This window comes from Triticum aestivum, chromosome 1B (genome assembly GCF_018294505.1).
Source record: "Triticum aestivum cultivar Chinese Spring chromosome 1B, IWGSC CS RefSeq v2.1, whole genome shotgun sequence".
Taxonomy (NCBI): domain Eukaryota; kingdom Viridiplantae; phylum Streptophyta; class Magnoliopsida; order Poales; family Poaceae; genus Triticum; species Triticum aestivum.
The window spans coordinates 536543607-536615695 of record NC_057795.1 but is presented as its reverse complement, the minus strand read 5'-3'; the positions used below and the strand labels follow the sequence as shown (position 1 = coordinate 536615695).

Below are 72089 nucleotides of genomic sequence, written 5' to 3'. Positions count from 1 at the left end.
AAAAAATTGGAAAACCTTCGCATTGTGTCATTATATTTGACCAAGTTTCCAGGAAAAATAATAAACTTGTAATACGGTAATTATTTTAAAAAAGTGTTCTCAGAAATGAGCTATCATGCGTGAAGATTCATGGCTTTCAAGCCAAATGATCAATCTTATGGCCACATTTATGGCATAGTTTGTTCAAATAATCTCATATTGTGCACGAGGGTGCATATTGGAATTTCAAACAATGTTGCCTAAGGAAGTTTTCATTTTCTTTGCACGAAAAATTCATTTTTCATTTTCCGAGTGCCCAAAAGGAGGTTTTTTTGTGAAGGAACTACCAAATAATTGTTGCAAAATTGGACCTAATCAATTTTATAAAATACTAGGCCATATATAATGCACAATTGACAAAATGGTTGGGTGAAAAAAGTTTTGATCTACCTCTGGTGAAAAAGACAAATTGCCGTCGATTCAGTTGGAAACGGGTCAAATTTGAACTGTAGCTGCCTCATAATTTGCTCTTTATTTTTTCCAAAAATCATTTCTAGGTACATAAGTATCTATTTAATCATAGAAACACCAAAACAATTCCAAGATTCAACCACTAGCTAGGAACGGTCAAGCCCGCCGTTTTGACCGCATTTTGAAACGGGCATAAAAAATTAAAAAAAAATCAAAAAATTGGAAAACCTTCGCATTGTGTCATTATATGTGACCAAGTTTCCAGGGAAAATAATAAACTTGTAATACGGTAATTATTTTAAAAAAGTGTTCTCAGAAATGAGCTATCATGCGTGAAGATTCATGGCTTTCAAGCCAAATGATCAATCTTATGGCCACATTCATGGCATAGTTTGTTCAAATGATCTCATATTGTGCACGAGGGTGCATATTGGAATTCCAAACAATGTTGCCTAAGGAAGTTTTCATTTTCTTTGCACGGAAAATTCATTTTTCATTTTCCGAGTGCCCAAAAGGAGGTTTTTTTATGAAGGAACTACCAAATAATTGTTGCAAAAATTAGACCTAATCAATTTTATAAAATACTAGGCCATATATAATGCACAATTGACAAAATGGTTGGGTGTCAAAATTTTTGATCCACCTCTGGTGAAAAAGACAAATTCCCGTCGATTCAGCTGGAAGCGGGTCAAATTTGAACTGCAACTGCCTCATAGTTTGCTCTTTATTTTTTACAAAAATCATTTCTAGGTAAATAAGTATCTATTTAATCAGAAATACATGGTTTGATGGCGAGACATCGAGGTTTGGACAGTGGCCGAGGGCCCCAACTCTAGAGCGAGTAAGCTCGCATGCCCGCCGCGTGGTCACCGTGTGACCGTGGCGTTGCCATGTGTTCTGGGAGGCCTAGGCATGTCTAGTGGGTTGGGCACTCCCCAGGTAGGTGCTAGGAAGAAAATCACAACATAATATTCTCATGAGGAGACCGATCGATGCTCAAACATGAATAAGCAGCCAAGTGTTTGATTTGCGGTACGGGAAATGCACATGGCTAATGGGCGTGAGTTTTGGCTGAGGATGATCAATTACTAAGAAGACCATCTTCACAAATTTTCACCTCAAAAGGAGGAGCCTAGGTGGTACTTGCTTTACAAACTACCACACTGGACATAAATACGAATGTTGAAGCTGGGCTCAAAATAATGAATGGATTGAGCTGGCATTTGGTGAAGGATGGTTATTTGGGCATAGAAAAGCACTGTAGAAAATGGATACTATTTGGACATGCCAAAGTGGTACTTCCTTCACAAACTGTTGTTCTGAACAGAATAGGAAAATGAATATTTTTGAATTATTTTTGAACTAGGCAAGGAAGGTTTTTACATATCTAACGAAGATATGACCCAAAGAATTTATGAGATTTTTTTGGGAATTTTGGGAATGACAGAAATATAGGTTGCTTCACAACCTAGGGCAAAAACTGCCACATGGACATGACACATAGGCAAAACTGATGAGGTGGCGCCTAGTCATAGCAATAAGTACTAATGCATCCACGTTCACAACCTCATGACCATTTGTATTGGTCGTAATCAGGTAGAAATAAGGTCATGGACCACTGTTGTCTGCTTTTATGACCATTTGGTCTAAGGCAATTCAGGGTTTGAGCCCTTCTAAGCGAAATGGCCGTGGATTTACGGCCAATTCAGCTAGGGTCACTAAGAGAAGGTCACTAGTTGACACATTTCTTGTAGTGTGGTAACGAGCTAACTGGGCCCATAACGGCCTGCTCTACATTTCGGCCTGCTGAAGGCCCGTCGACGACTAGTGAAAATTGAGGCCCAACATGCATTTTGGCCTGCTAAAGGCCCGTGGTTTCATCTCGGCCGTAACAGGCCAGTACAATATTCAGCCTGTTAATGGCCCAACACTACCTGGGCCAAACTAAGCGCTGGGTCGACAAAAGGCCCAACTAAAATATAGGCCGGTGTAAGTTTGGGCCTGGCGCAATGTGTGAAGGCCCCAATCATTCGGGCCCAAGAAAGACGCAGGCCGGCCCAATTGTGGCCCGCTAAAAACCTGGCCCGTTAGAGTCGAATGTTTCGGCCCGGTCGACTACATCTGATTTTTTTCAGATAGCGAATGATGGCAGTAACTAGTAGGAATTAAGAACAAACCTACTCTATACAATAAAGAAATTACGACATAGTAACTAAGAATAAACCTACACTATACAATAAATGATTTAAGGTATATTACATCCACTGGGCATTGAAGTTCGCCACCAGTGATCATAAAGCACAACGAAGAAGCAGATTACAAAAACTGGGCACCATTGCAGCGTAACAAAATAATACTGAACCGAGACCACTTCAAAGACAGTTCAAGAAAGGTTAGCCTTGCGGGGGAACTGCTGCGCAAGCTGCTGAGCAAGGCTGTGAGACCGGCCTAGCATGTCGGTCATAGCTTCCAGGTGTAGTTGTTTAGCGATGAGGTTCTCATTGGTGTTCTCCGCAATCTTTCTTAGAGATAGGACTTCAAGTCGAAGTTGAGTTGCAGAATGCCTTTATGCTAGAACTTGGGACTGAAGAAGTCGAACTGATTCAGACAACGAATTTTGTGAGCTTGTCTGACTGTTAGTCTCAAGTAACTTGAACACTGCATCAAGACAAGACTTTGGGGTTGTCTCGCTATCTTCAAGATGTTTTGCCTTCTTTGCTGCAATATATGTTGGGTTTGTCTCACAGCCTTCAGCAGACTTGTGCATGCCATCAGACATATCACCCTGAAACAAAGCAGAGAGATGACAGGTTTTGCACGTGTATAAACAAAGATGATAATTGTTTTGTCAATTCTATCCAATTTCAAATTAGAAAATAAAGAGTAAGTTCAAAATATCAATAGCATAATTTGGCATTGTTCATAATGCGGGGAGCTTCACCACACTACTGGATTACCATGTCAGCATAACAAGCATAGATGAAGGGCAAAGAAAATCATTGTATCTATTTTGGATAATGTTCATGGCATGTTGTTCATATCATCAGCCACATCAGTAAGATAAAATAGGAGATGACAAGGTGCAAACGTGGGCTGCTTCACCACACACTGGATTATAGATCCACAAAACCAAGCATACATATAGGGAGTATTAAGTAATGTGCATGGTATGAATACGAAATTTGGTTTTACAAGTAAAACTTAGAACTTACGGTTCTTACGAACATGCATTTTGGTAGAAACAGCAAACTAAACAGCAGTAAACGATAGGGAGTATGAGCAAATTAAACAACAGTTGAGGATAAAGGCTTTAGAAGGACTGACTTACATTAACAGTTAACACCAGCTTTATAATGCCCTTCTCCATGTCAAGGGAAGGATAACTCAAGAATTTCAGCACATAATCTTCTTCATAAGCATTGCCTGTACTTGATGTCTACTACACAACCTTCTTCTTGTAGACGTTGTTGGGCCTGCAAGTGCATAGGTTTGTAGGACAGTAGCAAATTTCCTTCAAGTGGATGACCTAAGGTTTATCAATCCGTAGGAGGTGTAGGATGAAGATGGTCTCTCTCAAACAACCCTGCAACCAAATAACAAAGAGTCTCTTGTGTCCCCAACACACCCAATACAATGGCAAATTGTATAGGTGCACTAGTTCGGCGAAGAGAGGGTGATACAAGTGCAAAATAGATAGTAGATATAGGTTTTGTAATCTGAAATAATAAAAACAGCAAGGTAGTGAGCGGTAAAAGTGAGCGTAAACGGTATTGCAATGGTAGGAAACAAGGCCTAGGGTTCATACTTTCACTAGTGCAAGTTCTCTCAACAATAATAACATAGATAGATCATATAACAAGCCCTCAACATGCAACAAAGAGTCACTCCAAAGCCACTAATAGCGGAGAACAAACGTAGAGATTATGGTAGGGTACGAAACCACCTCAAAGTTATTCTTTCGGATCGATCTATAAAAGAGTTTGTACTAGAATAACACCTTAAGACACAAATCAACCAAAACCCTAATTTCACCTAGATACTCCATTGTCACCTCAAGTATCCGTGGGCATGATTATACGATATGCATCACACAATCTCAGATTCATTCAACCAACACAAAGTACTTCAAAGAGTGCCCCAAAGTTTCTATCGGAGAGTCAAGAACGTGTGCCAACCCCTATGCATAGGTTCCCAATGTCACGAAACCCGCAAGTTGATCACCAAAACATACATCAAGTGGCACATGATATCCCATTGTCACCACAGATAATCACGGCAAGACATACATCAAGTGTTCTCATAAAAGACTCAATTTGATAAGATAACTTCAAAGGGGAAACTCAATTCATCACAAGAGAGTAGAGGGGGAGAAACATCATAAGATCCAACTACAATAGCAAAGCTCGGGATACATCAAGACCGTGCCATAGAGGGAACACGAGAGAGAACACAAGAAAGAGAGATCAAACACATAGCTACTGGTACATACCCTCAGCCCCGAGGGTGAACTACTCCCTCCTCGTCATGGATAGCGCCGGGATGATGAAGATGGCCACCGGTGATGGTATCCCCCTCCGGCAGGGTGCTGGAACAGGGTCCCGATTGGTTTTTCGTGGCTACAGAGGCTTGCGGTGGCGGAACTCCCGATCTATCTTCTGACATGGGGTCCAAGTCCATCAGGTGGGTTTCCTTCCAAAAATAACTTCTCTAGTTGTTTTCGTTCCGTTTCGACTCCGTCTGATATTCCTTTTCCTCGAAACACTGAAATAGGCATAAAACAACAAATCTGGGTTGGGCCTCCGGTTAATAGGTTAGTCCCAAAAATAATATAAAAGTGGATAATAAAGCCCAATATTGCCTAAAACAGTAGATAAAGTAGCATGGAGCAATAAAAAATTATAGATACATTGGAGACGTATCAGTACTCTACATTTTGTAGAGAGTAATTATAGATATGATAATACTGGAAGGGATAGAGGATAATGAAGATAAGATGCAGATTGATGCTACATAATCAACTACCAATCCCTGGAAGTACAAGCATTACAGGACAAAATGTACTGACAAGAGCAATGGGCTACACTTCTGCACTGGCATTGTCTATGTATTCTACTTGTTGGTAAGATTAAATATAGATCTGATCTTTTTTACTAAATGGTGGGTGAGGGAGATAAGATGCAGAATGCTACAAAATGAACCAATCCCTCTTCCCATGTTACAAGAGTGTTTTGAACACTGGTGTACTGTACAAAACATTCTTATATTATGGGACGGAGGGAGTAGCTGTTAATGTAAGTATAGTGATAGACCACGTTCAATCCTTACAAGAGGACTGCAGAGCTAAACCTCTTCAAAAGCATTGGGTTGATTCTAAATTTGTGTAAGAGTCCATACGGATCTTATAATGTCCACCAAATGGACGATTACGAGGCTAACGTGTGCAGTGATGCTACATAATCAAACAGCTATGAAAGTAACTACGGTCATACAGGGCAAGAGGTACTCACAAGAGCAATGCAGTGTGGAGTATAGTTGTGAGATTATGTGGTCCCTTGAGAATGAATGTTCTTCTGCTAACAGTTTTCGTACAAGTGAGACATTAAGGCAAATGCAGAAAAGTAGTTCAAATTGTGATGTGATATCATAGACAGTACCTTACGCTACAGCCGAGACCAATGTGTAACAAGATTATTCCAGTCACCGTCGGATAAATGTAGCACTAGAGACTTTACAGAAATTTCGTTCAGAGGCTTGCCATCGAAGTGCGCTTGCCTTAGGTAGGAACGATACTTCATCAACGAGTGCTTGAAAAGCGCAACTAACTCTTGCTCGTCATCACAATCCAGTTTGCTCCTCGCCTATTTAAAAGAATGAAATCTTGTGTCTTCTGTCAGCAGAAACATATGCAGTAATGACCATGAATAACATTAGTACATTACTCACACGTAAGTTGTGGAGGAAGACTGGAAATTGTTCTGTGTCTGCGGTATAATCTTTCCATGAAGGAAAGATGCGCACAAAGTTCCTGACAACAACATAAGCTTCGTCTTCTAAACTAGGAAGAAATGGAACAGGGGTCCTATTTGCTGCAATTGGGGCTCTCTCTGGTTCGAAAAGGGATTTGGCAACTGGATTTGGTGTACTCTTTGCTGGAATGGGGGTTTTGCGTCGTACAGTCGGTGCTATGTCAACTGGCATAATCATACTATTTGCTGCAGTTGGGGTCTGCTGAGTTGGGACATCAGAAATGACCAGTGTAGTAGGGCTAGAGTCTGCTAGAGTTGGGGTATTTTGTGGGTCAGGTGATATTGCAACTACACCTAATGGGCTATTTGATTTATCAGGTGCCACTACCTTTTCCAAATACTTTGCTTGTGCACCTCCGCGATCAGCAATCGCCCTCTTCCTTTTGAACGTCTGATACACAAGAACAACATTTGAATGGATAAATATGGTACGATGACAGATGGAATATGTACTGAAAATGGATAGGCAGGGCGTATTCACATACACGATGTGTAAATTAAGCTAATGGCAGTTCAACAAAGTAGAAGCAATGCAAAGCATCAGTTGCAAGATATGTGCGAGCAATGTAACCTTGGAAAGTTAGAGCAAGTACCTTGATGGGTGAATAAGATAGGGCATCTTCCTCTGACTCCTCCACTAGGGAGCTACATTGACTTAGGTCTCCCTCTAGCTCAGAATCACGGTTAGGATCATATTCTGAGCATGAATCTGTAGGTGGAGAGCGTTTGCATTGCATTGCATCCAGACTTGATTTCAGTCCCTTAATGCCAAGTTTGACAGCCATGGCATTGTTCTGCTTTATTCTTTTCATGCACGCAAGCTCATAATCATTATGATGCTGTTCAGAATCTGAGATTCATGAAAACATAAAAAGTAGTCAGATTATATATGGAATGCATTGCGGATTCAACTCGGAGAGTGTCTCCCTATAAACCCCTGCATATGCAAAGTTCACCTCCCCAACCGTGCTGACCAGACCACACACAGAAATACAAACCCCTTATGTCTCTATAACAGGCAGGCACACATTTCAAAACTGAAGTAGGAACATTAGAATCATATAAAATTCGTATTTGAACAAATAAACTAAGCAATTATGAGTGGCGTAATGTTTAGCTTCAAGGGTGGAGTGTTGGTAGTGCGACACAAAGCAAGTAGGCAGATTGTATTCCATGTAAAAGATCGAAGCCTATGTAAAAGCTGGAAATGACACTTTCTTTCTATACAATGCAGTGTTCGTTACCCACACATGATGGAAGAGATCACATAGAGAAATACTATTCCCAAGTGTCTACGGTTCCAGTATTTAGAAACAGGGTGGTCCACCCTAAAAGAATATTGACAACAAATATGACAAGGCAAGCATAGATGTAGTGAATCAATCATTTACTTGTGAGCTTATTAGGACAAGTATGCATAATTGTAACTGCAGTAAGAGACCGTCCAAAATCTGAATGAAGAAGTTTGTCTAGCACTTATTGTTTGCAACTAATCGACGTGAATAATTGGATATTATATCGAATGAGTAAGAAAGACAAGTAAAATTGTCAACAAACCTGGCTTGCAGTAGTAATCTGGGTCAATGTCACTACAACCAACAATCCAAAATGACTAGTTTCTGTTTCGAGGGCCGGAATTTTGAGTAATGAATCCTAATGACAGTCCTGCCTAATGAGTAATGAATCAATTAGAAAATGGGTGATGAGGAGTGGCTGCTGAGTGTTGAGGACGTATCTTAGGATAAATCGGGTTGGCTTGGTGGGTGCTGCATGCCTGAGCCCTAAACGGACTGGGAAGGTAGGCACGGCGGCGCGCCCGAGCAGCGGTGACGCTGTTGGGCGAGCGGCTCCTGGCCTCCTGTTAGTCCGGCGTCTCCTCCTAGAGTCATGCCATCCGGGGACGGCAAGTCGCCGGCGAGGCAGGCGGCTGGGGGCGAGTAGAGATCAGAAGCGCGCAGCAGAACAGAGGGGAATCGGGGCCTGGGACGACCCAAAATCCCAGGGTGGGCCGGCCCACCGTGGGCACCCTGTAGAGATACACACCCGAGCGGCGAACATGCATTTTCGAAACTCTAAGCATATTTTTTTATGACACGAAGCACGTATTCTGATCGTATAGTGATCATAAAAGGGGGAAACTCTAAGCATATTTTTTTAGCAAAAGAGGGTTTCCCCTCTGATTTCTATTAAATGAACCACCACGGAACCAACATGATCAATTAAACCCTAAGCATGATCAATTAAACCGTATTATGGCTGTGCCATGGCAGATTTGAAGCTGCAAACCGGAGAAATGATATTTAGCATCCATTGTTTGCTTCGAACTAAGAACTAAATTCTAAGAGCTGAAAAGAAAGTAGAGTAACCAAGTTAAGATCTATTTTCTGGTTGAGATCAAAAAATTGAGGAGATATGAAGTACCACCTCTCTTGCGGCGCCGTGTAGGCATTGGGGGTGCGATGGCTGTTGGTGGTGTTGAAGCAGATCTGCGATGGTAGACGGGTGCATAGGGGGATAAGTCCTGTTGCGGTGGAAGAGAAGGTCGTGTGAGCAGCCCCGACAAAGAGGACGACGGCGCCGATGAAGCGAGAGGACGCGAAGCAAGGCTATTGGTCCGACGTCGTGGATGAGAAACGCCCATCTCTAGCAGTGGACGACGCGGTCTTGGTAGGCGCTCCGGCATGGTGGAGGATGGTGGCGATGGATGTGGTGGAGGATGGCGGCAATGGATGGGGTGGCGGACGGAGGCTGGTGTGGGGATGGGGTGTTCTAGCGTGGACGGTGTATGAATGGGAAAATGGAGGGAGAGGTACGGGGAACCATGTTTTTGGGACACACCTGTCTGAAATATGGGAAAGTTACGAACTTAGCCCCCGTTTAAAAATTGGACGTCTCGTCGGTTGGGGATAGGACGGTAATCTCGCATCTCGCCAATATTTGCCCAGAGCGATTTCGGGCGAGGAGAGGGTGGTTGGTGTTGGGGAACGTTGCAGAAAATTAAAAGTTTTCCTACGGTTTCACCAAGATCCATCTATGAGTTCATCTAAGCAACGAGTCATGGGAGATGCATCTACATACCACTTTGTAGATCGCGAGCGGAAGCGTTCAAAAGAACGGGGTTGAAGTAGTCGTTCTCGTCGTGATCCTATCACCGGAGATCCTAGCGCCGAACGAACGGCACCTCCGCGTTCAACACACGTACGGAGCGGATGACGTCTCCTCCTTCTTGATCCAGCAAGGGGGAAGGAGAGGTTGATGATGATGGCTCCAGCAGCAGCACAACGGCGTGGTGGTGGTGGAACAGCAGCACTCCGGCAGGGCTTCGCCAAGCACGTGACGGAGGGGGAAGAGGTGTAGCAGGGGGAGGGAGGCGCCAGAACTTCAGGGTGCGGCTGACCCCTCCCCCTCCCTTTATATAGGCCCCCAAGGGGGGGCGCCGGCCCTGGGAGATCCAATCTCCCAAGGGGGGCGGCGGCCAAGGGGGTGGAGTACCCCCCAAGCCAAGTGGGGCGCCCCCCCACCCTAGGGTTTCAACCCTAGGCGCAGGGGGTGGGCCAAGGGGGGCGCACCAGCGCACTATGGGCTGGTTCCCCTCCCCACTTCGGCCCTTGGGGCCCTCCGAGATGGGTGGCCCCACCCGGTGGACCCCCGGGACCCTTCCGGTGGTCCCGGTACAATACCGGGTGACCCCGAAACTTTCCCGATGGCCGAAATATCACTTTCTATATATAATTCTTCACCTCCGGACCATTCCAGAACTCCTCGTGACGTCCGGGATCTCATTCGGGACTCCAAACAACATCCGGTATGCTACATACTCATATTCATACAACCCTAGCATCACCGTACCTTAAGTGTGTAGACCCTACGGGTTCGGGAGACTCGTAGACATGACCGAGACGACTCTCGGGCAATAACCAACATCGGGATCTGGATACCCATGTTGGCTCCCACATGCTCCTCGATGATCTCATCGGATGAACCATGATGTCGAGGATTCGAACAACCTCGTATACAATTCCCTTTGTCAATTGGTACGTTACTTGCCCGAGACTCGATCGTCGGTATCCCAATACCTCGTTCAGTCTCTTTACCGGCAAGTCACTTTACTCGTACCATAATGCATGATCCCGTGACCAAACACTTGGTCACTTTGAGCTCATTATGATGATGCATTACCGAGTGGGCCCAGAGATACCTCTCCGTCATACGGAGTGACAAATCCCAGTCTCGATCCATGTCAACCCAACAGACACTTTCGGAGATACCTGTAGTGCACCTTTATAGTCACCCAGTTACGTTGTGACGTTTGGTACACCCAAAGCACTCCTACGGTATCCGGGGGTTACACGATCTCATGGTCTAAGGAAAAGATACTTGACATTGGAAAAGCTCTAGCAAAACGAACTACACGATCTTGTGCTATGCTTAGGATTGGGTCTTGTCCATCACATCATTCTCCTAATGATGTGATCCCATTGTCAATGACATCTAATGTCCATAGTCAGGAAACCATGACTATCTGTTGACCAACGAGCTAGTCAACTAGAGTCTCAATAGGGACATGTTATGGTCTATGTATTCACACGTGTATTACGATTTCCGGATAATACAGTTATAGCATGAATAAAAGACAATTATCATGAACAAGGAAATATAATAATAATCCTTTTATTATTGCCTCTAGGGCATATTTCCAACAGTCTCCCACTTGCACTAGAGTCAATAATCTAGTTACATTGTGATGAATCGAACACCCATAGAGTTCTGGTGTTGATCATGTTTTGCTCGCGAGAGAGGTTTAGTCAACGGATCTGCGACATTCAGATCCGTATGTACTTTGCAAATATCTATGTCTCCATCTTGAACATTTTCACGGATGGAGTTGAAACGACGCTTGATGTGCCTGGTCTTCTTGTGAAACCTGGGCTCCTTGGCAAGGGCAATAGCTCCAGTGTTGTCACAGAAGAGTTTGATCGGCCCCAACGCATTGGGTATGACTCCTAGGTCGGTGATGAACTCCTTCACCCAAATTGCTTCATGCGCTGCCTCCGAGGCTGCCATGTACTCCGCTTCACATGTAGATCCCGCCACGACGCTCTGCTTGCAGCTGCACCACCTTACTGCTCCACCATTCAAAATATACACGTATCTGGTTTGTGACTTAGAGTCATCCAGATCTGTGTCGAAGCTAGCGTCGACGTAACCCTTTACGGCGAGCTCTTCGTCACCTCCATAAACGAGAAAATGTCCTTTGTCCTTTTCAGGTACTTCAGGATATTCTTGACCGCTGTCCAGTGTTCCTTGCCGGGATTACTTTGGTATCTTCCTACCAAACTTACGGCAAGGTTTACATCAGGTCTGGTACACAACATGGCATACATAATAGATCCTATGCTGAAGCATAGGGGATGGCACTCATCTCTTCTTTATCTTTTGCCGTGGTCGGGCATTGAGCCGAGCTCAATCTCACACCTTGCAGTACAGGCAAGAACCCCTTCTTGGACTGATCCATTTTGAACTTCTTCAAAATCTTATCAAGGTATGTGCTTTGTGAAAGACCTATGAGGCGTCTCGATCTATCTCTATAGATCTTGATGCCTAATATATAAGCAGCTTCTCCAAGGTCCTTCATTGAAAAAACTTATTCAAGTAGGCCTTAATGCTGTCCAAAAGTTCTATATCATTTCCCATCAAGAGTATGTCATCTACATATAATATGTGAAATGCTACAGAGCTCCCACTCACTTTCTTGTAAACGCAGGCTTCTCCATAAGTCTGCATAAACCCAAACGCTTTGATCATCTCATCAAAGCGAATGTTCCAACTCCGAGATGCTTGCACCAGCCCATAAATGGATCGCTGGAGCTTGCATACTTTGTTAGCGTTCTTAGGATCGACAAAACCTTCTGGCTGCATCATATACAGTTCCTCCTTAAGATGCCTGTCAAGGAATGCCGTTTTGACGTCCATTTGCCATATCTCATAATCATAGTATGCGGCAATTGCTAACATGATTCGGACGGACTTCAGCTTTGCTACGGGAGAGAATGTCTCGTCGTAGTCAATCCCTTGAACTTGTCGATAACCCTTAGCGACAAGTTGAGCTTTATAAACGGTAATATTACCATCCACGTCCGTCTTCTTCTTAAAGATCCATTTGTTTTCTATCGCTCGCCGTTCATCGGGCAAGTCTGTCAAAGTCCATACTTTGTTTTCATACATGGATTCTATCTCAGATTTCATGGCTTCAAGCCATTTGTTGGAATCTGGGCCCGCCATCGCTTCTTCATAGTTCGAAGGTTCACCGTTGTCTAACAACATGATTTCCAGGATAGGGTTGCCGTACCACTCTGGTGCGGAATGTGTCCTTGTGGACCTATGAAGTTCAGTAGCAACTTGATCCGAAGTACCTTGATCATCATCATTATTTTCCATTTCAGTTGGTGTAGGCATCACAGGAACATTTTCCTGAGTTGCACTACTATCCCGTTCAAGAGGTAGTACTTCATCGAGTTCTACTTTCCTCCCACTTACTTCTTTCGAGAGAAACTCTTTTTCCAGAAAGGATCCGTTCTTGGCAACAAAGATCTTGCCCTCGGATCTTAAGTAGAAGGTATACCCAATGGTTTCCTTAGGGTATCCTATGAAGACGCATTTTTCCGACTTGGGTTCGAGCTTTTCAGGTTGAAGTTTCTTGACATAAGCATCGCATCCCCAAACTTTTAGAAACGACAGCTTAGGTTTCTTCCCAGACCATAATTCATACGGTGTCGTCTCAACGGATTTAGACGGTGCCCTATTTAAAGTGAATGTAGCTGTCTCTAGAGCGTATCCCCAAAATGATAGCGGTAAATCGATAAGAGACATCATAGACCGCACCATATCCAATAAAGTGCGATTACGACGTTCGGACACACCGTTACGCTGAGGTGTTCCTGGCAGCGTGTGTTGTGAAACGATTCCACATTTCCTTAAGTGTGTACCAAACTCGTGACTTAAATATTCTCCTCCACGATCTGATCGTAGGAACTTTATCTTTCGGTCACGTTGATTCTCTACCTCATTCTGAAATTCCTTGAAATTTTCAAAGGTCTCAGACTTGTGTTTCATTAAGTATACATACCCATATCTACTCAAGTCATCACTGAGAGTGAGAACATAACGATATCCTCCGCGAGCCTCAACGCTCATTGGACCACACACATCGGTATGTATGATTTCCAATAAGTTGGTTGCTCGCTCCACTGTTCCGGAGAACGGAGTCTTGGTCATCTTGCCCATGAGGCATGGTTCGCATGTGTCAAATGATTCATAATCGAGAGACTCCAAAAGTCCATCAGCATGGAGCTTCTTCATGCGCTTGACACCAATGTGACCATGGCGGCAGTGCCACAAGTATTTGGGACTATCGTTATCAACTTTACATCTTTTGGTATTCACGCTATGAATATGTGTAACATTACGTTCGAGATTCATTAAGAATAAACCATTGACCATCGGGGCATGACCATAAAACATATCTCTCATATAAATAGAACAACCATTATTCTCGGATTTAAATGAGTAGCCATCTCGCATTAAACGAGATCCAGATACAATGTTCATGCTCAAACTTGGCACTAAATAACAATTATTGAGGTTCATAACTAATCCCGTGGGTAAATGTAGAGGTAGCGTGCCGACGGCGATCACATCGACCTTGGAACCATTCCCGACGCGCATCATCACCTCGTCCTTCGCCAGTCTCCGTTTATTCCGCAGCTCCTGCTGTGAGTTACAAATATGAGCAACGACACCGGTATCAAATACCCAGGAGTTACTACGAGTACTGGTAAGGTACACATCAGTTACATGTATATCAAATATACCTTTAGTGTTGCCAGCCTTCTTATCCGCTAAGTATTTGGGGCAGTTCCACTTCCAGTGACCCTTCCCCTTGCAATAAAAGCACTCAGTCTCAGGCTTGGGTCCATTCTTTGACTTATTCCCGGTAACTGGCTTACCGGGCGCGGCAACCTCCTTGCCGTCCTTCTTGAAGTTCTTCTTGCCCTTGCCCTTCTTGAACTTAGTGGTCTTATTGACCATCAACACTTGATGTTGTTTCTTGATTTCAACCTCTGCTGACTTCAGCATGGAAAATACTTCAGGAATGGTCTTCACCATCCCCTGCATATTGTAGTTCATCACAAAGCTCTTGTTGCTTGGTGGGAGCGACTGAAGGATTCTGTCAATGACCGCCTCGTCCGAGAGGTTAATGTCCAGCTGGGACAGGTGGTTGTGCAACCCAGACATTTTGAGTATGTGCTCACTGACAGAACTATTTTCCTCCATCTTACAACTATAGAACTTTTCGGAGACATCATATCTCTCGACCCGGGCATGAGCTTGGAAAACTAGTTTCAGCTCCTCGAACATCTCATATGCTCCGTGTTGCTCAAAACGCTTTTGGAGCCCCGGTTCTAAGCTGTAAAGCATGCCGCACTGAACGAGGGAGTAATCATCAGCACGAGACTGCCAAGCATTCATAATGTCTTGGTTCTGTGGGACGGGTGCATCACCTAGCAGTCCTTCTAGGACATATTGTTTCCTGGCAGCTATGAGGATGATCCTCAGGTTCCAGACCCAGTCCGTGTAGTTGCTGCCATCATCTTTCAGCTTGATTTTCTCTAGGAACGCGTTGAAGTTCATGTTGACATGAGCGTTGGCCATTTGATCTACAAGACATATTTGCAAAGGTTTTATACTAAGTTCATGATAATTAAGTTCATCTAATCAAATTATTATAATGAACTCCCACTCAGATTAGACATCCCTCTAGTCATCTAAGTGTTACACGATCCGAGTCGACTAGGCCGTGTCCGATCATCACGTGAGACGGACTAGTCATTGTCGGTGAACATCCTCATGTTGATCGTATCTTCCATACGACTCGTGTTCGACCTTTCGGTCTCCGTGTTCCGAGGCCATGTCTGTACATGCTAGGCTCGTCAAGTTAACCCTAAGTGTTTTGCATGTGTAAAACTGTCTTACACCCGTTGTATGTGAACGTAAGGATCTATCACACCCGATCATCACGTGGTGCTTCGAAACGACGAACTTTAGCAACGGTGCACAGTTAGGGGAGAACACTTCTTGAAATTGTTGTAAGGGATCATCCTATTTACTACCGTCGTTCTAAGTAAACAAGATGCATAAACATAATAAACATCACATGCAATTATATAGTAGTGACATGATATGGTAATATCATATAGCTCCATTGATCTCCATCTTCGGGGCTCCATGATCATCTTGTCACCGGCATGACACCATGATCTCCATCATCGTGTCTTCATGAAGTTGTCACGCCAACGACTACTTCTACTTCTATGGCTAACGCATTTAGCAATAAAGTAAAGTAATTTACATGGCGTTCTTCAATGACACGCATGTCATACAAAAAATAAAGAAAACTCCTATGGCTCCTGCCGGTTGTCATACTCATCGACATGCAAGTCGTGATTCCTATTACAAGAACATGATCTCATACATCACAATATATCATTCATCATTCATCACAACTTCTGGCCATATCACATCACATGACAATTGCTGCAAAAACAAGTTAGACGTCCTCTAATTGTTGTTGCATCTTTTACGTGGCTGCAATTGGGTTCTAGCAAGAACGTTTTCTTACCTACGAATAACCACAACGTGATTTTGTCAACTTATATTTACCCTTCATAAGGACCCTTTTCATCGAATCCGCTCCAACTAAAGTGGGAGAGACAGACACCCGCCAGCCACCTTATGCAACTAGTGCATGTCAGTCGGTGGAACCGGTCTCACGTAAGCGTATGTGAAAGGTTGGTCTGGGCCGCTTCATCCCACAATACCGCTGAAGCAAGATAAGACTAGTAGCGGCAAGCAAGTTGACAAGATCTACGCCCACAACAAAAGTGTGTTCTACTCGTGCAATAGAGAACTACGCATAGACCTAGCTCATGATTCCACTGTTGGGGAACGTTGCAGAAAATTAAAATTTTTCCTACGGTTTCACCAAGATCCATCTATGAGTTCATCTAAGCAACGAGTCATGGGAGATGCATCTACATACCACTTTGTAGATCGCGAGCGGAAGCGTTCAAAAGAACGGGGTTGAAGTAGTCGTTCTCGTCATGATCCTATCATCGGAGATCCTAGCGCCGAACGGACGGCACCTCCGAGTTCAACACACGTACGGAGCGGATGACGTCTCCTCCTTCTTGATCCAGCAAGGGGGAAGGAGAGGTTGATGATGATGGCTCCAGCAGCAGCACAACGGCATGGTGGTGGTGGAACAGCAGCACTCTGGCAGGGCTTTGCCAAGCACGTGACGGAGGAGGAAGAGGTGTAGCAGGGGGAGGAAGGCGCCAGAACTTCAGGGTGCGGCTGCCCCCTCCCCCTCCCTTTATATAGGCCCCCAAGGGGGGGCGCCGGCCCTGGGAGATCCAATCTCCCAAGGGGGCCGGCGGCCAAGGGGGTGGAGTACCCCCCAAGCCAAGTGGGGCGCCCCCCACCCTAGGGTTTCAACCCTAGGCGCAGGGGGTGGGCCAAGGGGGGCGCACCAGCTCACTATGGGCTGGTTCCCTTCCCCACTTCGGCCCTTGGGGCCCTCCGGGATGGGTGGCCCCACCCGGTGGACCCCCGGGACCCTTCCGGTGGTCCCGGTACAATACCGGGTGACCCCAAAACTTTCCCGATGGCCGAAATATCACTTCCTATATATAATTCTTCACCTCCGGACCATTCCGGAACTCCTTGTGACGTCCGGGATCTCATCCGGGACTCCGAACAACATTCGGTATGCTGCATACTCATATTCATACAACCCTAGCGTCACCGTACCTTAAGTGTGTAGACCCTACGGGTTCGGGAGACACGTAGACATGACCGAGATGGCTCTCGGGCAATAACCAACAGCGGGATCTGGATACCCATGTTGGCTCCCACATGCTCCTCGATGATCTCATCGGTTGAACCACGATGTCGAGGATTCGAACAACCCCGTATACAATTCCCTTTGTCAATCGGTACGTTACTTGCCCGAGACTCAATCGTCGGTATCCCAATACCTCGTTCAGTCTCGTTACCGGCAAGTCACTTTACTCATACCGTAATGCATGATCCCGTGACCAAACACTTGGTCACTTTGAGCTCATTATGATGATGCATTACCGAGTGGGCCCAGAGATACCTCTCCGTCATACGGAGTGACAAATCCCAGTCTCGATCCGTGTCAACCCAACAGACACTTTCGAAGATACCTGTAGTGCACCTTTATAGTCACCCAGTTACGTTGTGACGTTTGGTACACCCAAAGCACTCCTACGGTATCCGGGGGTTACACGATCTCATGGTCTAAGGAAAAGATACTTGACATTGGAAAAGCTCTAGCAAAACGAACTACACGATCTTGTGCTATGCTTAGGATTGGGTCTTGTCCATCACATCATTCTCCTAATGATGTGATCCCGTTGTCAATGACATCTAATGTCCATAGTCAGGAAACCATGACTATCTGTTGACCAACGAGCTAGTCAACTAGAGGCTCACTAGGGACATGTTATGGTCTATGTATTCACACGTGTATTACGATTTCCGGATAATACAGTTATAGCACGAATAAAAGACAATTATCATGAACAAGGAAATATAATAATAATCCTTTTATTATTGCCTCTAGGGCATATTTCCAACAGTTGGCGCCCATGGTTGGTGCCCATGGTTGGCGCCCATGGTGTATGAGTGGGGCTGACAGGTAGGGCGGTTGTGTCACGTCTGAGTGAAGTTAAAAACCTGCCCCTATTGAAAATATTTGCCTACATCGATTTCAGCCGAGTCGAGTTTGTTTTGCAGCCCATCGTGTATGAATGGGGAATGGAGGGAGAAACAGTGGTCTTTCGGACGAGCTTGAATCAAATGTGTTTTGCTGCCCATGTTTGACGCCCACCGTGTCGGAATGGGCTCAGAGGCGGTCGTGTCACGTCTAATTGAAGTTACTAACCTACCCCTATTTAGAGCAGTGGAAATTGGGCCGATGGATTGTCCATGTAATGGGTAGACAATAATGTCCATCTCCCAAACACTTGGCTTCGGGCAGCTGGCATGGGAGTAGACATTTCGCTGCTTCTTTCAAATTTTGGGACAATAAGCATCCACGTTTATCCTGGCAACTAAATCCGAATCCACTTTGTATTCCTATATGAATCTTTATAAATCATTCTATGTGTTTTTATATATCTTCAAAAGGACGACAAAGATGTATTCCACTGTCATATATGAATATGGTTTACAAATGCCGATACTCAAATTCAGATACTAGAATCCAGTTTAAGGTGAGTTCGAATATTTGGAACACTTCATGTCCAACTCAAATGTCACACGCAGCATAATGTGTACTCCCATTTAGATATGTACACAAGCGATGTATCAAGATTCAAATACCGAGTCAATCAACCAAGAATGTACAGAACTAACAGACATATAAACACTTATAGAGTATATGGATCAATAATATCAACTAACATACATAAGCCAGGCGGCTGTACTTTTTTTTGGCTAAAACAACATCCTTTTTTTAGCCAGCATCTTGGCCCTTTCCGGTGCATGCCACTTATGGTCCATCTATACTACTACTATTGTTGAATGCACATTCAGCCCGATTGGCATATTTGTAGGTCTGGCACAGCAATCCAAATGAAATGTCTCTGAGTCTTATCAATTAATACAGAATTGTGCTCAAATAAAATTACAAACCAAAAAACAAAAAAAAACAATTATTACATGATCTCTAAAACAAATGGTTTGATTGATTACATGAACAGACAACACAAAGGTTATTCAACTATGGAAAGAACATTTCACCTATGATTACCAAGTAGGAATTTAATTTCCTTTTTCCTTGAGGACCTTAACAATCTGGTCAGTCTCAGCTTGCTTCGTTTTGAAATCCACCAAATATTTAATGTTTGTCTTGAGTACTGCTTGTGATTGTGTTGTTTGCTTCCTCAACATGTCAACTTCATCTCTAAGTGCACAAGCAGAATCTCTTTCTACCACTAGTTTAGCCTCTAGAGCATTCAACAATTGGCAATTCATAATGCACGATTGGGCCGGTGCCACTGCTGTGGGATGATGCAACGTCCATGGGGACCTCGCTCTTTGATCTTGGGCTAACATGTTTTGCCATTAAAGTTCCGATTGGTTTCAGAAAAGTTGAAGTTAGCAAAACATCTCAACTGGGAGTTATAACAGCAAACCAGTTAAACAAACAAGGAATTAAAGAGTTTCAATTGGATGCTGAAAAGTACAGTAGTTATTGACATCATTGTAACCCGCTGTTGCAGCAGCAAAGTAGTTAAACAAACAAGTAGATATTTAAGTTAAGGCAAACAGGTAATTCTTAACAGTAAGTATCAAACACATAGATAGGCGCAGTCTACAATATGATTAACAGGCTGTGCCATTATGTAATCAGTAGCAAACTAAATTAAGCCAAGCAACGTAATTGAACAATTTTGCAATAAGTGGCTAACTAAAATTCCGAGAAGCAGGTAACTGAACTTACGCTAGTTCTTTATACAGGCACACTGCAACTTCTTTTTCGCTTACAAGGTTGTAAAAAGGAGTCCATGGCATCAATTGCTTGGATATGCAGTCCCAATACTTCTTTCTTCCCACACTGCATGGGTAAGTCGAATGGTTAATCTGGTAAGATGGTGCATCCTTGATATGTTATATGAGGACGTGTAGTTAGACTAGTTGTAGCCAAACACATCACACTGGCTTTTACTGTATATTTCATGCGATTACTTTTGGCATATCGAGATCTAAGAAATCTACAATAGGATTAAAAGACTGTCATCCTTCACATAATTGGCGAACTCAGTTCATAGAAACAAGCAATTCAACCATTCTGTGGGTAAATCAAAAGCGCCACTGGAATATTTTTCACTATCCAATCATACACGCAAAAAGGGGCGACGCCACCATAGGGGCTGGTATGGGCGGCCGCCTCAAGTGGCTGGAAAGTGTGCACCTAGTTTGAGTCGTCCAAGTTGGCCCACGCTAGTTTTGTTCGTCCCAACGCACGAGCAGGCAATGTAAAAAATGAAGAAAAATGTTTCAATTTGGATGGGCCAATAACATAAGTGCAAGGCAGGCCCTATAGCAGGCTCGCGGCCCATACGAGCGCCTCCCATATCGATCGACAGCAGGAAAAATCCCAATTCATTCGCTCCAGCCTCCAGTCTGGTTCGCTCCTAACCTAGCCGCCACTGGACAGACCGACATAGCACTTCCTCGCGCCCTCGTTGGAGGGCGGTCGCCGGGCTTCAAGTGAACGGAAGGACAAGAAGATGAAGATCCAACCCTGGGTGTAGCATGCGTGGGAGGCAGCGGCGGCAGCACGGGCATGGCATCGAGCTTGCGCAAACGGACAATCGTAGCTTGCAAGAGTAGCATGCGCAACGAGCAGGTACATCACATCCCTGATTATATCTAATTCAACTCTTCAATTTCTGGCCAATAGTTAAACCCGACGGTGTTGTACATTTTGAAGTATCCAGATCATATTTTTTGTGAGGACGGTTTATCAATTATGTTACACTCCAATATCTGTATGCATTGCAGGGTTTATCGCACCCACCAGGATTTCTAGTCCCATGGATGTTTGGTCCATATGATTTGTCATGACCTTTGGACTGTCCTGCTTGTGGGAGTAGGCAGGGCCCCTGCATGCCACGCGTAGTTGGACGATCAATCTTCTGTTTAGTACTTCAACATAGTGGTTTCCTGGTAAGGATTCACTCGTGTCACATCAAGTAAATCTTATTGATTTACTGTCTAAATCTTATTGATTTAATGTCAAGTTTTCTTTCTTTTCTTGCAATTTTATGATGCAGGTTTTGCCATGTGACATTCATCACAAAATAAACCGTTTGGTTTGCTCTACGATGGCTATTTTTGCAGGTTTCACTTCTTATGTCGTGTCAGTAACGAAGGCACTGTCCATCACTTATATTACTAGAAAAAATTGGATCAGTCTGTTGTCTGAGTACAAGCTGAATCCCCATGATGAATTGCAGTTTGGTTTAACAAAAACGCCACAATTAGTCCTTCTCGCGTTTAAAAGAAATGAAGAAACAAACTGGATCATGATCACGGATCCTAGTCAAGTTAGAAAGCTGATCATAGCAGACCAGACACGATCGCCGCTGTCTCGCACAGATCGAGCACCGGCAGTTGCTCTAGCATTGACAGCGGCAGTAGCTCAGTCTAATACAGTTGAGGATTGGGCACCGACCACGTCAGCGGATCAGTCTGATCTACCGGAGGATCGGGCATCGACACCGGCACCAGCTCTACAAGGAGCACCATCTCCGGCAGCAGCAGCGGCTTCCGCACCTGCACCAACACTTGCACTTGCATTTGGTCCGGCTTGTGCAGTTTCACCGACAACAGACTGGGCTACAGTTCGCACTTCATATACCAAAGTCCTTACAAAAACCGACATGTCCACCTTCTTGGTAAGCATTGGCCGCCCAAGTGCTTCGTTCTTTTTTCTTTCCATGTTGTTTCACATGATTCACTGTGTTGATCTAACTGTTTGGGTATGTCTTCTTGTTTGCAAACAGAGAATTCCTAGAGCAACGAGGGAGTCGTTCAACAATCCGGGCGACCGCGTCCAAGTTTCTCTTACCATGCGCAACCTTGGTGTGAATGAACCTGCTCAATATACCGTAAGTACAAAGGATGGTCGCATGATGAGTGATGCTAAATGATGGTCAAGGTTCAAATCTAAATCATATCTTGCGGTAGGGGATGATGTCAAAATCGAACTTTCTCGGCAAGGAGAGCTGGTCCAAATCAACTTTGAAATTCTTCAGTAGCAGCACACAACTGCCAAACTGATCTATCCTCCGAGATATTTTGATGTAATAATCTGGCATGGTGAAACAAGTGTCCTGTGTGTATAAGTAGTACGACAGTATTATTTATCACATGGTATATCGTTGATAGAATTGCAACTCTGATTGCTGGTTAGGAACTGTCATTCGATTTCATTCCAACAGCTGTCGTGCTTTATTCAATTTTGTGTATTCGCCTTGCGACAGCATCTAAAACCAATGTAGTACCGATCGCTTGCAATATGAAAAGCGCGGAGGTAGAACACATGGGCCCCCAAACATGCAGGGTCGGCCTGTGGCCCAAAGTCCAGAACCGTGAGCCTATCTGAGTATTATATTCTCAGTTGAACCCCCATAAAAAAAGCTGAACCCCCATAATGCCCGTGCGTTGCAGAGGGAGTATATTTCTCGGCAAGGTGAGCCTGTGATATAAAAGATTTGTATATTTCTTTACAGAGGGAGTATCTCTCTGTCAAAAAATATATTTATGTGTAACTAGTTACTCCTGTCTTTCTACTTCCTTTCGCTGATATGTGGGGCAACCGGCAACAGGGTCCACGTGCCATATGCACAAATTAGAGTGCACAAACTTCACGGTAGACACACCCCGATCGTAGCGCCACAGTAATGCCCAATGAGCCGTCAAATCACAACCCCCCCTTTCTTGCTTTAGCAGTAAGCTGGACGGACGAAGCGGCAATATTTCACTGGGCCTGAATCCCCTTCTCCCTCGTCTGCTTGTTCAGAGAAAACCCCCGCTCGGCGATTGCATAGGGTTTTCTCATGGAGAACCAGGTACGAATTCTTCATCCATCCCCGATAAATCCAAGTCCCTTGGTCGTAGGTAATCCTAGGATGGCAGCCGGCACAGTTGATGCATTTTTCTTCGTACTGAATCTAGTGTGTTTCAGTTGCAGTGCCCAAAGTGCGAGTACCCTACAGATTTCTGCGCCTTCGGCGAGACGCCACACTTGTTCCTTCTCATCCTACCACAGCATTTTGAAATGTGCACAATACGTTCCTAGAATCCTCTTCTCTATCCGGGAGGGTGGGTTTTCTTGAACATGTTGTGTTCTCATATTATTTTTCCTGCAGTGTATTATTTGCTCTGCCAGAACACATGTACTCAAGATGCTCGGCCTTGCCATAACTGAATACACTAGTTTAATGGTCATAGTGAAGACAATCCATGGATATTACTTCCGAGTTGGGTTCATGAACCAAGAAGATCGCTGCTTTTTTTATGGCCGAACATGGATAAACTTTCTCAAGTGTTACGGACTGAAAGTTGGCGCACGGATGTTGATGGAAATAGCAGAACCTGGTCTCATCTTCACTACGATCTTCCACCCCGACGTCGTTCCAATTATTCATCCATGTTAGTTTTGTATCTGGTTCTTGCTTGTTGCCTCGATTACTTCTTAATCCACCTATTCTGTCTAACTAATCACAATTTAACTTTAGAAGTAGCAACGAATCTCTCACGAAGATGCTACTTCTAACTAATATTTTCTTATAATTGGTGGCACGTGTAGGTTTTTTCAGAGTTAAGCAGGCTGCTCGTTTGTTATTCTGTAGTAAGTCGGCTGTTACTGATGGCACTGAAGTTGACTGGGACGACATCCACATGTTCCTACACTTTATTGATCGTCTTGAGGTCCTTGTGGGGCATTTCAATGGTGGAAGGCCACGTGGGACATGTGTGCCACTGCTGCACTCGTTGAACAGGTCCAACTGTGTCGAGAAACTTATGGTACGAGCCGTTTTCTGTTATATATGTTGTTCATAAACTATTGATCACTAGTAGAAAATGGAGCTTTAGCGCCGGTTCGTAAGGGCCTTTAGTGCCGGTTCCATAACCGGCACTAAAGGGTGGGCACTAAAGCCCCCCCCCCTTTAGTACCGGTTCGGCATGAACCGGCGCTAAAGTGCCACCACGTGGCGTGAGCTCGCGCCCTGGTATGGGGGACCTTTAGTACCGGTTGGTGTTTTTTTTTGAATTTTTTTTTTGAAAATTTTGGAATTTTTTTTGATTTTTTTTTCGATTTTTAATTTTTCTGAATTATTTGATGATTTATTCTCTAATCACCTCTCTTAACTGCTCAAGTGTGGATCACTCATTCCAAATCATCTAACTTCCCGACCGGTCACCCATCCCTCTCACTACTCTAGCCCGAGCACGCTTAACTTTCGGGTTCTATTCTCCTTCGTTTCCGAGTCTGCACTTGTTGTTTTCCTAACAATAGTAAGATGTCAATCCTATTAACCCTCAGGAGTTTAGCTTGAGCATGAAGTCACACATTTCACCGTTTGAGTTTGAAACTATTATTCTAAAAAACAGTAATTATTTAGTAACGCTAATATTTCTTGAATAAGTTTGACCATAGTTTGACCACAGTTTGACCAGATTTGACAAAAATTCAAAAAATTGAAATAATTATTTAGTAACACTAATATTCTTGAATAATTATGTAGTAACATTAATACTTCTTGAATAAGTAGTTTGACGAGATTTAACCAATTTTTTTTAAAAAAACTGAAATTTGACCATATCTTTTTTTCCTTTTGGAATTTGAGGATTCTAAAAAATTCCAAACAGGCCATAGGCCATCTCCATCGGATGCGGATTTTCGTGCTGAATTTTTTGATATATTATACGTTTTTTTCCGACATCGTATGCAAAAGTTATAGCCGTTTTACATTTTCCCTACACTTTTTGCAAAACATGTCCAAATTGTAGTTTTTAAATTTTCCTAACTAGTAGATGTAGTAATATAACTACCTCTCGAAGGATTTTATTTTTTGAAGTTTTTATCATTTTCTTTTGATTTTTTCAGAACTGAAATGGCGACACACGGGGGGGGGGGGGGGGTAGAGTTTGAAAATTGCCCTATAGTGCCGGTTCATGGCACGAACCGATACTAAAGGTGATCGTGGGGCCCCGGCCTGACGCCAGCCTGCCACCACCCCCACGAACCGGTACTAAAGGTTCAACACGAACCGGCATTAATGCAAATCCGTTCGAACCGGCACTAATGGTACCATTAGTACCGGGCCAAAATCAAACCGGCACTAATGTGCTTCACGTTTGACCCTTTTTCTACTAGTGGATTATACATAGTTTTACAGCTGTGATCTTCTTGAAACAGGAACTGCCGAGTTCTATTGTTCCTATACAGATGCCCGACCATGGTCGGGTCAGTCTTGCGCTTGGTCACAACATGATGTTTATGTCGACCTACTCAATTCCCCTTGGAGGTGAAAAGATACTTATTCGTGGGTGGTCTCAAATAATGAAGGCCCGTCCATCTTGGAGAATAGGACAGAAGATTATGTTCATGCTTTTTCATGGCTCTAAAGTGAATATCCTGTTTATTGACCATGTTGCGAGATGAAGCCGCTTTCAAAAGGTTGTGGATGCGCGGGGTGGCGCCTGGGCCTTGTCCTAGGGCTTGGTCGCCCCACCCTTGGTTAACTGTAGGCAAAGTAGCACTGTTCGAGGCGTGCTTTGTACGGTTGAACCTGTATAAGTACTCATACTGGTTTCAGCTTTGATTGTGAAGTGCCCCTACTGGTTTTAGTTAAGGTTGTTAAATACTCCTGCTGCTTTTACAGTCTATTGTGTTTCTTCAGTCCTGTCTTCCTCCAGCCGCCAAAACCAAACCAGCGCCGACGGGGCCACCTGCTTCCGCCTCCCACGGTTGGCTGCGCCTCAGCGCACGCATCGCCGCCCCACCGTCTCCTAAATCGTTAACGTCGATGTCCTCCGCGCGCTTTGGTACGCTCACCGCGGCGCCGCCCTCTCGCGTTGTCAACATGGTCAACAAACAACAGGAATTGGCAGAAGTACGTGGAGAGGATGACAGTAGGGGCCCACCACGTCAGCGTATGGAAAAATAAAATGCTTCATCCTAGCGTTTTCCTGACATCTGGGACCCACAACATTGTGAGCGTATATAGTCAATAGACAAGAGAACAACACAAGATCGGCTGACACCTAGGACGTAGCTACTCGAGTAGTATTTTTTTGTTTGGTATTGTTGAGACGGAGCAGGGTTTGAACTGGGCTGTGGCCCATCTAACCCAGGCTTATATTTTATGTTCACCATGTGACCAGCCCAGCTATTTTTTCTTTGTGAAAATGAGCCCAGTTTAATTTTTCTGAAGAATACCCAATTCAGGCCTACTTATTTTTCTACGCCCTGATGGGTTGCAACTCTTTCAAGACGCCTGCAAATCTTGAAAGTAATATGAAATGGGTTGTAAATATAAAAACAGATGACAAATTGACAATTACTTTATAATTTCTGATTTGTTTCACATTTTCAGATTCCTATTTCACCGGGCATTAACCTAATTTAAATATATCTTCAAAGTACTTTAAATCTGGCTCGACATTTCGTTATTAAAAATAGGTTGGAACCCATAGAAATATGCGAAATTGGCCCTAGCCAACCAAAAAAAACGACTGCAATAAATTGCATAAGAAGTTGCCATGAGCTATATATAAATTATTAAAAAAAGAGGGAGTGGTCTCACTTGTGGGCCTGTTTAGTTGACGCGTATGCAAGATTTTTTTAGTTATTATATACTACATCAACAAACGATTCTAGTAGACGTAACCGTTGGATGTCAATCCAACGACCGTCGTGTTTCTTCAATCTATGATCTTCTTGCTCCAGCCGCCAAAGCAGCGTCGACGGGACCGCCTCCCGCCTCCCGTGGACGGCTGTGCTGCCGCGCAGGCCTCAGCGCCCCCTACTGCTCCCACCGCTGGCTAGGGCATCCCTCTACTCACTCACACCCCCTGTTATTCTGCGGCGACGGCAGTCTCACACCGCAGCCGAACCGGTGAACCCTCGTGCTCCTCTCCGTGCGGGCTTCCACTTCCGCGTCTTCCCCGGCTCCGCGTCGTCCCCTTCTTAGGCCTCGCCGTCGTCCACCGCTGTGGTGCTCTCGGCGTGGCATGGTCAATGTGGTCAACGACCGACTTCCATCGGAAGAGTATTGTACGTGGAGAGGCTGACAGCTGGGTCCATGGCATCCGCAAGGAAGTGCCTCCTTATTACGCGGAAAATAATTCTTCCTCCACCTGACAGCAGGGACCCACCGGACGGGCCACCAGTATTTTGCAAAAAAAACGTTTTCCCCCTGACTGCTGGGACCCACAGGACGGGCCACCGCATTTCATGAAAAAAATGTCCCCCCCGTTGTTAGCTCGGACCCACCGGAAGTGTCTCCTTATTACGCACAAAAAAATGAATACCCCCTGCTAGCTGGGACCAACCTTGGTGGGAGGCTGACTTGTGGGCCTACTAAGTTGACTGGGACGGAGGCCTTTGTCAACTTTAGTCAATATATGAACGACTCTAGCTCCAGTGACCGTACGATGTCCATCCAACGATCGTAGTGCTTCTTCAACCTCTGGTCTTCTTGCTCCAGCCGCCCAAAGTAGCGCCGGTCGTGCCGCCTGCTCCTGCCGCCCGTGGCCGGCTGTGATGCCGCGGAGGCCTCACCGCCCCCTACTACTCCCACCACTGGCCAGGCCATCCCTCTATGCACCCACACCCCCTGTTATTCTATGGCGATGGCAGCCTCACACCGCAGCCGAACGGGTGAACCCTCATACTCCTCTACGCGTGGGCATCCACTGTCGCGTCTTCCCTGGCTCCGCGTCGTCCCCTTCCTAGGCCTCGCCGTCGTCCACCGCCCTGGTGCTCTCAGCACGGTGTGGTCAACGTGGTCAAGGAATGGCTTCCATCGGACGTGGACTGTACGTGGAGAGGCTGACAGCTGGGTCCACGGCCGCAGCAAGGAAGTGCCTCCTTATTACATGCAAAATAATTATTCCTCCACCTGACAGCAGGGACCCACCGGACGGGCCATCGTATTTCGCGAAAAAAACGTTCCCTCATGTCTGCTGGGACCCACCAGATACATCTTCGCATGCAAGGAAGTGCGTCCGAAAAAAATGATTCGCCCCCCTGACTGCTAGGACCCATCAGCTACATCTTCGCATGCAAGGAAGTGCGTCCGGGCAAAAAAACGATTCGCCCCCCTGACTGCTGGGACCCACCAGCTAAATCTTCGCACGCAAGGAAGTGCATCCGGGCAAAAAAAAAACAAAACGATTCGCCCCCCTGACTGCTGGGACCCACCAGCTACATCTTCACAAGCAAGGAAGTGCCTGACAGTCGGGACCCACCTGGTCGAAGCGTACGTAGCGTTGTCATTCTGGTCGTGAACGTGTACATACATACTGGTCGATGTAGAGGCACGCACGTGTCGTAGTAGAGGCGCGCAGGTAGCATGTACACGTACGTACATCGGCGAGGGTGCAAGAAAGAAAATACGGCCACGTACGTACATATGGGCAGGGTCTCGAACACCTACTCGCACATATGTACATGGCTGGGTTGGAACGGAGAATCAATGTCGTCGTCGTGTTCATGGGGAGCCAACCGGCTGGGTCGGAACGGAATGCGTGGTCGTGTTCATCGGGAGGGCTTGGACGGAACAGGCGATGGAAACGAGGCCTGGCGTACCGCACAACGAAGGAAACGGACCTCCTACATTCGGAACAGGGTCCTGTTGATCGGGAGGGGTGTGGCGTACCGCAAAACGGAGGAAATGGACCTCCTACGGTCGAAATGGGGGTCCTGTTGATCGGGAGGGGTGTGGCGTACTGCAAAACGGACGAAACGGACTTGTGTTGGAGCGCTACAGTCAAAATGGGGGTCCTGTTCATCGGGAGGGGTGTGGCGTATCGCAAAACGGACGAAACGGACTTATGTTGGAGCGCTATGGTCGAAATGGGGGTCCTGTTCATCGGGAGGGGTGTGGCGTACCGCAAAACGGGACTCCACGGGATACTGTTCATCTCCACCGTCGACCTCCTCCAGCCTCCACGGGCTACCGTCGACCTCCTCCAGCCTCCACGGGCTCCTGTTCATCCAGCCTCCATCGTGCGTTACTCCACCAGCTACTGCTCAACCACCCCTCCACCGTCTACTGTTCATCCATCCCTCCAAACCACGGGGTCCTGTTCAACCACCCCTCCACGGCCACCCCTCCACCGTCTACTGTTCATCCAGCCCTCCACACCACGGGGTCCTGTTCATCCAGAGGCAACGCCACCGCTCACTATTCATCCACCCCCCCGCGCAACGCTCACTGTTCATCCAATCGATCGGCTTCAGTTAGCAGCAGTAGCGAAGGAATCGCTCCATCGGGTTCAGTTAACAGCCATCGATCGATCGCTTGGGTTCAGTAACGCGTGCCCTGCAGTGCAATCGCTCGGGTTCAGTTAGAGCCCAGCGCCTCGCTCGGGTTCAGTTAGAGCCAACGCCTTGCACGTGTACGAGAGAAACGCGCATCGCTCGACCCCCGACCTCCCACCGTAACCGGCAACTCCCCGAAATTTTCCTCCCCCTTGCTTCTACCACGGTTTTTTCCGTCATGGACGGCCCAAAGAATGTCATACAGCTGCGTCTTCGGCCCGCCCAGGACGAAAAGCCCATTTTCTGTCATGATTTTTTGTCATAGAAGTAGGAGCCCACCACATCTATGATGATACCGGGTTCTGTCACAATTATCGTCATAGAAGTGTCATATGTATGACAGAAAAAAATTTCGTTCGGCCCAAAATGTCACGGATGTGTATTTTTTTGTAGTGTATGTCACTTTCATCCTCAACATTGAAGTGACAAAGTCGCTCGAGATGTCCTTCTTCGTATCCCGTTGTGATCTTCTCATAGGCTCATTGTTTTGTACATTTCTTCTTGCCCGGAAAGGACAAAGATTAACATTGAGCTGAGGATCATCATTAGACTGATGATCCTCATCATGCCGAGGATCTTCATTAGGCCGAGGCTCCTCGTTGACTGATGATCCACTTTAGGTTCAGGATCACCACTTTGTGTCACGTATATATTAGGCATAGGGTCAAAGTTATCTTGGATAAATGGGGATGGAACATACATCCGCTTTTCAAGATCAATCGACCTAACCTCATTGACTTCATTATCCTTAAAAACACCGCTTGCTTGGTTTCTACAAACTTGGTGGTATGACCTGGTACCCTTTTCCTCTACGAGGTACCCAATGAAAAACGACTAACTGTCTTTGGGTCCAACTTCTTAATATGTGGATTGAATAGTTTAGCTTCAGTAGGGCAGCTCCACACATGCAAGTAATTCAAGCTCGATTTCTTTCCCATGCTAAGGTTATGAAATTACAAAGTTGCCTTTTTTAAGTAATACTAAGGAACTGGAAAAACTTATCCATCTACAAAGGGAAAGGCGTCAGCACCGAGTCACGTCAGCTGTAGATATAGACTAGGCTAAGGAACTTTTTCTTAAAGTATTTACTGAGACTACACTAAGGAGGAAGTCAGCTAAAGTGAGCTCGTAACTAAGAAAGCTGGTATCAGAAACAAAGGTGTGCTTGGTGTTGACTTACTTGGAGCAAGATTCAAGATGTGTGCACAATTTTCAATGCCTCCATCCAATGACTTAATGGTAAACTCACATGACTAAGCATGCTCCGCACCATATCCATAAGGGCGCGGTTACGACGCTCAGCTATGTCATTTTGCTGAGGTTGACTAGGCATTGAATATTGGGCAACAATTCTATTATCAACAAGATATTTGGTGAACAGACCTGTAATTTACCCATGGGGAGCATGCCTACCATACTACCTCCCCCCCCCCGATGAGACCATAGGCTGATTTGATTATCAACTTCAGCTTTATAGATCTTAAATTTGTCCAAAGCTTCAGATCGATCACATACAGGGGAAATGTAGCCATAGCGAGAGAAATAACATGTGAAGGTGATGAAAGAATCAAAACATCCACACACTTTACGTTAAAAGGTCCTTGCTAGTACGAATAAGTTCAAGGACCCCTATGGCTCTTACTGCTCCTTTTTTAATGGTTTCGACATATTTTTTCCTTAAGCAGTCAACACAATTTACCGCATCAGAGAAATCTAGCAGAGTAATTATTTCTACTTTAAGCAATGGTTCCATTCTCCCCATTGATATGTGGCTCAAGCGATGATGCCACCGTTTCGAAGAAGGATCAATACTTCTCCCATTCGTCTGATGGTTGCATTCATTCACATTCATTTCATAGAACATATATAATTTGCCCCATCTAATGGCAAGGCCAACATTATTATTACAGTACTTAATGAAACATTATTTCTTCCCAAAGGTACAATGAAAACCAAAGTCATCCAAACATGAAACAAACCTAAAGTTCCTACTCAATGTAGGTACAAAAAGAGTGTCTTTGAGCCGAAGGAGGAAACCAGTATGCAACTTCAAGATGAGGGAGCCCACTGCTTCAACTTCAGCCTCCTTTCCATTCATGGCTTTAAATCTTCTTGTACCCCTTCTCAGGGTATGGCTTATATGGAATTCCTGCAAGGAATTTGTGACATAAATAGTCGCACCTGAGTCAATCTACCAGGTAAATTTAGAAGAAAAAAATCAACATATAGAGATTCATCTACTAGAGTGATCTCATCCTTACCATTTTTATTCAGCCACTTAAGAAAACCCAGACATTCCGAATTTGGCTATTTGCAGAAGTTGCAAAGTCTCTCTCCATCGCAATTTGTTAGATTAACAGCAACATGCGCTGGAGGAGCAAAACGTGAGCAACTTGGCTCATTGCATTGCTTAAGCTTTGGAGCATTCTTCTTTAAAAAAAGATTTTTATTGGGCACGTTATTGCTTTGACCAGTGTTTTCATGCTTTCTCTTTGAAGAGTGGACATGGAAAATTTGGTATTTTTGTTCACTGTTCATTCTTTCTTCCTCCTGAACATGGTGTGCAATGAGTTCAGGCGGTGTCCATTTCGTTTCAAGAGAACTATAGTTTATCTTGAATGGAGTGAACTGTGAGGGTAGTGACTTAAGAACTAAGAGCACAAGAAGCTCTTCACTCATGTCACACTTCATTGTTTTGAGCTTTGTTGCGACATTGCTCATACCTAAGATCTGTTCCCTCACATTTTTGTGCCCATCATTGCGGGTAGCCAATGAGACAATGGGGAAATGGTTCCCGTCGGTGGTCTCAGTTGATGAACTCGACCAGCTCGTGGCTGAGAAGTCTATGCGGGCAGATCTGGTGCGCTGAATCCCCGACGGCGAGGTCTCATGACGCCTGCGGACATGTGCTTCATCAGGAGTACTTTGGGCGAGGGCTCGGCTTCATGCTGCACAGCTTTATGCGTGGTCTGTTTTACTTCTTCGGTTGTCAACTGCATCATATTCGGCCTAACAGGGTTCCAATTTCATCACTTTTTGCGAGTGCTTTCTCGAACGGTTGCTCACTATGAGCTATTCTGGTGCTTATTCCGAGTACAGGTCCAGATGAAATGTGACGCTGTTTGTGACCTCGGAGGGGTCAGCCTACGACTCCGACCTACTACCAAGTTCTTTCCCGTGAAACTCCCGAAGTCGATCCGAGAGTGGGACAAGGTCTGGTTTTATCTTTCAGGGCCACGGGACAGCCTGCTTCCTTTTGTCAACGAGACCCTGAGGAAGCTACATAATGTTATTAAGGATATTTCTGCAAATGAAGGTGCAACGGGAAGGGCAAATGACAGATTGTGGGGCCCTTTGGAAAGCTCTCTGGAAGCTGAAGTTAGTCCCAAAAATCTGGGTCTTTTGGTGGCGTGTTCTGAAAGATATATTGCCATGTTTTGTTTCGTTGGCCCGGCGACATGTGATGGAACAAGGGACCTGTCGGGGATATACCCCGCGGTATGACCCGGCCGGGCTTGGCGTTTTCATTGTAACCCGCCAGAGGACTGGCGATTCACGAGTCTGGCGGCTCACTGGTCTGACGACTCATAAGCCTGACGACTCACTAATGGCCTCGACGGCGGGTCAGACGGATGACAAAACCAAAGCCCAAAAGGCCGGCTTGTGTATGATGGGCCGGTTTAAGAGGAAAGCGTAAAGAATATTCCCTTACAAAGGAAGCAAGACTAGGACTCCACTTGTAATAGACTAGTCCTAATCCTAATAGGACTCCACATGTAACCCGCCCCTTCAACTTATATAAGGAGGGGCAGGGCACCCCAAGAAGGGAGAAGAAACAATCTCTAGGGCTAGACACAAAGAGCCGGCCAAGCCGGCGACTCCCTCATGATCATAATGAGACCTAGCCACAAACAGCATGTAGGGTTATTATCGGATGATGTTTCCCGGGGCCCGAAGCTGTCTAAATCTTTGTCTTTCAACCCCTCTCAAGCTACCGCATAGATGCGTTGGCCTCGCGACTAAGTCCTCACACTAAAGACATTTGCCGTGACAATTTCACGACAGGACCTGTAAATTGTATCTTGATACTGATGAGTCTGTTTTTCAGGCTCTTGTCGAATGTGAGCATGCGAAGTTATTCTGGGCAGAGGCATATTTTCAGCAAGTTGTTAAACCGCCACCGTTACACCAAAGCTTCTGGGGTGGGGATATTTTGATGCGTGATGTGATGTATCTGGAACAGCCGGCCGTAACAACTTTGTGCATGGGAAAGAGAAGTCTCAGCCAAAAATTTATCTTTGATCTGGTTTCTGAACTACTGTCATCCTTGGAATTGCCTTTGACAGAGCCCGCGGTGCAGTCACACAATCACGTATGGAAGCCACCCTCTCCAGGCCGGCTTCTGTTCAACACGGATGGCTCTTTTGATCCCCATGGGCGCAAGGCAGGGTCCGGGTATATATGTTGTTCGAAATGAACGGAGAGTTTGTGGAGGCTGGGTGTGTTCCACAATGCTCCGCCAGTGATCGGTTCATGAGCGAGCTTTAGCATGCAGGGAGGCCCTTGAGCGTACCAAATCAAGCGGATTCCAGAAAATCATTCTACAAATAGATTGCTCATCTAGTTGATCTATGGAATGACTCTCGGACTTCCGAGAGTGGATGGTGTTCATATCCTGCATGAGTTAAAGAAGTTGTCTGACTCTTTCTAGGAATTCAAGCTTCTCTACATCGGCCGCGAAGCAAATTCAATACCACATCTATGCGCAAGGGAAGCTCTGAGCATGAGTGTTAGTCAATGCTTTGATGTAATACCTGGTTTCCTGGTAGCATCTTTGCTATCGGATTGTAATTCGAACATTTCGTAACAAAGGCCGAATTATATTTATGTAAAAAAAGAATATATAGCCAATGAACCCAACAGAGGACCCCCACCCCAACAAGGATATGGGACGAAAGTTCCTTATTGATTTGATACCACGCAACGAGGTGCTTAATACTGTACACACCGTGTGATGGATACAAATTTAAGATAACCTGAAATATGAAACAAGCAGACTTGATACTTTCTACAGAACCACCCCTAGAAATCTCCAGCTATATATATACTCAACCATCCTAGGTCACATATTGCCTTGCCTCCCGGTAGAACTATATACTCCCTTGAAATAAGTCATGATGTCATTAAATCAAAGGGGAATGAACGGCCTAGACTTAGCGCACTATAAAAGATAATTCAAATCAATTTACTCTTCGTATTTTGAAAAAAGTACTGAGCCCAAATATATAGTTGATACATGCAGTTACACACTTGAACCTCTCTTTTCATGGTTAAAGGGTAATGGTAGTAGCATGACGATTGCATAATAATTTTCTAAAATCTTCAGGTTTTGTTGCTCTATAGTGAAGAAGTCAGCGAGAAAGATTGGTGACCAGCACCTCTAGGATGGAAGGACAGCTGCTCTTCAGATGTGCAAAACCATCACTTGCCATGACTGCCTTGAGGTTGTCAACAGAAGTGAGGAACTCAAAGCATGCCTTCTTGAGACCATCACAACCATGTTGTTCAGCCAACGCCAATGTAGTCGCCGCGCTGTCTTTGTTGATGGACTTGCACAACGTCTCTTCGCACATCAACTTGAGCCTCTCCAGGTTATACCTATCCGCAGCGACAAGTAAATGTTGTGCCATCCCCACAATTTCATCCTCGTCGATATTAGGCAAAGAGTCGGTATAGATGAAGTGAAGCATCGCCTTGAAGACTTTAGCTTCCATGCCATCAATCCGTATGCAGGCTGCCGCCTTCTCTTTCATAGGACCCAAGAGCTCCGCCATGAAGACCGGGGACCGAGCAGCGACGATGTACCTATGTGCCCGGAACGTTTCACCGCCCACCTCAAAAAGATATGTCCCCTCCCTTTCCGCTGGTGAGGAGGTCGAGCAGGTGCCGGTGCAAGTTGGACGGCGGCACGTCGACCAACGTCGTGACCCCTGACCGTGTCTTGAAGGTGCGGATCTCATTCCTGACGGTGACATGGCACCTGATACTGAAACAATCGTCCTTGAGATAGCTTGACTCCTCCAAATCTTTCCTTTTCATGAATTTCTTACATCCTCGTGCAGTTTTCGGAGAATATTTTTCAAACTGAGAACTTATGATGTCATGCGATGGCACAGATTCTCCATCGTGGTTAAGTAAGCTGATCCAGAGTCTCGCCATGATGTCCTTACCATCGGTGTCATCATCACGTTGCACGAAGATGTCAATCCAGTCGGCGTAGTCCGAAACCACACCATCGGGGAAGTATTTGATATGCCAGCGATGGCCTGCGATGACAAAGATCTCGGATCTGAGGAATTCACCGGTACCGCACCCCTTGGTTAGGGAGTATCCCTCGATCTTGAGGACGTGCGACCCGGACACTGCATCGGCGACAATGGCCGACGCGGAGGACGGAGAGTAGTTAGGCATAACAGGAGCACGCAAAAAATACAAGAGAACAAGTTCGGGCTGGTTGCGGTGGCGAACAGCGAACTGCGAAAGCCAATCGCCGGAGGAGCGGATGCGAGAGGAGGGCGAGAACCCTAGTGTAGTTCCTATCTGTGCCGTACGATGATTGATTTCTGGAGCACTGGATTGACCAAGGAAACGTATGTGGACTTGTGGCATGTGTCCTCCATTCAAAGTTCGGTCAAATTAGGGTTAGCCAACAGTTACACAATGAATATGCAATTTATACCCTAAAAAAAGAATATGCAATTTATGTCCCACAAATATGACCCAGAAATTGGTAATCCAATCAGATTGTTCAGAAGTTATTAATATTCTTCATAATGGAGGTTTTTCTGCGACAACTGCAGCGCCAATATTCAAGGACATATGTATACAGGCAAGCTCGTTCGGCAACGTTCAGTTCACATATTGTCCAAGGGAAGCGAACCGTGTCGCACATACGCTAGCCCAGGAGTGTAATTCAGAGAAGTGTTTTGGGCAGATGACCCCCCTAGCTTTATTTTATCGTTGTTAATTGACGATGTTAGTGTGATTTTAATTAATAAAACCAGCCATATTGGCATTCAAAAAAAATATGACCCCCCCCCCTCCCCCAAAAAAACAAAAATTAGCAACATTTTCTTTCAAGGTGCATTTTTTCACAGTAAGCTTCCGTTTTAGAGTGACATATTTTCTTTTGACCCGTAGAAACTACTCCCTCCGTCCCGGAATAAGTGTCTCAATTTTGTACTAGAGCTAGTACAAAGTTGTACCAAGTTTGAGACAATTATTTTAGGACGGAGGAAGTATATGGTATGCCAACATTACATTTTCTCCATGCTGTAGAAGCAATTTATTGGCATATGAAGAAACAAGTATGTTCAAAGAAAACATTTGCTTCACCAAAAGAAACTGCGTGGAAGAACAACTATGATGTGAACAATAATTTCCAACTCAATCTGGTGGGCAGCGCGGAGTCCAAGAATAGCTTGTGGGTGAGGATCTGCGCCCTTCTCCACACTCCGCCGCGCCTTCTCCCCCGCCACCGACATGCTGCCGCACGTTCGGAACAGCTCCGGCTACCGCGGCGTTCACGCTCGCCCCTCTAACGTGTATTACATGGAGATCCGCTCCGGTAATACACGTCTCGGTCTCGGGACGTTCGAGACTGCCCACGAGGCCACTCGGACGTACGACGCGGCGGCGTGGTGCCTCTCGAGGCCACGGGCGCAGATGAACTTCCCCGACGTGCAGATGCGCGAGCCGGCGCAGGAACTCGCGCCTCCGTCGCGGCTCATCACCGACGAGGATCGTCGCGTCTAGCGTAGGCGAGTGCGCCGCTACTCCGGCGCTGACTGTCCGCGGCCCATGGAGGAGGTGGCGGCGGTGCTCGGCGTTTGGCCTTGTCTCCACGCGCGGCGACCAGGACGGCACTCCCTGGTTGTGACGGCAGTTGTTGGGGATACACATAACAGATAGGCCCACGAACGGTCAAAATATCATAAAGCATGGGGCCCATATGACAGATGGGCCCAGATCAATTTCATACCATACATTAAGCTACTTTGATGATTTGTATGTCAACATTACTCGGATGACGGCTGGGCTAGCATCACTCGAACAATCAACATACCATCCACTCGGATGACTATCAACTCACTCGAACATATGAAGAACAATAGTCAGCGTGGCGGTTTCATAGTGGGCTGACATTATGGCATTGATGCTCCACGTTGTAACATAAGAGGTGAGGGGGTGGCGCACTCTATATAAGCCACCCGCACCACTAGACTGGGGTAGGCTCATTCTTCTCCCCTGGTTCTCTCGCCATTAGTCTCATGACTTAGCTCGGACATGAAGATCCGTTCTCCCCTCTCCCTCATATTGTAATCTCCAGATTCATATACTCAGATAAAACAAGCCTCTTCGGAGCACGAGACGTAGGGTTGTCGTCTCCATCGCGAGAGGCTCAAACTCGCTAAAAACACCATGCCACCCATTTGCATCTCAATAGATCATGCTCCTTTACCCGACCCTTTTCTACTGTCGGAATCGCTCCCACGACAACGGCGGCCATCCTGTCCCTTCGGCGATGTGGCAGCCATGGTGGCAGCTGGAGGTTGGTTCGGTGTCGTCGATCTGGGTCCCGTCCAGTTCGGTAGTCGGCTGCTCTTGCTTGCCACGACGCGAGCTATGGGACCGTCGAGGATGGGATCTGCGGTGGGTGCTCCGGTGCTTGGTGTGTGCCTCGATTTGGCCGATGTCGTTGCTGGAGTGCTCTGGATTTGGTGATGCGGTGGCCTTTGGCGAGGCTAGTCTCATTGGTGTTGTGGCATGAATGTTGCAGTGGTGAGGCGCCGGTTGGTGGTTGGAGCACCGACGAGAAGGGGGTTATATTGCCCAACCTTCCCCATCGGTTTACAGTTTTGGATAAAATAGTTGGATCAACAATTTAATAACAGAGTGCGAAAATATTGTTCATGCTACAATATATATATATATATATATATAAATTTGTGATACCTGAAATATGAAAAAAAATTTAGCTCAAGTGCACTTGCACGAGGATACACTAGTGCAGAACCGGGAAATAGCACCGGTTCGTAAGGCCCTTTAGTGCCGGTTACATAACCGGCACTAAAGTGTGGGCACTAAAGGCCCCCCCCCCCCTTAGTACCGGTTCAGCACGAACCGGTGCTAAAGGGCAACCACGTGGCACGAGTCAGCTCCGGGGGCCTGGAGCCCTTTAGTACCGGTTGGTAAGACCAACCGGTACTATAAGATTTGGGGGTTTTTAGTTTTATGATTTCTTTTTCATTTAATTTTGTGTTTCCATTTTAATTCTTTTTCGTTTGCTGGTATTTTACGATACTACACATTGTACACGTTATATATATATATATATATATATATATATATATATATATATATATATATAATTTCTAGTAGAACCAATCATGCATATATATATATATATATATATCATCAATGTCTCACAAACCACCATATTAATTAATTCACACATACACACATGTATAGCTATATACAATTTCTCCTACATATGCATGTTGCCTTCGGAGCCAGTGGCATTAGCCTAATTGGTGCCTTCGGAGCACGATGACAATTGGAAGTGGTTTTCATGGGGGCGGTAGCGGGTAATAGTATTCTCCCTTCGGATTTATGACCTGGTCGAGCAAAAATCCGCTATTTCCTCTTGAAGTGCTTCTACGCGCTCCGTTTCTAGGAGCTTCTCCCGCACCTCTTTGAACTGTTAAGAAGGAGATCAATATGCATGTGTATTAGTTGTGTGACTAGATATCGATAATGGTGTAAAAATTGTGAATAGTGTTCTGACAAGCGTACCCATTCCTGTCTTTGAGATCTGCTCCTTTCGGACGCCATCATGCGAATGTTCTCGCAAACGCAGAATGCACACAGATCAGTCCCCTGCGCCTGCTTCAGGGCCTTTACGAGAATGGAATTTGATCAGATAATAATTAATCAAGCATGATAATTAAAGAGATGGCAGCTAGCTAGCTAGCTAGTACTACTTAATTACTTACCTTGGATCGAAACCATTTAAGCTTTGGTTTCCATTCGCCTTCCGTGACCTTGATGAACCTTGTCCAAGCCCTGCCCTGCCGACAAAGAAAATGAATAAAGGGGTTATTAAATAGTTCATATCATGAAATGACGAACTAAATATGCCAAGATATATAGTTAATAATGATTGAAATTACCCGTTGACTATCCCAAACAAGATGTTATAGTCAGTTTTTGCTTTGAGTAGTGAGTCCAGTATTTCAACTGTTCCGTTGTCAACTTTAATGATACACAAGACCCAGTGAAATCTTCATGCACACACGTTTGCATGTCTTAATTAAGCGGGCATATGTAAGCAAAAACATGTAGCTAGCTAGTAGGCAAAAACAGAGAATTTGTAGTACAAGACAGTGTGACTCACTGGAAGTTGTAAGGAAGTAGTATATCTTCATTGTATTTGAGGCGCTTCAAGAACTCTAGCATGCTGTCCTCTACGTTCTTTTGCTGACGTGGATTCATTAGCCATGTGTATTCATTAACGGTGTTTGGGTCAATGAACCCAATGCCAAAGCGTCCACCTTTTCTCATTTCATACATCTTCATCCTGCATAATACCACAGAAAAGAATATAGTGAGGATAATTACAGGTAATGATTGATCAAAAGGATCACTACAACTAGCTTGAGACTTAAATTACAGAAAGAAATCACTTACAGACAATAGCAACTGACGATAGATTTGTCGAGTGCGTCTTGATTATATAACTGAAACAGTTCAGTATACTCAACGGACACAACTTTCTCATGAAAGTAATGCTCCTCCTTGACATTCACCATGAGGGACAATCGATCTGAAATCTTGCTAATGTTCATGTACCATTGATGCAATTCATACATTCTCGTTGGGAGGTTCTTGACCTTGTCTGGCGCGACCAAAGGTTGGCCCCGGACATATTTCCGTTTTATTTCATCCTCTCTAAGCAAAGGTATGGGCTCGATCTCGAGGAGTTGTCCAACAGTGATGTTGGAGAACTTCAGGCTGCATTATATGCTCCTCCGTTATTACCACATTGCCCACCTCGGGAACGTGCACTGTTTGCCCACAATAATATTGGGCGCGCGTACTGTCACGTGTTGTTGGCACAACAAGCGAGGGGATCGATTGCGCCGCCTGTTCTCCCAACTGGGGAATGGTTTTCCCGCATTTTTTGTCAGCTGCTTCTTGTTTGCTCGATCCCGATGTAGACGTGCTCGCCTCCTTTTGTAGACGTGCTCGATTTAACTTCCTGATGTGGCGCTCATAGTCTGTGTCAACAGGCTTGGGAGCTGGTGTTTGAGCCATACGAATGAAGTGGTCAATCATTTCCTCAGGCACTTTCTCCCTTGGCGGCGGTGGTGGTTTCGGTGCAAAATGGGCTTCCACCTTGGCCTTCGATATGGCTGCGATTTCCTCCTCGGACCTGTCATAAGCCCTCTGCGGAAGAGGCGTGAGGCTTGGACCATATTTATATCGCTTGCCTCCGCCTGTACTTCCTGTACTACCTCGACTCGTACCGCTATGCACCATAGCTGCGGGGTGTCTCTTCTGCGATTGCTGAGGCGGCGGAGACGGCTGACGGGGCTGAGTTGGACGAGGAGGAGTGGCCTGAGGTTGTGCCGGACTTGGAGGAGGAGTGGACGTCTGACGCTGTGGCGGACTTGGAGGAGGAGGAGTGGCCTGACACTTTGCCGGACTTGGAGGAGGAGTGGCCTGACACTTTGCCGGACTTGGTGGACTTGCAGGAGTGGGAGACTACTGACTCGGTGGCGGACTTCGACGAGGAGTCGGCTGACGCGGTGTCGGTGGCCTTCGAAAGATGATGCAATCCTTTTTCCATAGGATGATACGATGTTTGGCCTCTCTGAGAAAGTGCTCGCCGTCACCTCCAGGAATATCAAGCTGTAGCTCCGAATATGGTGGGTCCACCACCTCATCAACCAAGACACGAGCATAGCCCGCTGGAATCGGGTTGCAATGGAAGGTTGCCTCGGGGGGATTTGTAAAAGCAACGGCGTCCGCCACCTTCATGGATATGTTCTTCATTTTGACGTGTAGCTCGCAGTTAGTGTTCTCCGTGATGTCATCCACGGGGTATCTACCTAGCATTGCGTCGTCCGGGGCGGCCGAACCCACGCTGCTTCTCGGCATGGATGGGCCGGTGCTATCCAATGCTGGATCATCCGCTAGCTGCTGCAGCTGCTGAGACCCCCTTTGCTGGGTAAGTGAGTCGATCTGCTCCTGCTACCGCTGGAATTTGACTGCCAATTCTGCTTGACTTGCTTCTAGGCCTTGAAGGCGTTCATAGTCCCGCTTCCTCTGCTCCTCCTCCATCTTCCTCTTCTTCTCCTCCGCAATCTTCTTTCTTGCACGGGTTCTGTAGTCGTTGTTCCAGTCTGAAAACCCCTCATACCACGGAATAGCGCCCTTGCCTCGTGTTCTTCCCGGGTGTTCAGGATTTCTCAGGGCACGCGTAAGCTCGTCGTTCTCTCTGTTGGGTTGGAACGCCCCCGATCGTGCCTCTTCTATTGCAACAAGTATCGCATCGTCGGCTTCCTTCAGACTTGCCTTCGTCAAAACATTGCCTGTCTTCGGGTCCAACTCCCCCCATGCGCATAGAACCAAGTCCTGCACCTGGGGGGGGGCAGCTCTTAGTAACCGGAGTGACACCTGCATCCTCCATCTCTTTCTCAGACTTATCCCACTTAGGCATTGCCACCGCATAGCCACCTGGCCCCAGCTTATGGAACTTATCCTTTTTTTGGCATTTTTCTTGTTTATTTCTCGACCGTTCCTTAGCTAATTCCGAATCCTTGAATTTCACGAAATCGTCCCAATGAGCACGTTGGTTCTCTAGTGTTCCCTCGAATACTGGAGTCTTCCTTCCTCCCTTGACGTACTTGTCCCATTCACGATTCTTGTGGTTCTTGAATGCAACCGCCATCTTCCTAAGAGCAGCGTCCTTGACTTTCTGCACATCTGCTTCTATGAAATGATCTGGTAGGGTGAAATGTTCCATGAGAGTATCCCAAAGCAGATCTTTTTGATTCTTGTCGACAAAAGTAACATCTGGACGTGGAGCAGCGTCCTCTTTGTCTTTTTGTCTTTTGTCTTTTGCTGGCTCTCTCCATTCTTGAAGGGAGATCGGGAGTTGGTCCTTCACAAGAACTCCGCACTGACGAACGAACTTGTCCGCAATCTTCTTAGGCGCTAATGGTTCGCCATTAGGTTTGACTGCCTCGATATTGTACTTTACGCCCTCCTTCAACTTTTTGTTCGGGCCTCGTTTTGTCCTTTTGCCTGAAGATTTGCTCGATCCGGATGGCTGAAAGAACAAAGATCGATCCGTTAATATATCTTCAAGTCATTTAAAACATGTGATGATCACTAGATACCTGCTTATATAAATATATATACCTCGCCGGTCTTTCTTGTTTCAGGATCAACATGTTCTTCGTCATTGTCATAACCGTAGTTCATGACTTCATCAATTCGGTCGTCGCGATCGAATATCATATCACCCTCTCCGGTGTTGTTTAGAAATTCGGAGCCGTCATAATCTTCTTTATTCTGATCATCATCTGGCCTGCGTATCATATCGAACATGGTCTGTTCTCTCCCTCTCTGTCGGTATTGTCTGCCATAGCTTTTATTTAACTAATCCAAAAGAAATATAAAACAATTTAGTATTCAAATTACATCGTCTCGAATAATAGATATAATCTCGAATACATCGTCTAGAATAATAGATATAATCTTGAATACATCGTCTCGAATAATATATAATATTGAATAGTACATCACTGGCTAGGTAGCTAATTAAAGATCGAATACTACAGAAGAATCTAGGACACTCGCGGTTCCTGCGGCGCGGGCGGTGGACACCCAAAGAGAAGTAACCCTCACAGGATCATAGCTGAAGTGAGATCCCCGAAGATACTGCCAGGTATTGGAGAACCTGCCGCCCTCTAACGCAACCATGTAGCGATGGACGTGCTCGTCCTCCTCCCTGACACGGCGACGTACCACCTCCGGCGGGGCCGGGTCCCTCCGCACCGAAACTGGCCCACGCGAACGCCACCAAACGAGATCAGGGTCGACGACGGGACCCGGGGCCGGGTTCCTCATCAAGCGGCGCGCCCCTCCAGGCAGCACCTCCCAGTGCCAGCCCGGCGGAGCCCAGTCCCAGACATGGGTCGGCTGGACGTCGTCGCGGACGGGTCGACGGCGAGGATGCGGGCTGAGCATCGTCGAGAACAAATACTAGCTATATCCCCGCAAAAAGTAACATTTTTTAATGATTGGATTTTGATAACTAAAATTTCTAACATTTCTACTATTTCAAAAATCTATATACTATTTCATACTAATTAAGCATCTAACACTAAAAACAAAAAACACAACTTCTATACATCCATTAAAAAACTAAAAAACAACATTATATAAAAAATTTCCATACTAATTAAACACTAATTATATAATAATAATAATCTAAATTATATACTAATTAAACATAAAAAATTTCCATAGTAATTAAACACTAATTTCCATATAAAAAAATTTGATAACTAAAACAATAATAATCTAAATAATCTAAACTAATTCATACATATGTGTGTGTGTGTGTGTGTGTGTGTGTTCATCATGCTGTTGTGTGTGTGTGTGTGTGTGTGCTCGGGGAGGGGAGGTGCCCATGGTGGCCATTGGGGGCGAGGGAGATGGGTTAGAGGGGGAGAGCTCACAGCGGGGCGACGGCGACGGCGAGGCGACGGCAAGGCGACGGCGACGACGGGGACGGGGGCGGTGACGGAGACGGGGGCGGCGACGGAGACGAGGGCGGCGACGGGGACGGGGGTGGGCTCGAGACGGGGGCGGAGACGACGGCGACGACGGGGACGGGGGCGGCGACGGGGACGGGGGCGGCGACGGAGACGATCGAGGGCGGCGGCGACGGCGACGGAGACGGAAACAGAGGAACAAACAAAGAGGGAAAACGAAATTTTCGGACGTGTTGTATATATAGACCCCCCCCCCTTTATTACCGGTTGGAGCCACCAACCGGTACTAAAGGCCTGTTTTGGCCAGGCCAAGCGGCGGGAGGCGACCCCCTTTAGTACCGGGTGGTGGCACAAACCGGTACTAAAGGCCCCCCCTTTAGTGCCGGTTTGTGCCATGACCCGGTACTAAAGGCCTCGCGCTGCCACCCCAAAGTTTAGTCCCACCTCGCCGGGCGAAGGGCAGCCGCACTGGTTTATAAACCCAGCCGCGGCTACCACTTTGAACTCCTCTATATAGCAGGCTGGTGGGCCTAAACTCTGCGCGCTGCCCTGTGAGTCTGCTGGGCCTTTAAGGCCTGTAATTACACACCTGTGGCCTATCAGGCCCACAGGGCAGCGCCCCAATTTTTTTATAGTTTTTTTTCTTTTCTGCTTTATTTTCTTCTATTTATTTTTGCGTAGTTTTTTGTATAGTTTTTTCTTTTCTGTTATATTTATTTTCTTCTATTTATTTGTGAGTAGTTTTTCATCTAGTTTGCCAAAATTCAACATTTTCAAAGTTCATTTTGTAGTGATTTTCAATTTCACGGTCATTTTGTAAACGATTGAAAAATAGCAAATATAATTTTTTTCCTTTTCTGCTTTATTTTTTCTTCTATTTATTTCTGAGTAGTTTTTTCTTTTCTGCTATATTTATTTTCTTCTATTTATTTTTGAGTAGTTTTTTTCTATAGTTTTTTTTTCAGCTATAGTTTTTCTTCTTTTCTGCTATTTTTTCTTTTCTGCAAAACTTGATGGTCAAAGTCTGGAGTTATAACTTAAAAAAAAGAAATGTCGACGTGCAATTAGTTTTTGCCATAACAGAAGAAGTCCGGAGTTGTAATAAGTTATTAAAAATAAAAAAGAGGTGCAATGCTCGTTAATTTGCTTCAAGCCTTTCGGAATAGTGTAAACTGCACTGCGCATAGCTCCGTGCAGTCTACCGTATTCCTGAAGGCTTGAAGCTAAGCAACGTGAACTTCGCGAGGTGGGACTAAAAAATAGCTTACGTCTGGTTCATCCATGAACCGGTACTAAAGGTGCTCGTGGGGCCCCAGCCTTACCTGACACAACCTCATTAGTACCGGTTCGTGGTACGAACCGGCACTAAATGGTGATGGTGGGGCCATAGCCTGACCGGAGGCTGACACAACCTCTTTAGGTATAAACTTTCTGTTAGTGCCCGTAGTTTTCAAATTTGAATAGTTTAAATTTTGAATTATTTAAAATTAGTGTGAATCACTAGTTTGTGAATAACTTAACTTTAAAAATCAGTAAAGGCATGAAAGAATTTGTTTGCACATAAAATTTCTTCGCGTTTCAAATGCCAAAACACATAACTACCCTAACTATTACAGAGATTCCCCTCTAGGTGTGAAACACAGAAGAAAGTGATGATAGTGAAGCCGATCACATCCCAGATCTTTAGGTGTGAAACTTTTTCTTCGCGTGTGTCCCTTTGCGCCGTAACCATGGAAAATCTTCATCATTTAACGGGATGCTCGGGTCAATATTCACTGTGAATGGAGCAATTTCATCAAACTTTTCATAATCTTCTGACTTGTCTGTCTTGTCATCCACTCCCACGATGTTTCTCTTCCCAGAAAGAACTATGTGCCGCTTTGGCTCATCGTACAATGCATTCGCTTCCTTATCTTTTCTTTTTCTTGGCTTGGTAGACATGTCCTTCACATAGAAAACCTGTGCCACATCATTGGCTAGGACGAATGGTTCGTCTGCATACGCAAGATTGTTGAGATCCATTGTTATCATTCCGTACTGCGGGTCTTCCGTTACCCCGCCTCGTGTCATATTGACCCATTTGCACTGAAACAAAGGGACCTTTAAACCACGTCGATAGTCAAGTTCCCATATGTCCTGTATATAACCATAATATGTTTCCTTTCCCGTCTTGGTTTCTGCATCAAAGCGGACACCACTGTTTTGGTTGGTGCTCTTCTTATCTTGGGCGATCGTGTAAAATGTATTACCATTTATCTCATACTCTTTGAAAGTCATTATATTCGAAGATGGTAACTGGGACAGCAAGTACATGTCATCTTCAATAGAGGTGTCATGCATGGTACGTGTCTGCAACCAGCTGGCGAAACTCCTGGTTTGTTCACGTGTAATCCAGTCATCAGACCGCTCCGGGTGTTTGGAGCGTAGCAAATTCTTGTGTTCATCCATATACGGAGCCATCAAGGCGGAATTCTGTAGAACTGTGTAGTGTGCTTCAGTGAGAGAATGTCCGTCCATACATATTATTTGTTTCCCTCCTAGCGTGCCTTTTCCATCCAGTCTGCCCTTATGCCGCGATTCAGGAACACCAATCGTCTTAAGGTCAGGAATAAAGTCAATACAAAACTCAATGACCTCCTCATTTTGATGGCCCTTGGAGATGCTTCCTTCTGGCCTAGCACGGTTATGAACATATTTATTTAAGACTCCCATGAACCTCTCAAAGGGGAACATATTGTGTAGAAATACAGGACCCAAAACGTTAATCTCTTCGCATAGGTGAACTAGGACGTGTGTCATGATGTTGAAGAAGGATGGTGGGAACACCAACTCGAAACTGACAAGACATTGCATCAAATCATTCTGTAACCTTGGTATGATTTCTGGATCGATTACCTTCTGAGAGATTGCATTGAGAAATGCACATAGCTTCACAATGGCTAATCGAACATTTTTGGGTAGAAGCCCCCTTAATGCAACCGGAAGCAGTTGCGTCATAATCACGTGGCCGTCATGAGACTTTAGGTTTTGGAACTTTTTCTCTGCCATGTTTATTATTCCCTTTATATTCGATGAGAAGCCAGACAGTACCTTAATACTGAGCAGGCATTCAAAGAAGATTTCCTTCTCTTCTTTGGTAAGAGCATAGCTTGCATGACCCTGATGTATGGCGTCTTCTCCGTGCATACGTTGCTGGTCCTCCCGTGCCTCAGGTGTATCTTTTGTCTTCCCATACACGCCCAAGAAGCCAAGCAGGGTCACACAAAGATTCTTCGTCACGTGCATCACATCGATTGCAGAGTAGACCTCTAGGTCTTTCCAATATGGCAGGTCCCAAAATATAGATTTCTTCTTCCACATGGGTGCGCGTCCGTCAGCGTCCACAGGTTGTCCGCCATGACCCTTTCCAAATATCACCTTCAAATCCTTGACCATATCATGTACATCAGCACCAGTACGGTGGCGAGGCTTCGTCCGGTGATCTGCCTCACCTTTGAAATGCTTGCCTTTCTTTCTTACGGGATGCCTGCTCGGAAGAAATCGACGATGTCCCAGGTACACATTCTTCTTACAACTATTCAAATATATACTGTCAGTATCATCCAAACAGTGCATGCATCCGCGGTATCCCTTGTTTGTCTGTCCTGATAGGTTACTGAGAGCTGGCCAATCATTGATGGTCACGAACAGCAATGCCTTTAGGTCAAATTCTTTCCCCATGTGCTCATCCCACGCACGTACACCTGTTCCATTCCACAGTTGTAAGAGTTCTTCAACTAATGGCCTTAGGTACACATCAATGTCGTTGCCGGGTTGCTTAGGGCCTTGGATGAGCACTGGCATCATAATGAACTTCCGCTTCATGCACAACCAAGGAGAAGGTTATACAAACATAGAGTCACAGGCCAGGTGCTATGGTTGCTGGTCTACTCCCCAAAAGGATTAATGCCATCTGCGCTTAGACCAAACCATACGCTCCTTGCGTCATCTGCAAACTCTTTCCCGTACTTTCTTTTGATTTTTCTCCACTGCAACCCGTCAGCGGGTACTCTCAACTTCTCGTATTTCTTACGGTCTTCTCTGTGCCATCGCATTGCCTTGGCATGCTCTTTGTTTTGGAACAAACGTTTCAACCGTGGTATTATAGGAGAATACCACATCACCTTGGCAGGAATCTTCTTCCTGGGGCGCTCGCCCTCGACATCACCATGCTCATCGCGGCTGATCTTATAGCGCAATGCACCACATACCGGGCAAGCGTTCAAATCCTCGTACTCACCGCGGTAGAGGATGCAATCATTAGGGCATGCATGTATCTTCTGCACCTCTAACCCTAGAGGGCAGACAGCCTTCTTTGCTTCGTACGTACTCTCGGACAATTCGTTGTCCTTTGGAAGCATATCCTTTATCATTACCAGCAACTTTCCAAATCCCTTGTCAGATACACCATTCTCTGCCTTCCATTGCAGCAATTCCAGTGTGGTGCCCAGCTTTTTCTTGTCACCTACGCAATTCGGGTACAACAATTTTTTGTGATCCTCTAACATGCGCTGCAACTTCTTCTTCTCCAAATCACTTGCGCAGTTTCTCTTTGCATCGGCAATGGCCCAACCTAGATAATCAATGGGCTCATCTGATGCCTCTTCTTCAGATTCTTCCCGCATTACCGGCTTAGCTTCTTCCCCCATTGTTGTATCATCGTATTCAGGGAACCCATGGCCAGGATAACTGTCGTCGTCCTCTTCTTCTTCATTGTCTTCCATCATAACCCCTCTTTCTCCATGCTTGGTCCAAACATTATAGTGGGGCATGAAACCGGACTCAAACATGTGGACGTGAATGGTTCTTGACGTAGAGTAATTGCGACCATTCTTACAGCCAGCACATGGACAAGGCATAAAACCATCCGCCCGCTTGTTTGCCTCAACCGCAAGCAGAAAAGTATGCACGCCCTCAACGAATTGGGGAGAGCATCGGTCATCGTACATCCATTGCCGGCTCATCTTCATTACACAACACCAAATAGACCAAATTAATACAAGTTCATACATAAAGTTCATACAACACTTAAATGCAACAAACAAATAACTCTCTAGCTAAAGCATTTAAATGCAACAACAAATGCGATCAAGATCGCAACTAAGGTAACAATTGATCCAACAGCATAATGATACCAAGCCTCACTATCGATGGCATATTTTCTAATCTTTCTAATCTTCAAGCGCATTTTCTCCATCTTGATCTTGTGATCATCGACGACATCGGCAACATGCAACTCCAATTCCATCTTCTCCCCCTCAATTCTTTTCAATTTTTCTTTCAAGTACTCGTTTTCTCTTTCAACTAAATTTAACCTCTCGACAATAGGGTCGGTTGGAATTTCCGGTTCACATACCTCCTAGATAAAAATATCTATGTCAACTTGATGGGCATAATTTATCATAAACACGAAATGCAACAAATAGTTTTAAAAGAGAATTTACCACATCCGAATCATAACAAGGACGAGGGACGACGGGGACGGATATCAAAACCATGGCACTATGTATAATAAACAATGTACGGGTAAGATAATTATTATATGAGTAACTATATATACAAATCACACAAACATCAATTTTTTATATAAAATTTCATGAACAAGAGGCTCACCACAAGGTGGTGCTGGCGACGGGACGGTGCGGGCGATCGACGGTGGTTACGATGGAGATTTAGAAGGCACTAAGTAAACCACACCTACATATGCAAACTAAGTGTTATTTTGACCTCAAATTGCATATAAATCAAATACTACCACATATAATTCCTCCCAAATTACTAAAACCCACAATTAATCACTATATAAACCAATGCAAGAGCTAATCTAGCAATGAGAGATGAAAGGACAAAGTTGCTAACCTTGGTGATCATTTGAATGGATGAGGGCCTGCAAATCTTGACAAATTTGGGGCAAATTTTGTGATGAACTCGAGAGGAAGAAGGGAAGAACAGAGGAGAGGGAGAGGGGAAAGGGGGAAGAACAGAGTGCGGGTGGACGAAGGGTTTATATAGGACGATCTTTAGTACCGGTTCGTGCCACGAACCGGTACTAAAGGTGCTGGAAGGGCCCCACTTTGACAACATCCTGCCACCACTTTCTTTAGTACCAGTTCGTGGCACGAACCGGTGCTAAAGGTTCGCCACGAACCGGTACTAAAGAGTTCCTCCCGCCTAGTCGTTGGAACCGGCACTAATGGACACATTAGTGCCGGTTCTGTTACAAACCGGGACTAATGTGTCTCACATTTGACCCTTTTCTACTAGTGTACTCTCTTCTAGCAATAATAATTTCTCTAAAGAACTCCTAAAACCATCCATGTGAACTCCTAAAACCTCCTGGCAGAAAGTAAATACATCAAAGTGGATTGAACAGCCCATACTCAATGGCTATAAAGGATAATTCACATCAATTTACTCATCTTATCTTCAAAAAACATAATACATGCACCAATGCAACTGACACTTCGGTTTTACACTTACCGGAGTAATCGCAGTAGCATGACAATGCATAATAATTTACAGAAGAATCTTCAGGTTTTGTTGCTCTGTAGTTGAAGTCTTGAAGAAGTCAGCGAGCTAGATTGGTGACCAGCACCTCTAGGATGGAGGGGCAGCTGCTCTTCAGATGTGCAAAGCCATCACTTGCCATGACTGCCTTGAGGTTGTCAACAGAAGCAAGGAACTCGAAGCATGACTTCTTGAGACCATCACAGCCATGCTGTTCAGCCAACGCCAATGTAGTTGCCGCCGTGTCTTTGCTGATGGACTTGCACAATGTCTCTTCGCACATCAACTTGAGCCTCTCGAGGTTATACCTATCCGCGGCGACAAGTAGATGCTGTGCCATCTCTACATTTTCGTCCTCGTCAATCTTAGGCAATGAGTCAGCGTAGATGAAGTGAAGCATCGCCTTGAAGACTTTGGCTTCCATGCCATCAATCCGTATGCAGGCTGCCGCCTTCTCTTTCATAGGACCCAAGAGCTCCGCCATGAAGACCGGGGACCGAGCAGCGACGATGTACCTATGCGCGGGGAACGTTTCACCACCCACCTTGAAAGACATGTCATGTCCCTGTTGGCTCGTGAGGAGGTCGAGCAGGTGCCGGTGCAAGTTGGACGGCGGTACGGCGGTGACCAAGGTCGTTGCGCTAGACTGTCTCTTGAAGGTGCGGATCTCATTCCTGACGGTGAGGTGACACCTGATGCTGAAACAATCGTCCTTGAGATACCTCGATTCCTCCAAATCCCTCCTTTTGGCGAGTCTGTCAAATCCTACTGCATCTTGGGGACCGCATCTATCAAACCGATTGCTTCTCTTGCCGAGAGCATGCACCGGTTCTCCGTCGTGGTCAAGTATATTGATGTGGAGTTTCACCATGATGTACTTGCCGTCGGTGTTGTTCTCGCGATGCACATAGACATCAATCCAGTCGGCGTCGTCCGAAGCCGCGCCGTCGGGGTAATATCTGATACGCCAGCGATGGCCTGCGATGACAAAGGTCTCCGATCTGATGAACTCGCCGATACCGAGCCCCTTCGTCAGGGAGTGCCCCTCGATCTTGAGGTCGTGCCACCCGGTCGCAGCCTTGGCGACAATGGCCGACGCGGAGGACGGAGAGGAGTTTGACATAACACGGCCGGCCTACTTGCTACAGCAACAAAGCGTTCGAGCTTGCTGCGGTGCAGCCGGCGAACGGCGAACGGCGGCGATCTCGTCGGGTCCTTGGTTTGCCGACCAGTGCGCGTGGCTGCCGGAGGAAGGAGGATGGTCACGCAGAAAACGAATCAGCGTGTACCCGGGTTTGAGGATGCGAGGAACCTAGTCGACTTAAGAATAGCCAGTTCCGACCGGCACGAGGAGCTGACTTGGGCGAGTACCCCACTTCGTATCCGACTAGCACTTGTGTGCCGTACGATGATCGAGTTCTACAGCACTCGGTGGTGCATTATTTTTTGGACGTGTCTACTTGAGCGGCTGGTGGCTCGATAGTAATCCGTGACGGCCTCTCCATTTTTAATATGTTTTTGTCTTAATCAAACAAAATTAGGAATTATTTTATCCTCCTAGCAAGAAAAAGACAAAGACTATACTACTCCGTCCGTCCCATAATATAAAAACATTTTTGACACTAGAGTAGTGTTAAAAACGTTCTTATATTTTGGGACAGAGGGAGTACATGTTTAACCAGAATTGCAAAAGCGCACGCACTAACATGTGTGAACGCATTTAATTCAGATTAATTTTTTTTAGAAAAACCATAACTTTTGAAGGAAACATCGAAATTAAGATCCGCTTTCACTGCTGAAATCCTCGCGATGTGCTCTTCGAAACTAGATCCCATATGAATATGTTTCGACAAACTTTTTTTTGTGCAATTTTGTCCCTGTTTTGTGCAACTGGCTAGTTGTTGATGTGCAACTACCTAATAGTTGATCTGCAACTTAATACGAGATTTACCACCAAACGATTGAGTAAGCCCCGAAACGTTTTCCTAGGGTTTCGAGTGGCAGGGCGGCGCACAAGGCAATCTCGAGGGCACAAGTTCTAGGGTTTCAAGATCGCCGGCATCCAGCTTTCCTCCTCATCCTGATCCTGTTGTTTGCCTACTCGGGGTGATCAAGGGGGGACCTTGCGTCCTTTCCCACCCTTGGTGGCGCTATAGGTGAGGGGTTGGGGGTGGAGGGCCGGGCGAAGAAGATGGCGGCGGAGACTAGCGCCATGGGAGGAAAGAGAGGTCAGTACAAGGAGACGGAGACGGTGGAGCAGATGATGGATCGGCTAGAGCTGACGGACAAAGAGAGAGCAAAGTTAGTCATTGATGATGAGGAAGAGAAGACGGAGGAGGAGATTTATGCACTAATCGGCAAGGTACTACATCGAAGGGTACTCCATGTGAACACCATCGGAGATGGGCTACGCCCAGCGTGGGGCAACCCGAAGGGGTTGAGTTTTAGGCCGTCGGGGGAGAACGTGTTTGTGGCTAGTTTCATGAACAAGAGAGACAATGATCAGATCTTGGAGGGGGGTCCATGGATGGTTGGAAAGCACCGTGTGGTGTTGAAGAGGTTTAACATCAGATCGCGGCCCTCTGAACTCAAGTTTGATAGGATCAAGATTTGGGCGCGGGTGGTTAACCTCCCATTCAATTTGCTATGCCCGCCATGGCCGAAGCGCATTGCAGCCATGGTAGGGGATGTTCAGGGACGAATCCAAGGGGGGACGAGGGGGGGGGGGGGGGGGGCGAGACCCCCCCTAACGATCTTGTCTGCCTTAATAGCGATTAGGAAGGTTCGTAATTAGGCAGCGTTTTGACCTAATTAGGCAGTTTTTTGACTCAATTCGCCCCCCCTGTCCGGCTGTCCCGTGTAACCCACGTCATACCCCCTAGGGCCTAGCCCACGTACATTACATAGCAGACCAAAACCAACCGAAAAGAAGGCCCACCATCAAGAAAAGGGGCCAGGGCAGCAGCACGCCTCAACCGCTTCGATTCTCCGCTTGCTACGATCATCACGATTTTAGCTTCCCTAAAAAAACACGATTTAGCGCCGCCACTGCCTCGTGCGATCTTCCTATCTGTCCTGCGATCGAGTCTCCACACATCGCCTGCCGCCGCGGCCGGCAAGGCTGTCCTGAAGGAGAGGAGCACAACAAATATGCCCGAGCGGCCCAGCCTTCTTCCAGCGAAAATCAGAAGAAAATCAGAAGCGGACTGATCAAGATCCACGATTGTCGCACGGTTAGTCTCTTCATCAGGTGGCAAAAAAAAGTCTCTTCATCTCTTGATCTTTAATCTCTTCAAATTCGTGTTGTTGTGCCACAAAAAACTAAAAACATCAGAAATCAATTACAGAATATTGGATGTCCGTATTCAACTCTACTCATGTATAGACATGAAGAGGAAGCGAACAATGGAATCCAACTGTCCAAGTCTAGAGATCCTAATAGATCATTTCTCTTGACCATTAAGGGGATCGGATTAGGAGAAGAACCAACATCATGATTTTTTGTTGGTCAATATGATTGATAACTAAATGATCGACATGAAAATTAGAGTTGGAATCAATTCTGACATAATACCGTCCGCCAAATTATTATTTTGCAATATAACTAATTAAGATACTATTCTTTTTATCAAATATGGGATTTCTGATAATAATTTTGTAGTGTTTAGTTGTTTACACTAACAAAAACGAGGCCAGGCTTATCCTTTTTTGCATACTTTAACTTCTTGTGGTTCGGCCTGTGCTCATCAGCCTATAAGAAGTCTGAAACTCGCCCCCCCCCCCATACCAACTTTCTGGCTCCGTCCCTGGGGATGTTGTTACCCTGGATGCTGATGGGAAGGGCTATGCTTTTGGTGATTGTCTCAGATTCAGAGTGTGGATTAAGGTGGATGAGCCTCTAATGCATTGGGTGCAACTGGAGAAAGCCAAGAAGAAGGAGACTGATTTTTTTGACATCCAATATGAGAACTTGCCCTATTTTTGCTTTTCTTGTGGTAAACTGGGGCATGTAGAGTTAGTATGCCCTACTCCGGCAGGGAGAGATGAATATGTGAGGCCCCCATACCGTGAGGCCTTGAGGTTTTTGGCAAATAAGAACAAGAGTTGGGGCAGTGCACCAACCTATAAATACGAGGCCACCGGAGATGAAGGGAGGCACAATGCGCCAAAAGATATGCAAGATGAAGTTGAACCGGGTGAGGTGGTGAATTCACCAGAGAAGACAGGAAGGGGCAAGGTGAGGAATGCGATCTACCAATTTAATGCTAGAGGCAGAGGATCGAATGGAAGGGGTGGGCGCACGGGACGTGGCCACAATGGTGTATATTGGCGTGTTGATATGAACAGCGCGACTGCGCATAGTGGAGAACACAATAAGTTGCTTCTGCAAGATTCTGAGACGGTGTTAAGGAAGAGGCAGAGTGAGGGGCACGAGTCGTCGGACTCAAGAGAAGATAGCCGTGATTCCAAGAAAAAGAAGGCAGAGGAAGAGGCTGCAAAAGTTCTCGCGAAGGCTGATAATCAGCCCCGCGGGCCGCAATGAGATGCTTATCTTGGAACTGTCACGGGCTTGGGAACCCGTAGACAGTTCGAGAACTTCACGATCTAATGAAGATGGAAGGTCCCGCCTTGGTCTTCTTGTGTGAGACGAAGATCGAGGGGAAGCGTGTAAGAGAGTTGACGGCCAGGCTTGGTTTTGAAGGGTGCTACCCAGTGAGTAGTGATGGGCTTAGCAGAGGTTTAGCTTTGTTCTGGTCAAAAGAAGTGGATGTAACCCTCAATACTTACTCGAATCAACATATTGATGTAATGGTTAAGAATATCGGGAGTGATAATAAGGTTTGGCGGTTCATGGGCTTCTATGCTAAGGCTAGAAGAAGTGAACGCGTCGAAAGCTGGAACCTGTTGAGATGGCTCAAATCTCAGCATAATGTACCGTGGATTTGTGGTGGTGACTTTAATGAAATCACAGACAATTCTGAGTATTTTGGAGCTCATGATCGCCCAGAGTGGCAAATGGATGGTTTTCGTCAGTGTCTTGATGACTGTGAATTACAAGACCTGGGTTTCCAGGGTGTCCCATTTACGTGGGATAATATGCAGCAAGGCGACTGCAATGTTAAGGTTCGGCTGGACAGATTCCTAGTGAATCCGGCAATGATGGGTTTGTATGCTGCATCTTTTGTTAAGCATGTTCCCTCCCCAAAATCAGATCATTGTATGCTGGCATTGCAAATGATGGTATCACCACAAGGGGAAGGGGGAGGGAGACGTAGGTTCGTATATGAGGAGGCCTGGCAGTTGGATGAAACGTATAATGATACAGTAGCCCAGGGTTGGACCCAGGGAGCGGGGTCGCATGGTTTGCAAGGGCTAGGAGAGGCCCTTTCGGCAATGCAGATCCGTCTAACGGACTGGAAAACCAAGAAGTTTGGGGATGTAAAATGCAAGATCAAAAAGATTCGGAAGGAATATGAGAAAGAACGATCGAACTCCTTATTCAGGGGGCCGACAGGAAGAGAAAGAGACTTAGTACGACATCTCTCTGATCTCCTACACAAAGAAGAAATCATGGCTCGTCAGAGATCAAGGGCCGATTGGCTAAAGGCAAGTGACCGCAATACGGGCTTTTTCCAGGCGCGAGCGGCAGCCCACAAAAGTAGGAGCCGTATACGCAGTCTCCAAGCTGCGGATGGTTCGCTATGTGAGACAAAGGAAGCAATACATGCAGAAGTGCAGCAGTTTTACACTGATTTGTACATGGCTCAAGAGCATACAGAAGTTGAAGCAATTCTTCATCATGTGCCACATAAAATTACAAATGCTATGAATGAACGGCTTGTTAGACCGTTCAAAGAGGAGGAAGTGAAGGCTACATTGTTTGCTATGGGACCTACAAAGGCGCCCGGTTGTGATGGGTTCCATGCTGGATTTTACCAGAAACATTGGGAGTTGATTAGCCCAGATGTTACGTTGGATGTCCTCAATTTCCTAAATGGAGGACAAATGCCGAATGAGGTGAACAGTACGGTTGTTGTGCTTATACCGAAGGTGAGAAACCCGCAAAATATCACACAGTATAGGCCAATTTCTTTGTGCAATGTTCTTTACAAACTTTGTTCTAAGGTGCTAGCTAACTGGTTAAGGGAGATTCTTGATGAGATAATTGCAGAGGAGCAAAGTGCTTTCATTCCGGGAAGACTTATTACCGACAACATCCTAGTCACTTATGAGTGTGTTCATTCCATGAGGAGGAAAAAGGGAAAGCAGGGATGGTGTACGGTCAAAATAGATAAGATCAAGGCATATGACCGAGTAGAATGGGCATATTTACATGGAATAATGCATCAACTTGGTTTTCATGAACGCTGGATATCACTTGTTATGTCTTGTGTGACCACCGTGAGTTTTCAAGTGAAGGTAAATGGTGAACTACTGCCGGCTTTATCGCCTTCCAGAGGATTTCGACAGGGAGATCCCACCTCGCCATACTTGTTTCTCCTGTGTGGGGAGGGCCTCTCCTGTATGTTGCAAAACTATGATGGAGGATGGATTGATAGGGGCATCAGAGTTAGTAATACTGCCCCATGGATTTTTCATCTCTTATTTGCAGATGATTGCTTGATTTTTATGAAGGTTGATTCCAGAAGTGACAAAAGATTGAATGAGATTCTTGGACAATATAGTGTGGGCTCGGGACAAAGTGCCAATAAGATGAAAAGCTTTGTATTTTTTAGTCCAAACAGCGGGGCTTCTGTTAAGAGGGGTGTTAAAAATGCTCTTCAGATACATCGAGAGGCTATGTCAGAGAAGTACCTTGGCCTCCCTACTGCGGCAGGCAGAATCACGGAGCAAAACTTTGAACATATCAATGAGCGGTCGCGGGCAAAGGTGCAAGGGTGGTGTGAAAGGAAGATGTCTTGCGCTGCAAGAGAAGTTCTCCTAAAATCTGTTGTCCAAGCTCTACCGGCCTTCTCTATGAGTTGCTTTAAACTCACAAAAGGCTTGTGCAAGAAACTGACAGCGAACATGTCAAAATATTGGTGGGCTGGTTCACTAGATAAAAAGGGAATGCATTGGCAATCTTGGGAGAAAATGTGCATTGCAAAGTCAAAAGGAGGGATTGGTTTTCGAGACCTTGAGACTTTCAATGACGCAATGCTAGCAAAACAGGCTTGGAGAATACTTGAGAACCCAAACAGCTGGTGCCCTCGTGTGTTAAAGGGAAGGTACTTCCCAAATAAGGAGTTTCTTACAGCCGGGTGCCCGACGAGTGCATCAAAAACTTGGAAGGCTATTATAAGAGGAAGGGAGATGCTCAAGTCGGGTCTTATTCGGCGAGTGGGAGACGGGACCATGACTGAGGTTTGGCACGATCATTGGATCGATGTAAGCTTCTCCATGAGACCAATGGGAGCTCTGAAGCCAAACTCCGTATAGCTAGTCTCAGACTTGATTGATCCAGTTACAAACCAATGGAGGACTGAGCTGATCAGGTCGGTATTCTTACCCCCTGATGTGGATGCAATTTTGGCTATGCCAAGGTCGAGGACAGGTGGTGCAGATATCTGGGCATGGGCGTGGGAGAAGTCCGGCCTGTTTACTGTACGATCAGCGTATAGGCATGCAATGGAAGAAAAGCGGCAGATGGCAGTGATAGAGGGCTCATCGACGGGCGATGAAGGAACATGGCGAGCTGTGTGGAAGCTTAATGTTCTGCCCAAGATTAAGGTATTTGTGGTGGCGAGTGCTAAAGGGTTTTCTACCCAGCTATGGAGAACTTAAGCGTCGGCATATAAAGCAACTACCAAACTGCCCAATGTGTGGCAATGATAATGTAACACTGTTTCATTCATTGATGGAGTGTGACCATGCTAGACGCTTCTGGGAGGCGGCTGAGCGTTTCTTTGACATAAACATGCTGAGGCTCCAGCCAGGGACTTGGTCCCGGGATATACTGGACCATAACATGATAAAGAAGGAGACTGCGGCAATCATGATCACAGTGATGTGGGCAGTGTGGCACTCAAGAAATAGCTATACACATGGAGAGCAGCAGTGCCTGATGAAGTCATGTACCTAGGGTAGGGTCATGAACCTGTCCAAGGTACCCTCTCCAAGGACATCTTTAGTAGAAACCGTCTTCCAGTCGACCTAGAGGGATTCCACTCGACGGACTTGAAGACACTCGACCATGAAGACTCATTCGACCACCAGGAGTTCGAGTGCCACTCTGTATCCAAACGGTCTGTAATTAAGTAGTATTTATGGTCATGATGACACTTTATGTAAGGCGTTACCAGTAACGCCAGGCCTTAATGTACTTTAAACCCTCCGCTACGTGGGCTGGCTGGGGTCTTGGCATCCTCTATATAAGCCACCCCCTCCACTGGCAGAAGGGTTCGCACCCCTGTAACTCATACGCATATAATCCAGTTGATCACCTCCAGGCTCCGAGACGTAGGGCTGTTACTTCCTCCGAGAAGGGCCTGAACTCGTAAATCACTTGCGTATGCAACTACTCCATAACTAGGATCTTGCCTCTCCATACCTACCCCCTATTCTACTATCAGTCTTAGTACCACGACAGTTGGCGCCCACCGTGGGGCCGGTGTCTTAGCGACTTATTGGAGAAGTTGCAATTGTTCCGATTGCCTTCATCATGGTTTCTGGCGGAGTTCTGGTCGAAGGCTGCGAGATCCATCTCGGCGCGCTCACGTTCATTGCCGATGACTCCGCTTGGCTCCAGGAGGCTCCGCTCGACATCGACGCGCTTCCCGTCCGCGGGGCAACACACTTTCGCTCATGTGTCCGCGGCGTCCTGCTGCGGCAACAGTCGGCCCCATATCGGTCGACTCCTGCGTCGTCCTCCCTCCCTGTCTCCCGCCAGCGCAAGCGTTCTGGTCGGTCAAGGCTTAAGCGGTGGCTGAGACATGCAGTGGCTTGCCAATCGGCCACCACCCAAGTCGCGGCGATCGAGCCCGACGAATCTCTCTACGACCTGTTCGATCTGCCGACTGGCTCCATAGAGACTGCATCTGAATGCGACAGCAATGATCCAGCGGCGGAGGTCCTTATGGTCAATGGGCCTCGTAGTCCTCCCGGCTCTTCGTATTCTTCCTGGGTCTGGCTCGGCTGGAATCTACAATCTACACCTCTCCAAACACAATATCTTGAGTACCCAGAGAAGTTCTCTTCCCTCGCACCGATGGAGCGGACGGCGGAGGCGACCCCGCTCAGGTCCGCGAGGAGTATCGACACGAGCCACTCACTTCTCTGCAAAGAGAAGAGCTTCGCCGCCGGAATATGGATGCTCTGCATACTCCCATCATAGGGGAAACCCCCGAGGCTCGTGCCTTGGAGGATGCGCAGTTAGCCAACTTGGCTGAGCGCACTCGGTTGGAGAACCTCCAGTGAGCACTCGACGAGCGCGCGCGGCAACGAGTTCCAGACTCCAGTCGACGTCAACTCTTTCCGCCGCCGACTCAGGTATACCGAACCCCAATTCAGAATCTAGCAATTGTAGCCCGTATAGCGGAGTCGATTCAGCCCTCTCAATCAGAGGCTGGCAGAGGCTTGATGCAGATTAGGGATTTGCTCTAGGTAGCAGGAGATCAGAATTCAGCTGTATCACAGTCACGCAATAGGATTCACAGTCGATCCGTCGCTGCGAATACTATTCAGTCGGCTCATAGCCCAAGATCGCCTCCGCGGCGTGAGGGATGTGGTGGTCGATGAGGGAGTCCTGGACTAGGGGGTGTCGGAAGCCGAACTATCATCATCGGCCGGACTCCAAGACTATGAAGATACAAGATTGAAGACTTTGTCCCGTGTCCGGATGGGACTTTCCTTGGCGTGGAAGGCAAGCTTGGCGATACGGATATGTAGATCTCCTACCATTGTAACCGACTCTGTGTAACCCTAGCCCTCTCCGGTGTCTATATAAACCGGATGGTTTTAGTCCGTAGGACAGAACAACAATCATACCATAGGCTAGCTTCTAGGGTTTAGCCTCCTTGATCTCGTGGTAGATCTACTCTTGTAATACCCACATCATCAATATCAATCAAGCAGGACGTAGGGTTTTACCTCCATCAAGAGGGCCCGAACCTGGGTAAAACATCGTGTCCCTTGTCTCCTGTTACCATCCGCCTAGACGCACAGTTCGGGACCCCCTACCCGAGATCCGCCGGTTTTGACACCGACATTGGTGCTTTCATTGAGAGTTCCTCTGTGTCGTCACCGATAGGCTCGATGGCTCCTTCGATCATCAACAACGAGGCAGTCCAGGGTGAGACTTTTCTCCCCGGACAGATCTTCGTATTCGGCGTCTTTGCACTGCGGGCCAATTCGTTCGGCCATCTGGAGCAGATCGAAAGCTACGCCCCTGGCCGTCAGGTCAGATTTGGAAGTCTTAACTTCACGGCTGACATCCGTGGAAACTTGATCTTCAATGGATTCGAGCCACAGCCGAGCGCGCCGCACTTTCACGATGGGAACGATTTAGCTCTGCTGCCGGACAGTGCCCTAGAGGCCGCACATGAGTCCGCTCCGACCCTCGATTCGGAGCCGGCGGTGCAGATCGAGGACGGGTGGTTAGGCACCGCCTCGGGGGCTGCAACCTCTACGGCGATAGAGCCGAATACTGACTTTGTCCCTTTTGAAGCTCGTGACTCCAAGGTGTCGGACTCCTTGCCGGACTCCGAACCTCCCACGCCTCGATCATGGAGTTCACTGCTGCGGACATCTTTCAACACTCACCTTTTGGCGACGTCCTGAGTTTGCTAAAATATCTCTCGTTATCAGGAGAGCCCTGGCCGGACTACGGTCAGGACGGTTGGGATGCGGACAACGAAATTCAAGGCCCACCCACCACCCACTTAGTAGCCACTGTCGACGATTTAACCGACATGCTAGACTTCGACTCCGAAGACATCGACGGTATGGACGACGATGCCGGAGACGACCAAGAACCAGCGCCTACTGGGCACTGGAAAGCCACCTCAACTTACGACATATACATGGTGGATACACCAAAAGGAAGCGATAACGAGGAACAACGGGACGCGGCGAAGGATAATTCCCCCGAAAAACAGCAAAAACGACAACGCAAGCGCCGCCCGAAGTCCCGCCTCGATAACAACGGCACCCATACGGACCCAGCCGTAGAGCAGGGCGAACCAGTGGACGAGCAACCCATTCCCGGCGAAAACAATAGTCCAGACGATCTCACGCCGGACACATCACCGGAGCATAAGAACCTTCACAGAAGGCTCGTCGTCACTGCAAGGAGTTTGAAGAAGCAAAAGCGGAAGCTCAAAACGGCGGAAGACATACTCAAAATGAGATGGAGCAAAGTACTCAAGACCGCAGATAAATACGGTGATAGTCACCATGCAAAGAGCTACCCGAAGCACAAACTGTTGCCCGAATTTGACGAGGAGGCCGTAGAGCCCCCACAGTCAAAAAAGAAAGAGGCCGCCTGGCCGGATAGACGACCAGATAACAGGCTAAGAGCGGCAAGCGGCGCCGCACATAATCCGACACACTTTCCAAATAAGGATCCTAGCAAAAAGGATGGACCAGTCAGGTCCATCTACGGGCCAAAAAAGAAGGCTCCAGGAAGCAACACAACCCGCCGAGTGTTCGAAGATAACGGCACACCTAAATACAGGGGCGCCGCACACCCACTATGCTTCACCGATGAGGTACTGGATCATGAATTTCCAGCAAGATTCAAGCCCGTAAACATAGAGGCATATGACGGAACAACAGACCCCGGAGTCTGGATTGAGGATTATATCCTACACATACATATGGCTAGAGGAGACGATCTCCATGCCATAAAATACCTACCCCTCAAGCTCAAAGGGCCAGCTCAGCATTGGCTCAAAAGCCTCCCAGAAAATACCATTGGAAGTTGGGAAGAGCCTGAGGATGTGTTTCAAGCAAATTTTCAGGGAACTTATGTCCGCCCTCCGGACGCAGACGATTTAAGTCACATAACTCAACAGCCCGGGGAGTCAGCACGCAAATTCTGGAATAGGTTCCTCACCAAAAAGAACCAAATAGTTGACTGTCCGGACGCCGAAGCCTTAGCAGCCTTTAAACATAACGTCCGAGACGAATGGCTCGCCAGACACCTAGGCCAGGAAAAACCAAGAACAATGGCCGCACTAACAAGCCTCATGACCCGCTTTTGCGCGGGGGAAGATAGCTGGCTAGCAAGATGCAGCACCAGCGACCGAGTATATCCGAGGTCAGGGATGGAAATGGGAAATCACGACGCAGAAAAGATCAGCGCAGGAATAAGGAAAGCGGCCCAAATAGCACGGCGGTCAACGCCGGATTCAAAAGCTCTCGGTCGAATAACAAAAAAATGCCCCTTAAGGACAGCAGTGACGAGCTATCCAACCGAAACAAAATCTTGGATAGGATATGTCAAATCCACAGTACCCCCGGGAAGCCTGCAAACCATACCCACAGAGATTGTTGGGTCTTCAACCAGTCCGGTCGACTTAACGCCGAACACAAGGGGCTCAACACACCAAGCGAAGACGATGGCGAATCCCACAAGCAGCAGACCGGAGCACAGAAGACTTTCCCACTAGAGGTCAAAACTGTGAACTCACTTCATGTGATAAATTGTGCGGAAGCGATATAAACCTGCTATCCCAGGACACCATCCGCAGAATGGGGATAGACCCTACCAAAATTCGCCATAGCAACACTTCCTTTAAAGGAGTGATGCCAGGCCCTTATGCCAAGTGTACAGGCTCTGTAGTACTAAAATTTGTGTTCGGTTCACCCGACAACTTCCCTCGCGAAAAGCTAATCTTCCATATCGCCCCATTCAAAAATGGCCATCAAGCACTACTGGGACGCGAAGCTTTCGCCCGCTTTAACGCAATACCGCATTACGCGTCTCTTACACTCAAAATGCCCGGTCCACGTGGCATAATCCCATTAAAGGGAAACTCCGAGTGTTCCTCGACCACGGAAAATGTGAGACTGCCTTGACAGCCGCACATTAATCCAACCTTGCTGATCAAAGCCCCTAAAAACAGGTCATTTAGACCTCGGACACGGTTAGGCGAGTCAGACATAAATAAACAAGGGGCTTCCCAGCCGCATACCTCTTTACAAGGGGCTGCACGTATAAACAATGAGAGCCAATAAGGCTCAATCTTTCCAAATCATACTCTGTTTTAAATACATCTTTCACACGATATTTTTTCCAAACTAAGTTCTTCTCTTTTACAGATGAAACACGTGCTACACCCGTCCAGGATACAGCACAACGGAGACACAGGCGCAGACGTGCAACAGGGACCCGTTACAAGGATTCTTTTCAGATTAAGACCCTGCGTAAACCTTTCTTACTGTCTCTTGTTGATACTCATTCCCCGGTTTCCTACCATAACCGAGGAGGAGGCTGGCGTTTTGGCATCAGCCGCGTCAGAAGTTCTCGCTTGTACCTGGACACTAGGGGCTTAGGGCATTGTTCTGCCCGTTATCATAAAGTCCGAATACCTTAGGGATTGTTCGGCGTCTCGAGTTAGGCCTTATATGCATCAGCTCCAAATCATGTCTTTGGTCAAATGTTGGGTTTGCCCGGCTCCTGTGTTTTGCTGCCTTACATTTCGCATCGTCGGCTAACGCGGCACCAGGAGAACTACTGCGATTGTGCCCCGGTTCGGCCGGGCGAGCACCTCAGTAGAGAAAGCCGAAAACTGACTGTCATGATATAGCGAGAGACTGGTCAACCACCCAATCGACTATCGGAATGTTTATAATTCCTCCGCTTTGAGAAGGACCGCTTCCCGGTCAGGCACACACGCGCCCCGAGTTCGGAAAGTGTGGTGCCTCCAGGGGCTATATCGTAGCCCCACCATCGAGCTCCTATGGCTAAGTGAAAGTGATAAATCATTATAGTCCGGTTGCCTAGTTTGCTATGCTATCACCTCCTTCAAAGGACCAAGACGTTGGATTAAGTGTGAAAATGCGCTTTTTTTTGCAAACACCCCTGCACTATGTGCGTGGGAGCTGAATCCAAAGACTGCCATCTTTCAGGTTATAAATACATATACATTAACTGTTGCAAATATGCCCTAGAGGCAATAATAAAATGATTATTATTATACTTCCTTGTTCATGATAATTGTCTTTATTCATGCTATAATTGTATTATCCAGAAATTGTAATACACGTGTGAATACATAGACCATAATATGTCCCTAGTGAGCCTCTAGTTGACTAGCTCGTTGATCAACAGATAGTCATGGTTTCCTGACTATGGACATTAGATGTCGTTGATAACGGGATCACATCATTAGGAGAATGATGTGATGGACAAGACCCAATCCTAAGCATAGCACAAGATCGTATAGTTCGTTTTGCTAGAGCTTTTCCAATGTCAAGTATCTCTTCCTTAGACCATGAGATCGTGTAACTCCCGGATACCGTAGGAGTGCTTTGGGTGTACCAAACGTCACAATGTAACTGGGTGACTATAAAGGTGCACTACAGGTATCTCCGAAAGTGTCTGTTGGGTTGACACGGATCGAGACTGGGATTTGTCACTCCGTATAACGGAGAGGTATCACTAGGCCCACTCGGTAGTGCATCATCATAATGAGCTCAAAGTGATCAAGTGTCTGGTCACGGGATCATGCATTATGGTACGAGTAAAGTGACTTGCCGGTAACGAGACTGAACGAGGTATTGGGATACCGACAATCGAGTCTCGGGCAAGTAACATACCGACTGACAAAGGGAAGAGTATACGGGGTTGCTTGAATCCTCGACATCGTGGTTCATCCGATGAAATCATCGAGGACTATGTGGGAGCCAACATGGGTATCCAGATCCCGCTGTTGGTTATTGACCGGAGAGCCGTCTCGGTCATGTCTCCATGTCTCCCGAACCCGTAGGGTCTACACACTTAAGGTTCGGTGACGCTAGGGTTGTATGAATATGAGTATGCAGCAAACCGAATGTTGTTCGGAGTCCCGGATGAGATCCCGGACGTCACGAGGAGTTTCGGAATGGTCCGTAGGTAAAGAATTATATATAGGAAGTGCTGTTTCGGCCATCGGGAAAGTTTCGGGGTCACCCGGTATTATACTGGGACCACCGGAAGGGTCCCGGGGGTCCATCGGGTGGTGCCACCTATCCCGGAGGGCCCCGTGGGCTGAAGTGGGAGGGGAACCAGCCCCTAGTGGGCTGGTGCGTCCCCCCCCTTGCCCCCCCTGCGCCTAGGGTTGGAAACCCTAGGGTGGGGGGGCTCCCCACTTGCCTTAGGGGGCACTCCACCCCCCTTGGCCGCCGCCCCCCTTGGGAGATTGGATCTCCCAGGGCCGGCGCCCCCCCTGGGGGACTATATAAAGGAGGGCAGGGGGAGGGCAGCCACACCCTGTGTCTTGGCACCTCCCTCCCCCTGCTACACCTCGTCCTCCTCCCGCAGCAGCTTGGCGAAGCCCTGCCGGAGTTCTGCTGCATCCACCACCACGCCGTTGTGCTGTTGGATCATCATCAACCTCTCCTTCCCCCTTGCTGGATCAAGAAGGAGGAGACGTCATCCGCTCCGTACGTGTGTTGAACGCGGAGGTGTTGTCCGTTCGGCACTTGGTCATCGGTGATTTGAATCACGGCGAGTACGACTCCATCATCACCGTTCTCTTGAACGCTTCCGCACGCGATCTACAAGTGGTATGTAGATGCAATCTCTCTCCCATGACTCGTTGCTTAGATGAACTCATAGATGGATCTTGGTGAAACCATAGGAAAATTGTTATTTTTTGCAACGTTCCCCAACAGTGGCATCATGAGCTAGGTTTATGCGTAGTTCTCTATTGCACGAGTAGAACACAAATTTGTTGTGGGCGTAGATCTTGTCAACTTGCTTGCCGCTACTAGTCTTTTCTTGCTTCAGCGGTATTGTGGGATGAAGCGGCCCGGACCGACCTTACACGTACGCTTACGTGAGACAGGTTCCACCGACTGACATGCACTAGTTGCATAAGGTGGCTAGCGGGTGTCTGTCTCTCCCACTTTAGTTGGAGCGGATTCGACGAAAAGGGTCCTTATGAAGGGTAAATAGAAGTTGACAAAAATCACGTTGTGGTTATTCGTAGGTAAGAAAACGTTCTTGCTAGAACCCAATTGCAGCCACGTAAAAGATGCAACAACAATTAGAGGACGTCTAACTTGTTCTTGCAGCAATTGTCATGTGATGTGATATGGCCAGAAGTTGTGATGAATGATGAATGATATATTGTGATGTATGAGATCATGTTCTTGTAATAGGAATCATGACTTGCATGTCGATGAGTATGACAACCGGCAGGAGCCATAGGAGTTGTCTTTATTTTTTGTATGACCTGCGTGTCATTGAAGAACGCCATGTAAATTACTTTACTTTATTGCTAAACGCGTTAGCCATAGAAGTAGAAGTAGTCGTTGGCGTGACAACTTCATGAAGACACAATGATGGAGATCATGATGATGGAGATCATGGTGTCATGGCGGTGACGAAGATGATCATGGAGCCCCGAAGATGGAGATCGAAGGAGCTATATGATATTGGCCATATCATGTCACTACTATATAATTGCATGTGATGTTTATTATGTTTTATGCATCTTGTTTACTTAGAACGGCGGTAGTAAATAAGATGATCCCTTATAATAATTTCAAGAAAGTGTTCCCCCTAACTGTGCACCGTTGCTAAAGTTCGTCATTTCGAAGCACCACGTGATGATCGGGTGTGATAGATCCTTACGTTCACATACAGCGGGTGTAAGACAGATTTACACATGCAGAACACTTAGGGTTAACTTGACGAGCCTAGCATGTACAGACATGGCCTCAGAACACAAGAGACCGAAAGGTCGAACATGAGTCGTATGGAAGGTACGATCAACATGGAGATGTTCATCGATGATGACTAGTCCGTCTCACGTGATGATCGGACACAGCCTAGTCGACTCGGATGATGTAACACTTAGATGACTAGAGGGATGTCAAATCTGAGTGGGAGTTCATTCAATAATTTGATTAGATGAACTTAATTATCATGAACTTAGTCTAAAACTTTTGCAAAATATGTCTTGTAGATCAAATGGCCAACGCTCATGTGAACATGAACTTCAACACGTTCCTAGAGAAAACCAAGCTGAAAGATGATGGAAGCAACTATTCGGACTGGGTCCGGAACCTGAGGATCATCCTCATAGCAACCAAGAAAGCATATGTCCTAGATGAACCGCCAGGTGAAGCACCCATCCCGGAGAACCAAGACGTTATGAATGTTTGGCAGTCACGTGCTGATGATTACTCCCTCGTTCAGTGCGGCATGTTTTACAGCTTAGAACCGGGGCTCCAAAAGCGTTTTGAGAAGCACGGAGCATATGAGATGTTTGAAGAGCTGAAAATGGTTTTTCAAGCTCATGCCCGGGTCGAGAGATATGAAGTCTCCGACAAGTTCTATAGTTGTAAGATGGAGGAAAACAGTTCTGTCAGTGAGCATATACTCAAAATGTCTGGGTTGCACAACCGCCTGTCCCAGCTGGAGATCAACCTCCCGGACGAGGCGGTCATTGACAGAATCCTTCAGTCGCTCCCACTGAGCTACAAGAGCTTTGTGTTGAACTACAATATGCAGGGGATGGTGAAGACCATTCCTGAAGTATTTTCCATGCTGAAGTCAGCAGAGGTTGAAATCAAGAAAGAACATCAAGTGTTGATGGTCAATAAGACCACTAAGTTTAAAAAGGGCAAGGGTCAGAAGAACTTCAAGAAGGACGGCAAAGATGTTGCCGCGCCCGGTAAGCCAGCTGCGGGGAAGAAGTCAAAGAATGGACCCAAGCCTGAGACTGAGTGCTTTTATTGCAAGGGGAAGGGTCACTGGAAGCGGAACTGCCCCAAATACTTAGCGGACAAGAAGGCCGGCAACACTAAAGGTATATTTGATATACATGTAATTGATGTGTACCTTACCAGTACTTGTAGTAACTCCTGGGTATTTGATACCGGTGCCGTTGCTCATATTTGTAACTCACAGCAGGAGCTGCGGAAGAAGCGGAGACTGGCGAAGGACGAGGTGATGATGCGCGTCGGGAATGGTTCCAAGGTCGATGTGATCGCCGTCGGCACGCTACCTCTACATTTACCTACGGGATTAGTTTTAAACCTCAATAATTGTTATTTAGTGCCAAGTTTGAGCATGAACATTGTATCTGGATCTCATTTGATACGAGATGGCTACTCATTTAAATCCGAGAATAATGGTTGTTCTATTTATATGAGAGATATGTTTTATGGTCATGCCCCGATGGTCAACGGTTTATTCTTAATGAATCTCGATCGTAATGTTACACATATTCATAGTGTGAATACCAAAAGATGTAAAGTTGATAACGATAGTCCCACATACTTGTGGCACTGCCGCCTTGGTCACATTGGTGTCAAGCGCATGAAGAAGCTCCATGCTGATGGACTTTTAGAGTCTCTCGATTACGAATCATTTGACACGTGCGAACCATGCCTCATGGGCAAAATGACCAAGACTCCGTTCTCTGGAACAATGGAGCGAGCAACCAACTTATTGGAAATCATACATACCGATGTGTGCGGTCCAATGAGCGTTGATGCTCGCGGAGGATATCGCTATGTTCTCACTCTCACTAATGACTTGAGTAGATATGGGTATGTCTACTTGGTGAAACACAAGTCTGAGACCTTTGAAAAGTTCAAGGAATTACAGAATGAGGTAGAGAATCAACGTGACCGAAAGATAAAGTTCCTACGATCAGATCGTGGAGGAGAATACTTAAGTCACGAATTTGGTACACACTTAAGGAAATGTGGAATCGTTTCACAACTCACGCCGCCTGGAACACCTCAGCGTAACGGTGTGTCCGAACGTCGTAATCGCACTCTATTGGATATCGTGCGGTCTATGATGTCTCTTACCGATTTACCGCTATCATTTTGTGGATACACTCTAGAGACAGCTACATTCACTTTAAATAGGGCACCGTCTAAATCCATTGAGACGACACCATATGAATTATGGTTTGGGAAGAAACCTAAGCTGTCGTTTCTAAAAGTTTGGGGATGCGATGCTTATGTCAAGAATTTACAACCTGAAAAGCTCGAACCCAAGTCGGAAAAATGCGTCTTCATAGGATACCCTAAGGAAACCATTGGGTATACCTTCTACTTAAGATCCGAGGGCAAGACCTTTGTTGCCAAGAACGGATCCTTTCTGGAAAAAGAGTTTCTCTCGAAAGAAGTAAGTGGGAGGAAAGTAGAACTCGATGAAGTACTACCTCTTGAACCGGAAAGTAGTACAGCTCAGGAAAATGTTCCTGTGGTGCCTACACCAACTGGAGAGGAAATTAATGATAATGATCAAAGTACTTCGAATCAAGTTGCTACAGAACCTCGTAGGTCCACAAGGACACGTTCCACACCAGAGTGGTATGGCAACCCTGTCCTGGAAATCATGTTGTTAGACAACGGTGAACCCTCGAACTATGAAGAAGCGATGGCGGGCCCAGATTCCAACAAATGGCTTGAAGCCATGCAATCCGAGATAGAATCCATGTATGAAAACAAAGTATGGACTTTGACAGACTTGCCCGATGATCGGCGAGCGATAGAAGACAAATGGATCTTTAAGAAGAAGACGGACGCGAATGGTAACATTACCGTCTATAAAGCTCGACTTGTCGCTAAGGGTTATCGACAAGTTCAAGGGGTTGACTACGATGAGACATTCTCTCCCGTAGCGAAGCTGAAGTCCGTCCGAATCTTGTTAGCAATTGCCGCATACTATGATTATGAGATATGGCAGATGGACGTCAAAACGGCATTCCTTAACGGGCATCTTAAGGAAGAACTGTATATGATGCAGCCGGAGGGTTTTGTCGATCCTAAGAATGCTAACAAGGTATGCAAGCTCCAGCGATCCATTTATGGGCTGGTGCAAGCATCTCGGAGTTGGAACATTCGCTTTGATGAGATGATCAAAGCGTTTGGGTTTATGCAGACTTATGGAGAAGCCTGCGTTTACAAGAAAGTGAGTGGGAGCTCTGTAGCATTTCTCATATTATATGTAGATGACATACTTTTGATGGGAAATGATATGGAACTTTTGGATAACATTAAGGCCTACTTGAATAAGTGTTTTTCAATGAAGGACCTTGGAGAAGCTGCTTACATATTAGGCATCAAGATCTACAGGGATAGATCGAGACGCCTCATAGGTCTTTCACAAAGCACATACCTTGATAAGATTTTGAAGAAGTTCAAAATGGATCAGTCCAAGAAGGGGTTCTTGCCTGTATTGCAAGGTGTGAGATTGAGCTCGGCTCAATGCCCGACCACGGCAAAAGATAAAGAAGAGATGAGTGTCATCCCCTATGCTTCAGCCATAGGATCTATTATGTATGCCATGCTGTGTACCAGACCTGATGTAAACCTTGCCGTAAGTTTGGTAGGAAGGTACCAAAGTAATCCCGACAAGGAACACTGGACAGCGGTCAAGAATATCCTGAAGTACCTGAAAACGACAAAGGACATGTTTCTCGTTTATGGAGGTGACGAAGAGCTCGCCGTAAAGGGTTACGTCGACGCTAGCTTCGACACATATCTGGATGACTCTAAGTCACAAACCGGATACGTGTATATGTTGAATGGTGGAGCAGTAAGCTGGTGCAGCTGCAAGCAGAGCGTCATGGCGGGATCTACATGTGAAGCCGAGTTGTCGGGGGTTGGGTGCGACATATGCCAAAGGATGGCTTATCATGGTGGGAGCGAGTAGAACGTCGCCGGTGCCTGGAAGCGGGATGAGGCAAAGACATGCACGCCGGTGGAACTTACCCAGCTTCAGGGCTCTCCTAGGAGATAACACCCCTACTGCTGCTCTGCGGGGTCTCCGCATGATCACTAAGGCAAAGTGACTACAATGGTGCTCCTGGAGCTGTATCGGGGGGCAGG

The 72089-nt window shown here is 46.4% G+C and overlaps 1 protein-coding gene and 1 pseudogene across 1 annotated transcript; both read right to left on the bottom strand.

Moving 5' to 3' along the window:
- Positions 1-34916: 34916 nt before the first annotated feature.
- LOC123094085 (BTB/POZ and MATH domain-containing protein 1-like) lies at positions 34917-36316 on the bottom strand (annotated as a pseudogene).
- Positions 36317-50881: 14565 nt separating this feature from the next.
- On the bottom strand, positions 50882-52361 carry LOC123094076 (BTB/POZ and MATH domain-containing protein 1-like). The gene has a single exon (XM_044516158.1). It carries the CDS (start codon positions 52204-52206, stop codon positions 51145-51147), a length of 1062 nt encoding a protein of 353 aa, XP_044372093.1. The 5' UTR covers positions 52207-52361; the 3' UTR covers positions 50882-51144.
- Positions 52362-72089: the final 19728 nt, after the last annotated feature.

What these genes read in the sequence shown, in the direction of transcription:
- LOC123094076 (XM_044516158.1), bottom strand. Translation starts at nt 52,206, where the DNA reads ATGTCAAACTCCTCTCCGTCCTCCGCGTCGGCCATTGTCGCCAAGGCT.